The sequence below is a fragment of the Peromyscus leucopus genome, chromosome 5 (assembly GCF_004664715.2).
Source record: "Peromyscus leucopus breed LL Stock chromosome 5, UCI_PerLeu_2.1, whole genome shotgun sequence".
Lineage (NCBI taxonomy): Eukaryota > Metazoa > Chordata > Mammalia > Rodentia > Cricetidae > Peromyscus > Peromyscus leucopus.
In genome coordinates, this window is record NC_051067.1 from 32,994,378 (window position 1) to 33,066,466 (window position 72,089).

The window sequence follows — 72,089 nt, forward strand, 5'->3', positions numbered from 1 at the left end:
CCGTATGCATAACTGCAGCCGGTGACAATGAATGGTATCTCTAAACTCAATTGTCGGCGTGAACTTAAAATCAAGGTTTATTCTACGTCAAAAAGCAGAGATTATCAAGTGTAAGAGGGGCTAATGCAAACTGAGACTTTACTGGTGAAATCAGAACTGAAAGAGAAGTTAAAAGGCAGTAGTTCTCTCACTTATGTGAAAGTGATTCTGAGTTCCCCCTTTGTACCACCTAAAATATCACTAGGGAAACCCACTGGTTCAGGGGACTACAGTACTCCACGGCTAGCTGGAGATCCGTGCCTGAACAAAGGGTCTAAATACCAGAAGGTCCTTCACTGGTAAAACGCTGATATCGCTGGTGTCACTTCAAAGAGACCATAATTACAAATGAGCAACGCAGGAAACCACCAAATCTAAAGCATAGTATAGAATGAATAATCGTAAGCCACTGTCACTGTCAAATTTAGCACACAGGTCTCTAGCCTTTTCGTTGTAAGATGATAAAAACTGTTACAGAAAAAAAAATGGTTAGTATTTATTCCAGGTGATAGACGGTAGGTAGCAGTAATAGCCTGTTCTTTAATTCTGTAATAACTTTTTCTCATGCCTAGGTCGTCCCTGATTAAGTTTTTGCCCTAAACGAAGGATCCCAGTCACGACCGCAAGAAACTCTTGCCGACTTGTGTTTTCTTTGGGCACCGTCACCGAGCCAGACAGCGAACGAGAGCCGGCGCCAGGCCCCGCCTTTTCCGGCCCCGCCCCCAACGAGCGCCCGTAGCCACGCCTCCAAAGCGGCGGTCCTCCAGATTCGCGGATCCGTGCGGGGCTCCCTTTCCGGCGGCGGCGCGCTGACGTCACAGGTCCGGCGCCTTCCGTGCCTCTTCGCGCTTGCGTTCGAGCGGAAGGTCGTCCCTGTGACCGGCTAGGTGTTCGCCGCCGCTGTCGCCATGTTGTCGGTCGCTGCCCGCTCGGGCCCATTCGCGCCCGTCCTGTCGGCCACGTCCCGCGGGGTGGCGGGCGCGCTGCGGCCCCTGCTGCAAGCCGCGGTGCCCGCCACCCCGAAGCCACCTGTTCTGGATGCGAAGCGACCCTGCCTGACCCGAGAGTCGCTGAATGGCCAGGCTGCGACCCGGCCTTTGGTCGCCACGGTGGGCCTCAATGGTGAGCCGGGTTCAGGGTGCCCCGATCTCGTCCCCTGCCTTTCCCGGTCCGGGGCGGCGTGCTGGCGTGTGTCTCTCGCCGGCAGGAGTGGGAGGATGCGGTTTCGGCCTCAGCGACCTTGGCGAGCCGAGCGCCTCCCCGAGCGGGCGGGCTCACCCGGACAGAATGCCGCTGGGATGCTCCAGCGGCGGCACCCCCAGCTCCCCATCCCCCCCAGGCCTCAGGAGCCTGTCTGCATTCATTCAGGTTACACTTGACTTCCTCGGTTAACTTCAAGACTAGCCTCCCGCTGTCATCGCTAAGTGACAGAGATACTGTTGCTTACAGGAGTTTGACCTTGGGCAAGTTTCCAAACGTTTTTTCCTCACGGGTGAGGTGGATTCGTGGTTATAATAATTTTGGTGTCGTGAAGCCTATGTGGAGAATTTTGTGTAAAATCATTGGTACGGTTTAGACGATAAGTGTTCAAAACAGAGATTGTAAGAACATATAGGAAGTTGCCCGTTGCCGGAGTACCGGTACAGCTGCCTTTCAGCGTCTTAAGCGACCCCCATCCACATTCCCCCATTCCCACAAAAACAAGAAAGGAAGACATAACCCCGAGGTCAGTTCCACTGTAGAGGGTCAGCAGCGTTTCAGATATCTGGCTCCTCTAGCTAGGGCTGTCACAACCCCACTTAACCGTGAAGAGGCAGAGGTAGATGCTACTCTTACGGAAACAGACCACCAGAGGTGAAGTGACCTACATAGTGGAGATTCTGTGCAGCTTGATGTCTTCCAAGTTTACCTAAGCCTACGCTTGGTCTGACATTCCTCTTCACATGCCCTTGTGATTTAAACATCCAGAAAGATTTCTGGTGTCTCTCACAATAATGGGAAGCAGCCTTGAGCTCTTTGGTGTCTGCTCCCATAGTCCTCTGCTTCACTCATAGTCCTCTGTGTTACAGTTACTTACTTGGCACCGTTCAGTGTTGAGTTTATGACCTTTCTGCATGTTAATCAAATTGCCCACTTGGGCAGCTTTTTACTCTGCATTCGTCCATCCACTCTGTATCTCTCTTTCTCTCTGTTTTTTTTTTTCTTTTCCTTTTGAGGTAGGTGCCCACTGTGTAGCCTAGGTTGACCTCAGACTCATGATCTTCCTGCCTCTTCCTTCCCAGGCCTGGGATTTAAATGCACATGAGCCACCATGCCTAGCTTTCCTGCAGATTTAATGATCCACGATGTGTTTTCTGCGTAGCTATATTTTAGCCTTTAGACTTAATTTTGGGTCAGATTAAAAATTTTATGTTTGCTGATACCATCACGTCATTATAACATGATAACACTTTGCATTCTATTGTTGAGACTTCTGACCTTGATTTGAAGGGGGTAGAACAGCTCCTTAACTTTTGTCTCCTAGTGTCAGATTTCGTATAAACTGATACAAGATCTTTATTCTGAGTAAATGTGAAGGCGCACTAGTGGGTCTTGGAGAAACTGTTCAGGACAGAAGTGGAATACCCTAGCTTGTTCCAGGTCTGTTTCCATTGGGGGATGGGGAGGTGAGAAATTGCAGAAAAGTTTCACTCAAATTTGTCAGATAGCCCAAAGTTTTCTTGTAAAGATTGGTGAGTTACCTGCTTCATAAAAGCATTTTCTAAAGCAGACAGTGTCAAAACAGCCAAAGTCCTCTTCTGAAAGCATACTTTACCTTGTAGCTTACTTGCACATTAAATTCCATCCAGGTGGCTTATGGAAAGACAGACAGTGACAACATGTGTGGGTTTGGATTGGAAGATATATAGAGGAAGAAGCTTGCATTATGGTAGCATCCCTTCCATGCAGATTTCTAGGTACATTGGCTCTACAACTACAAAAAGTTTACATGCCCCGGGTTTCCTTTATTTCCTTTCAAGGTAATAGTTCTATGATTGATAATGATAATGCTAAAGGTTAGAATTAAATTAAGCATCTATGCTTACTATACCTTGTGCAGATTACATAGAGAATGACTTTTACAACATGGCAATTTCCTAACAATCCCTTCGTTGGTGATGTGACCCAATGAAGTGTAACTTGCTATACAGAGAACAATTGATAACTAGATTTCTTTTGTCACCATAACTCTGGATGAGAATGAGTCATTCTGTGTAGTGTTCTTAATTACCTTGTATTGTCAAGGGTTGGTGGTTGTGGATACTGTTGGTGTAGAGCTGTGAACTTGGCTTCTTTCTGTGTTAGGTAAACAACTTATTTTTTAGTGTAATCTCAGGCATTGTCATGTGGAAGTAATTCTTAGATGATTCCAAATGCCAGTTTACACCATCCCATTGATAGTAGGTAGAATAATACATAATATAATGTCAAGTGATTCTGCAAAGCCCTAATTGTGACTCAGGTTGCCACTACCCATGTCTTAGTTCCCTCTCCAAAAGGATTGGGTTGTCAGAAAAGTAATTTTGATAGGTTTCATTCTTGTCCAGATTTGTGACTTCTGTAGTTACTCACCTTGAAGTCATGTGAAAAGTAGGTGAAATACTGATACTTGGGTATTGAAAGAAGTATTTTAAGATGAGTACCTTGAAGACCAAGGGAACACTGTCACTAACAGTGGCTTTGTATGTTATGAGTAGATCTTCATTTTGAAAGGACATATTTTTCTGAAAATGAAAAATTTTTAACATTTTTCCCCTAAAAAGTAAGCCTGGTAGCAGTTTCTAAAACATAAATTTTATGAAGATATGTATTTTCATAGGGCAGATTTTTATTATATATATAATTTTGTGAGGAAGTTTATTTTCTAAACATAGTTAAAGAATCTTGCTGGTGAGTTCATTCTTTTTGTCAGATTTACATATTTAGATATGCTAGTGCTGCTTTCAAAGTATGTATAAACAGTAAGTGTGATTAAGTGTCCTTTGTCACAAACATTTGACCCATTGTATGACCTACAAGTGTCCCATTCAAAGGGTCTACAGTATGAAAAAAGAAAGGTAATTTTTTTGTAGATGCTATTGTTGTGTTGAAAGGGGAGATAGGTGAATATTGCCCCCCTTTCCCCTTATTAAATTGAATAATTACTTTATAGATTCCATTGAGTATTGCCTGTTCTGATAAGTTTGTTGTTTTCTGGCCACCAGTGGTTTTATTTGAAGATTTATGCCCTGAAATCAAAAATAGCAATCCTTAAGTTTTCTACAACTAAAGTATCCCAAGACACAAGAGTTGTAGTTAGTATGTTATGAACCTTAGCAGTGCTTCCAGAGAGCACATAGCAGAGATGCAGGCCACGCCTCTGCCTTGAGATGACCACACAGCAATTGTTAGGTGGACTAAGTGTGTTTTGAGGCCTAATCTAGAAAGGATGAGAAGTGATTGGTATAGATGGATAGTCTGTCTAAGCAGTTGATTGAAAAATAAAAAAAAACTTGAAATATCTGTTTATTGTGCTATTTACCATTATAACTTAAAAGTCTTTGCTGACATGTAGACCTTCCAGGCCATTTTTTTTAAATTTTGTTTTCATGTGTTTGTCTTGCAGTTCCTGCTTCTGTTCGCTATTCCCATACAGATGTCAAGGTGCCCGACTTCTCTGACTACCGTCGCCCTGAAGTTCTAGATAGCACAAAGTCTTCTAAAGAGAGCAGTGAGGCTAGAAAAGGCTTCTCTTACCTGGTAACTGCAACTACTACTGTGGGTGTTGCATACGCTGCCAAGAATGTGGTCACCCAGTTCGTTTCCAGCATGAGCGCTTCTGCTGATGTACTGGCCATGTCGAAGATCGAGATCAAGCTGTCTGATATTCCCGAAGGAAAGAACATGGCTTTCAAATGGAGGGGCAAACCTCTGTTTGTGCGCCATCGAACCAAGAAGGAGATTGCCCAGGAAGCTGCAGTTGAATTGTCCCAGTTGAGGGATCCACAGCATGATTTAGAGCGAGTAAAGAAACCTGAATGGGTTATTCTGATAGGTGTCTGCACTCATCTTGGTTGTGTACCCATTGCAAATGCAGGAGATTTTGGTGGCTATTATTGCCCCTGCCATGGGTCACACTATGATGCCTCTGGCAGGATCAGGAGGGGCCCTGCGCCTCTCAATCTGGAAGTGCCTACCTATGAGTTCACCAGTGATGATGTAGTTGTTGTGGGTTAGACACTGGACTCAAGGCCTAGGTTTCTTTCGATCTTCCTGTTCCCTCAGAAGAGTTGAGAGTAAGCCTTGTGTACATCTAGGTTGGGTTGACTTAAAATATTTAAGAATTGTGAATAATGTATTGGCAAACATTAATGTGAAGTAATTGAATTCACTCTTAAATATTGTCAAGCATTATCGTAATAAAGCCATTGTTGAACATCATTAAATTCAGTCAGACTTGAAAGGTGCAATGTCTTTGATAGCTAATTCTAATAAAACATCACAGATTGTTGTACAAGATATTTGTGAAATCTGTAAATGGCTTTCTCATTTATCATCTAAATTTCTTCTCATATCTTGAAAAGAGGTGGGGACATCATTTTTTATTTCAAAGTGGATGGAGAGGGTTATTTTACCGTCAAATGTTTTTCCCTTTTGATAAACTTTTCACAGTTTTGGGAGATGGTAGTTATATTAAAGATAATGTATAAAATATTGAAATATTTTTGTTTTTAAAGACGGTTTTATTCTGTAGGCAAACTGGCCTCAAACTTGTACCCTTGCAGTGTGCAGGATGACAGGCACGTGACAACACAGCCAAATCTTCAGTTGCTGTCCAAACCCAGAGTAACAGGACTGCCTTGAAAGCCTGGAGACGACAGGAGGAAAAGCAGAAGTCTGTAAAAATAGTATTCTACTCAAAGATAAACATTCCTCATTTCTGCATATATATAGTGTTAGAACATTTTTATAGAGATGAATCCACGGGCCTTTCTTGATAAGAATTTTAGCCCATGTGCAAAACCACTTAGCTTGGGACTGTTCTCCCTATGCTAAAGGAGAGAGAGAGCAGTCCTTGAGACTGCAGATATCACGAAAACAACTCAGAACAGTCTGATCTGCAATCTATAAAGCATTTGATTGGAAAGGAGAATCTTCAGGTTGTTGATAAAAATAAATAGTCTTACTTTGCCTCCTAAAGTGTCAAAAATGCTGCCTTTAAAAGTTCATGGATCTGCTTTTAGTCAGGCTTCTGGGTTAATGTAAGCAATGGTTGTCTAGCATTTTGCATTTGGTCTGCCCCAAACCCCTTGTATTTGACCTGGACAAAGTCCTGTCCTATCTTAAATTTATTGAACCAGCCTTCAGTTTTGCTTGTGGGTAAGTCTAGCAGCAAACAGTAATCATGCTGGTGGAGATTTGCAGAGAGTTTTGGTTAAAAAAAAAAAACCAAAAACAACTAAGCAAAATTAAAAAGTGTTCAACTCCCCCCCACACACACAAATTATTTGGCATATTTGTGGTTTTTTAATAAACACTCAAACATGAATCGTATTGCCTTTAGTCTATCAATTGATGTTGGAAAGTCCTTTTTCCAACTTGGAAGTCTCAGTTTTGTTGGCAGTTTTCAAAACAGTCAATTATTATTTGTGGTCCTGTGAAAGGTCTCCACATTAATCCTGGTCACACCAGAGGAAAGGCACCCACCAAGTACTGTTTTGCTCTCATTAGTTCAAGTGTCCATTCATACCTATTTTCAAGCTGCTTCAGTGAGGTACTTGGAGGCCTGCATAGTCCATTGGGAAGCTGGGCTGGTTATCTGGGTTGAAGTTGCAGTCTGCTGTCTGAGTCTTCTCAAGTATAGACAGGTGTTAGAGTACATCACGGAGCACTGCACCTGGGTCTCCTAGTCCCCTGCTGAGAACCCAGGACAGTGATGTGATGTGGGACTGAAACCGTCAGCACTGTCATACGGTAAGCCTGGGTTTCTATTCAATAGTCCTCGGCTCCACTAGCCAGAAATTCAGTTTAGAGAAGAGCATATTGATTTAAGGGACCTGAGATCCTACTTTGATTTAGAGACATTTGGAGTAAGAGGTGCACACTTTCTTCTGGGTCCAGTATTTCCATCTGCCCTTGGACTCAGCAGCTACTAGAGTTTCTGTCTGCAGCCTGCACATAGCCATTCATTGTTGAACAAACCTGTATCATGTAAGCCAATCAAGTAAATCCCTTTGTAATGTACATTCTTTATACCCATTCTATTCTAGAGAATGCTGACTAGTACAGGGGGCGTTATTTAGCCTGTTGAGAATTTCAGAGAATTTCCTCATGCAGAAAATGGCATCTTCCTCATAGAGCAGTATGGCATGTACTATTTCAGTGGCAAACATGATGGTGTACATGTAAAATGCCTTCATAGGCTCCTGTGTTGAATATTTGGTCCCCAGCAGGGTAGCTCCTGCTGGTAGGAGGTCACTAGAGGTAAGCCTTTGCGAGTTCTAGCCCCACCCTAGTTATGGCTGCCCTCTGCTTTTTGGTCTGCTGTGTTGTGAATACTTTCCTGCCACTGTGGACTGAGCTGCTCCACCCTACCTCTCCTTCCATTCTCCATGTTTGTATTTTTGTGATCTAGGCATCTGGAGTTAGGTCACTGTGGTGGTCTTAGTACGGCTCTCACCTTTTCAGGTGAGTGTTTGGATCTTTGTTAGGTTGTGGGTCAGCCAAGTGATGCTTGGTTCTCAGTGTTGGGGCCACTCTGGTTTGGGGTTCAGACTTTCAGTGGTAGCAGATCAACATGAAGAGTAGGGTAGTTGATAGTTGTACAGGTAAGTAAAGAGGGTGTCTCTAACTGGGATATGAGTCAGGCTCCAGACTCTTGAGGGACCCAACATTGGGTTGGGTAGCAGACAGTTGGGATGAACTGGCTTTGGAAGTCTCAACCTGAAGTTCTGATTTAGACTCCAGGTTCAGACTCCAAGCTGTCCTTTCACAGAGTGTCAAAGTTGGTAAAGTGGCTGATAGGTGAGTAGGTCATGGTGAGGGGGACTGGCTGTGGAGGTCTCTAACTAGGAATCCCGGACCAGCTCCAGATGGTCCTAGGCCGTTCTGGGTAGAATGGCTTACAGTAGATGGGGTGGGTTGAGTTGTGGACTTGCTCTGGGCATTCCTTCCTGAATTTCTGGTTCAAACTCCAAAAACATTTTTTTTTTTTTTTTAAATATTAACTACATGGAAAATTAAGGTTCCATTGGGTGGTGTCTTAGGATTACTATTGCTGTAATGAAATACCATGACCAAAAGCAGCTTGGGGGGTGGGGGCTGGGGGAGTGTTTCACTCACAGTTCCACATAACAGTTCATCCAAAAGCAGTGAGGAACTAAAAGCAGGGCAGGAACCTGGAGGCAGGAGCTAATGTAGAGGCTATGGACGAGTGCTGCTTACTGGCTTGCCCCTCATGGCTTGTTCAGCCTGCTTTCCTATAAAACTGAACCACCAGTCATGGGCAATGGACTGGGCTTTCCTCTATCAATCACTAAGAAATGCCCTACAGGCTTGCCTGAAGCCTGATCTTATTTTCTCAGTTGAGAGTCCCTCCTCTCATATGGCTCTAGCTTGTGTCATAAAGCTAGCCAGCATAGGTGGGTCATCTATGGGGCTAGCATCTAAATGGTTAGGTGGTCATTATGTTGAAGAATGAGTTTCATAATATACATTGTTTCTTCTTGGTACTGGCCATGGATCATGTCATGGATCATAGCCTGGGTCTGCTAACTAAAGTGGAGTTCTCTAGGAGAGTATCAGGAACCCCTAAAATAGACTGTAGCTGGGGCTTTGTTATGGTTAGCTTTTTATGGTGAGATAAAGTCTAGTTCAGAGTTCCCAGTGGCCTCACTGTACTGACCTTTCCATGAGACAGTAACAGCCATGTTCTAATGCTAAAGAAGCTCACACAGCCTTTGTTCCAGTATGGTGTCTAAATGTTACTTCAGCTTCTTGAAGTCTATAAAAGGAGCAACGTATATTTGGATCTATTAAAAAATATGATCCACTGTAAAATTGACACATGGCAAATAATTCAAAATTACTTTCTTCTTGGCCCTTCAGTGTAAGTTAGGGTTACTAAAATTTTTTTAAAATTTACATTGACAGTTCTTTTTACAAAACAAAGCCAACACATTAAAATGTAAGTGTTAATGTTATGTTAATGTTTTTCTATTAGAAAAATAATTGTAATTCACTGTAGTCACCACTCACAGAGATCTGCCTGCTTCTGCCTCCTGAGTGCACCACGTGCCTGGCTTCAAAATCTAATTTAGAAAAAATAACCTGAAATAAGTCAAAAGAAATCAATAATAGAAAAAAGGTTCTAAGTAATGATATATTATGACAAAGAATAAAAATAAGATTTTGCATAAGAAAAGTACAATAAAACATGATTTTTCTAAACTAACTAATGTCTGTGACAAAACTATCAGCTCAAGTAATTAAAAATAATTTTATAAAGTATGGTAACTAGAATACATCCTTGGAGAGTTTCTTATATATCAGTTCACTTATAACATCTCTTCCCCAAAGATAACAGTCCCTCTCCAAATCTGTAGATTCTGAGACCGGTTCTTCTCACCTGTAAGAAACCTGGAAGGCATTCACCAACAGATGCAACAGAGGAGGGAAAAGTTAGATAAAGGGAATAAATAATGAAGGAAGTAAGCTGTCTTGTTTGTGATTGCCATTTTGTCTCCTGCAGGCAACCGAAAGGAAGGAAGAAACCATTGTGGAGTGTTCCCTGTCTCTGGTCCAGAAACAAGGGGACTCTAGGAAAGCTGGGCAAGAAAGTATGCATTGTGCAAGTAGGAAGGGCATTGGAAGAAGGCTTGCCTAAGTTAACCTCAGAGAGGGGTAGAGTTATGCTGAGTTTCACTGAACATTAGGGTCTCATCTAACCTGACTACTAAAACATGCAGTCTGACCAAAAGAGAATGTAACGTAAGATGTACATTGAAACAGAGGCAAATGATTTCTTGAATCTCTAGCCTGCAAAATGGATAAAAAGCTCTTAAAAAACACTATTTTTGCATGTTCCTAAACCCCCTATTCTTTAAAAAGAGATCCTCTAAATTATGGGGCAACCTGCACCACATGCCCACTTTTCCATATTCTGGAGACAATGAGTATCACTGGCTGAAGCAGACAGATGTTGCAGGACCAAGTCTAGTTCCTAGATGCCCTCATCTGGCTTTGAACCCTTGTCAGACACTGAGCACAGTCCTACCGCCTGTGTCCAAAAGACCCTCTAAAACAGGATCTCTCCGAACCCGATCAGATAAACCCAGAGAGTACGGGCTTTCAGAATTAGCCTCTTGTAAATGCTGGAAGGTGTGGCTGGTTAACATCAATAACTATAACCCACATTGTTTGGACAAGACCACTGGAAAAACCTCCCTGGTTCCCAGAATTTCAGCTCGAAACCTGAAATAATAGTCTTTTGTTTGTTTGTTTTTCAAGACAGGGTTTCTCCATGTAGTTTTGTTGCCTGTCTTGGATCTCTCTCTGTAGACCAGGCTGGCTTCAAACTCACAGAGATGTGCCTGGCTCTGCCTCCCAAGTGCTGGGATTCAAGGCGTGCACCACCACCACTGCCTGGTGAAATAATTATCTTAGCGCAGGTGTCCAAATGAAAAGCAAAGGGACATTAACTCTGTGTGATTTCCAAATATGCCTTCTCAGTGACCCATGCTCATGGAAAGCAAGAGGGAGAGGAGGTGGGTATGTTTTCCACCTTGCTGTGGCAGTTTTACAATTTGTAGAAAACCATAAACGAAAGAATGATGTGCAGATTTCATTGTGAGAAAGCTGAACTGATACTTTCCCAAGGAAAGTGGTTGAGTCCCAGCTTGCCTCCATTGCCTCCATTTTCCATTACAGAGAGGTGTTTTTTTTTCCACATTCATACTTGAGGAAAACAAGATAAAACTGAAGACCACCCCCAAGTCCCTACCCCCATCCTCCCCTACACACCATTTTCAAGAGAAAAGAGTCTGAGTTTTTGGTTTCATACAAATTTTAGGGGATAGTTTTTTTTCTATTTCTGTGAAGAATGTCATGGGAATTTCTATTGGGATTTCACTGAATCTATACATTGCTTCTCATAGACTGGTCACCTTCACAATATTAGTAGACTTTAAGTGAAAACCAAGAGATAAAAGACTTCATTCTAATCAAGGACCACATCTTGGCGTTCTCTCAGCCTCATATGATTTGTTAAGTGTCGTGACATCACCTTGCCTATTTTATTTTAGCACAGACTTTCTTCTCCATAGGAGAAACCCTGTACCTCAATTCCTGTGTAACTTGTGTTTTTATCATATCAATATAACCACTGCCAGAGCAAGCAGCTTTCCCCGGGGCTGGCTTCAGTGGGAATTCAGGACTACACTGTCTGCTTTATCCTTTCTTTCCAGTAGGGGGCAGCAGGAGACAGAAAGACGGATTGGTGAGGGTTAACTTCCTGTGCTGATGTTTTTCCTGGTGACAAGCGAGAATTAGGGCTTTAGTGATCCAGTTGATCAGAAAGCCACAGGATTTATTTGTGTTCATATTAACAACAGAATTTCTATTTCCTCCAGACTACGGGATTGCAGAAAGTAGGTTCTGCCCCGTTGTTAGGAATTTCCGAAGTTTGACAATGACATCAACTGTACACTTAAGAATGGGCCTGATAACAAATCATAGTTCTCCTATAAAACATTTACACTATATTCTGTGTAGCCTTGGGTGTCCCAGCTAATTCAGTATGGGGTGGGGGCTAATGTAAAGTTGATGTTTAAAAGAGAGAAATCTGTTTTGCTATTGGGGTATTTAAGATACAAATGCCAGATAATAGTGTACCAGTTGTATATACAATTAAGAAGTTGCAAAGGACTTGTGATTAGTAAAGAAAATACCAGGGAAATATATTCAACTTTGAGTGAGGATTTGGAGAAAGTAATGTCTGTGGATTAAAGATTTAATAGCTAGCATTCCTTTTGTCCTGAATAATCCATTACTTAAAAAAAAAAAAAAAGACCGCGTTTATGAGTGTCTGGCACATCTTTGCTATCCTCTACCTCTGCCTCATCCTCACTGCAAGTGGAAGTCACTTATGTGAACACCCATGTCCTGTCAGAAGGAGGGGCTTTGCATGAGGACACAGGTCTCGGGATATGGCATCAAGGTCTTACCCCCATGTTTTCTGCGTTCACATCAATACTTGCCCCTCCGTGCTTGCATGGGCCAGTTCCTCTAATAAATCTGTTCGTATTCATTGCTGTTTATCCTATTGGTTCTGTTACTTAGGAGAACCATGGTAAATATGTTCATATGTATCTTCCTTTTAGATTTACTTATAAGTATGAGTGTTTTCCCTGCATGTATGTACGTGCACTATGTGCATGCCGAGTGTCCAAGGAAGTCAGAAGAGGGTGTTGGATCCCCTGGAAATGGAGTTATAGATAGTTGCGAGCCACCTTGTGGGTACTTGTAATGAAAGCCAGGTCTTCTGGAAGAGTAGTCAGTGCTCTTAACCACTGAGCCATCTCTGAAGTCCCCACATGTATCTTTTAATACACCCCACACTATTCTATTGCTTTGAGAAATTTACATGTAATAAAATATGGACAGAAAAAAATATATTCGAAGTTGGTGATAAGGAAGAGAAAAGATTTGGGGAGGTCACAAAGGCATTTTGAATGTGTCTTTTTGTCCTTTGACTTTAAAAACAGTAGAGGACAGACAGACATGCAGGAGGAGGACCACCGTGGGGAGAAAGCAGTTGTGAACGCAGCTGTGTGGGGGGAGAGCAGAGGCTGCTCCGCTCTTTTTCACTGGCACCCCCTTTGCATTTCTGATCCAGGGCCGGCAGTGCAGAGGGCAGAGCATCTGGCTACCTTCTTTTTAATCGCCCGGTTTGCTGTGACCCAGTGCCAGCACACTCATGGTTACCGGGTGATTGCATGTCTCCAACAAAGTTTACAGGCTGTGGTGGTTAATTTTGATGCCAACCTGGTTGGGTTAAGAATGACTGAGGATGCTGGTGAAACAGACCCTTGAGTTTGTGAGCTTGTTTCCCGAGTGGTTTGATGAGCAGGGAAGGTCCATCCCATGACCTCCGTCCTGGACTAAATAAAAAGGGATAAAAAAAGAAAGCAAGTTAAGAACCAACATCCCCCCCCCAATGTTTCCTAATCTTCTGGGAAAATATATATCATCAAGTCTATTGAAAATCATGTTAACCCAGCTAACCACAATCAGCCACCATAGCTACTGAGCAATTTTTGGTGCAGATCCTTCTCTTGTCAAAAATGTATCCTTGTTCACAGCCCAGTTTGGAGGACTACTGTTTTAGTATGTTCTCACACCTCCTGTAAGAATTCAAATTCCACATACTGGTAGCATCTTTAAACAGTGAATCCTTAGATTCATTTTGGCTACAGACCTAACATCTCAAATTCTTGTGGGTTTATAGTAATAAATACTTTTTCTCCATCATGGATCTATGCTGCAAAGCTTGAATGAGAAGTATTTCCCATGGGCTTTTGTGTTCGGACTGTTGTACTCCAGCTGTGGCTTTGTTTGGGAAGGTTGTGGAGGTGAGTCTTGAGGGAGAAAGCGCATCACTGAGAGAGGGCTTCGAGATGTCGGCTCAGCCTCTCTTCTTCTCTTTCCACTTCTGGACTGCCACTCAGTGTGACAGGCTGGTCTCCTGCTCTGCTTGCCTTGCCTTCCCCATCGTGATGGAGTGGTGAGCCAGAAGAAACCCTTTCTCCCATAAGTTGCTTCTACCAAGGCATTGTATCACAGCAACAGAAAAGCAACTAAGACATACAGGTTGTCAGCTGAGCTCTGATTGGTGGCCATGGCTCCATATACAGCTTGTCAGCTGAGCTCCAATTAGTTGGCTGTGGCTCCAGCCTGTGGGTTTCTATCTACTCAACAAGCACCACGCAGCATGTGCTTCTTACAAATGTAAGCTGGCCAGTCAAACCACAAAAAGCATGTTTAGACATCTTACTGCTTCGGACAAAGAAGGGATGGTGAGAGGGTTACTATGTTGTTTGTTGTCTTCCCCAAGACAAAAGCAGAAGGTTGAAACTTAGCATGTCATTGCCAGCTCAAAATACAGAATTGACGCTCTCTGATTTTGCAGCTCTTAATCCCCGTCTGTTTGCATTTTTGTCTTTGACAACTGAAGGCATGGATGCCACCTATCCCCAGTGTAATACTCCAGTTCACTCCAGACCCTCACCAGCTCTCAGCCAATCAGTACTTCGGTTATCTCACACTGAAGGCTGTTCATCTGGCTAACCTTGTCATTCCTGATCTCATCTGCATTGTGGTCTTCCCTGAAGAATTTGTTAGCTGAGGAAGTCCTGAGCCAGAAACATTATCCTCACTGTTTCACAGATATGCTAGGTATTTGGGGGAACCAAAAAAAAAAATTCCATGTGATAATTGTTGATTTTTAGGAGTTGAGATATGTGCTTGGCAGTAACCCCATCCAGGGACTGTTTGCCATATTAGCCACTCAACCTCAGAAACGTTGAGAGAAGACATTTTGAATATACTTGGAACCTTCTAGAATATCTTCACGAGGACAGGTTTGTACCATGTCTTAACTATCATTAGAAATGGAGTGATAGAGCTGTGTGGGAAATGTGCTTCCAAGGACACATTCATTTTGGAGCCTGGGATTTTCAAGCAATGTCAATTTAAAATGTGGTCTTTTTCCTCTCACAATAAAATTGCCAGTAAGTTAGTTGTAGTCTGTGGGCCTAGATGCCACAGTTGCAGAGTGAGAGCGTGGCTAATACTCTTGAGGTTTCTTGGGTATGTTGGGTACGAGAAACTCAGTTTCTGCATGATGGCCGTTCTGGTTAAGCGACTAAGTAGGAATAGCGGAGCTTTCAAAGGGGAAAATCTAGTGGGACGTCCAGTCTTAGCATAGCTCGTGCTCTTGATAAAGCTCAACAATTGTGTCATGTGTCCAGGAATTTGCTTGGTGAATTAGAGTTGTATGGGGCCGACCAGCTCTTCCCTCTCCTTCAACGTTAAGGGAAACATGAAATCCCTTACTGTTGCTTGAGGTATAATGTGAAACACTGGTACCGATATAAGGTGTTGGGAGGGATGCTGACTCTTCCTCCTGTTTTAATAATTTCTGGAATGTCTGTATTGTCTGTAACCTTCCACTTGTTAAAGGAAAAGTAGTTCCCTTTTCATTGCTAAGACTTTGAATGATACATGGTTTGGTGGTATTTAAATATTAGGCCCCTAGTGGACAGAAGTGTTTAGGAAGGATTAAGAGGTGTTAAGGATTAATGGCTCATGCCATTCCCAGTTAGCGCTCCCCTCCCCCTTCACCTGTGGATCAGATGTAAGCTCTCAGTTACTCCTCCAGCACCATGCCTGTCTTCAGGCTGCCATGTTTTCTGATATAAAGGTCATGGACTCTAACCCTCTGAAATTGTAAGCTGAAATAAAACTCTTTCTTTTTTAAGATGTTGGTTATGGTCTTCAAAACAATAGAAAAGTAACTAAGATACATGGTCACTTTGAGAGGGAAATGTGCCTCAAAGGTTCAAATCTTAAGACTGCCATTTTCTGGAAATCACAAGTAATGCACTTATTTTAGTTGGGTCTGGCTTTTCTTTTCTATGAGCAGCAGTAAACTATATCTCCTTCAAAGCATTGCTGAGTAATTAAATAAAATTGTGATGTAAAGTACCAGAAACATCAGTTCTCTTTCAAGACAGATTAGTACCTCAACTATACAAACTATTACTCAAAGCCTTAGAAAAATCAATTTAAATTTAATGAAAAAGTGAGATATTTATACAGTACTTAATAAAAGAAACAGAATGAGAAAAAACTTTAGATTTAAGCTGAGTAGAAGAAGTTATAGTCTTATATAGAAGACTTTTTTTGTAGAAGAAGTTATAGTCTTATTACTTAGATGTACTTGTTTCCAGTCACGATTAGCATTAGTTTCATACAGAAAAACACCATGTAGAAAGGATGGCCTTATTGTAAGGGCAACTGAAGAAAGACAGCTAGTTAAGTATGTGGTTTGACACGTACTAATTACCCAGCATATTTTTGCACATAAAATATTTACTCTGATAGACGAGAGCTGTTACTGTGAATTGGATCTGAGCTGTTGCTGAAGCTGCTTTTTATCTAGGAAATGATAATGACTTCATCACGTTGGACTTCCTGTGTCTGGGTGCAGCCTGGAAAGGGTCTTCCGCTGTGCTTTCAGCTTTTGCTAAGAGTGCTTGTTAGACTATTGCTTGTTAGACTATTGGGGCCCTGGTTTTGAAAACACATCAAACACTTGTTATTTAAAAACTCTAAATCTATGCTACCTACAAGAAGTGGGTTTTCTAGTAATGGATTTTCCTCATATTCCAGCTTAGGTGAAAACTATGAACTTGTACAGAACAAGAAATAGATCAACTACCACATTTCTTCTCAAAGGTGGGTGGGGTGCCTCTCACCTATAATTCCAACACTCGGGGACTGAGGAAGGAGAATTACTGGAAATTCAAAGCTAGCCTGGGCTTTGTTATGAGTCCCTGTCTCAATGAAACAAAGCAGGTTGGAAAGGTGGCTCAGTGGTTAAGAAGGCTGGCTGCTGTTGCAGAAGATCTTAGTTTGATTCTCAGCACCCTCATGGTGGCTCATAACAGTGTGTAATTTCAGTTCCAGGGAACTTGCCTCTTCTGGCCCTGGAGGATACCAGCCACCCAGGTAGTGCACAAACATACATGTAGGCAAACCCACAAACACATAAAATAAGAATGAAGAAATCTTTAAAAACAAAGCAAAACAAGGTTTCTGTCAAAAAACGCTTTGAACCAGGAAATAAATACTGTGTTGGTCATGTGTTAATCATTATTTATGAAGGAAAAAAAGGAAGCAAACTAACTGGGTACTTTAAGAAAAGCGTTATTTTAGTTTATTTCCATTTCAAGTTACTTAGTTAATTCATTTAAGTACACTTTTGAGACCAAAGTGTGGTGAGAGTTTTAGCACTGAAATATTTCTTTTGTTCAACTTTGGTTTCTTTCCCTAGGTCTCTGTAGCACTTAGAGACTCTGGGCTGGAAGAAGGTGCTCTCTCCAATTAGGAGGTGGAATGAGGTTTTTTTTTTTTTAGTATTTTCTATAGCTCTAAATTCGAGGGTGTCTCCACGTGCCAAGGCCTTGGGGGATGTAGCACCTGTGTGGTTTCAGCACAGACTAAGGTGAGTCTGGGTGTATGGTGCTGAGATTTTGATTTCTAACAGGCTCCCATGTGACAGCAAGTCTGCTGGACTGCTTGCATTTGAACAGTTGTTTTACATATTTATGAGCTCTGTGAACTCGAGTTCACAGGACATTTTGATTCTGCTTCTGTGTTGACTTCTCTCAAAATAAAAACTGTTATAGTGGTATTTAGACCTTAGAGTTTATTGAAAGAGTATTTGATATAATTAATACAAAATATCTATCAGTTAATAGCAAAGTGATGGCTATTAAAAAATTTCGTATGCATTTTATTTGATGAAAATAGTATCTTGAAAATTGAAAAAGAGGGGAAGTAGTACTAGTATTGGTTAGTTATTATTTTTAGTTAGTATTTTGTTAGTATTACTGGAGAGTCATTTGCGTGCAACTCGATGGCCAACTTGCCCAAGACTGGTTTATCTCTGTAATTCTCACATTCTGGGAAAACCTTCACTTTTGAACTTACTGGAGACAATTGGTGACCCATATTCTATATACTTATATTTTTATGTCTGAGTGTTTTGCCTGTAGGTATCTCTATGCACCATATTCATTGCCTCATGCCCACAGAGGCCAGAAGAAGGTGCTGCGTCCTCTGGAACTGAAATTTCCAAGGATTGCTTGTGAGCTGCCATGTGGGTGCTGGGAATTGAACAGTGGTCCTCTGGGAAAGAAACCAGTGTTCTTATCTACTGAGCCATCTCTTATTTTTAATCCTCATAATAGTCTTTATATATAAGTACTCATTGCATGAATTTCAGATGGGTTGATAGGCCATAATTGATAAGTGAAGTCTATATTCAAACCTGTCTTTGAGTGGCTTAGAAGTCCCTGTGTGCTCAACTACATGTTGTACATTCAAATGTTGTTTATGTGTTCTTTGTTAATTAAACAAAGGGATTTAAGTTAAGTCAGAGGGATTAGGGGTATAGTTTACTGCTGAGAGTGCAAAATAGAATATGAATGACCCTACATTCAATCTACACACACACACACATACACACACACACACACACACACACACACACACACACACACACACACAAACTATACCCGAAATGTGTTCAGTTTAGGATAATATAAGGAATGAGAAAACTTAAATTTCCACGAAGTTATGTCATTAGAAAAGAAATACACAAATATGAATATGCTACACAGAGCAGAGTCACTAGGCTGCCTTGTCCAAAGGCGACAAGTCTCAGACCTCCTTTCTGTGTACAAATGGAAAGAAAGGTCAGCTAGGTGATCGTGAGGTTCCAGACAGAAAGTTCAGACACTCCCGAGGCAAAGTAGAGGTTTAGGAAGGAGATTAGAGAAAATTGGATTTTATTTCACTTTCCTTCCTGTTTCAAGCCATCTGTCAAGATGACAGGACACGTGCACATTATCTTTCTGTCCTTTATCTTTGTAGAAGACTAGTTGAAGCAAACACATTTGAGTTTTGTTGATGGCAACATCACAGATTGTCTGGCCATTAGAATGGCCTCCCTTTAGTCCATTACCCGTCTCTGTGGGAGCCCAGAACCATGTGGCTGGCACACGAGAGCCACAGAACTATGCATTTCCTATACTTTCCTAAAACAAATATTTTGCATAAAACTTTCCAGTTTTTCTGCTAAGAAAGCTGTTCTCCACAGCCATGGGAATTCTCACAATGTTTCTAAGCCAGTTCCTTAGTGAGATACAATTATAGGGAGTCAGGACTTGGCTCAAGGCAGGGTGTTTTATGTTCAGAAAATGGCTTTGGACTGTATGTGAAATATCTTGAGTTTAGTAGACATTTAGTCCAATATTTCTTAAGCATAAATAACTTTATAGCAAGAATTCAGTTCTTTGTGAAGAATATAGGCAGATGTCTTATGTATTAAATTAGTTCTTTGTGTTATGTTGCTATTTAAAATAAGTAGAAAATTCTTTGGACTTAAAAAGTGAGTTTGGATATGAAGATTAGGATTAAAAGTTAGTTCACTTTAAAATTCAATAAATTAATGCATAAAATAAATATTAATAATAAAATTCTAATTAAAATGTATAGAATCAAAATTTAAAGGTGGGGCTCTGTTGTATTTAATTATTTCTGTATATCTCTAAATTATTTAAATGTTTGACGGATTTGCAATATACAGGCCTGTGTCTGAACACCTGATACTGTCTTTTACATGTATTATTTATAGAAGACAGAAATTGAAAGGGAAATTTTATCCTTAGTTCATTTGTTATTCATTTGCCTACACTTTACATTTGATTGTTGTTGATGGCTCTTTTTTATACTTTTTGTTGTTGTTGTTGTTGTTGTTGTTTTGTTTTTGCTTGCTTTGAGACAGGGTCTTACTGTTTCCCTGAGTGTGCTGAAACTCAGAGATCTGCCTGCCTCTGCTTCCTTAGTGCTGAGGTTAAAGGCGTGTGCCGCCATGCCCAGCCTGATTTGTCCATGCTTTGAATCGAAGTTAAAAACTGAGTAAATGGCGTTTGCTAATATGTTTCACAGCTGAGTAAGGATGACAAAAATTGTCGGTGGGGGCGGGGGGTGGGGGGGAACTACTGGGGCTCAGCAGGGGGCTCAGCAGGTGGAAGCAATTGCTAGACAGACCTCAAGAGCAGATTTCAGTTCTTGGACCCCAGGGTGGAAGAGGAGGATGGGCTCCCCAAAATTACCCTCTCACCTCTATATATGTGCTGTGTGCTGTGATATGCAACACACGCACACACATGCACACACACACACACACACACACACACACACACACACACGCCAATAATAACAACAATATAGCAAAATCTAATCACTGAAAAAATAGAAGAAAAATTTGGAATTATTCTGTTGTTTGGAGTCATTCTTAAAATGCGGTTCCTGGGCTGTCAGCAGCAGCAGCATTGCCCAAGAACTTGTGGAGAAGGGAGCTTTTCGTGCCTCCCAGAGCTCTTGGGTGGAGTCCCACAGTTTGTTCTTTAGTGACCTGTCAAGTGATGATTCCAGTGCCCATTCAGTGGTGAGAAGCCCTGGTCCAGACCACGTGGAAGATAGAGCAGTGGGGGTGGGGTCGGTGTGATGGTGCAGCCTTCGCATTAGAACTTGAGTCAATGACTCACTACTTATGTAATCTACGTTCCAAAGAAATGACAAGGGTTGAACAATTTGGTGAGACGGAAAAATAATGAATTTGGCCACATGAAATTTAGTTTTCAATTTGCATTGAATATGAAAGTCACTAACGCACTTTGGACAATATTTCCTACCCTGTGAAACATGATCAGTGGTAGATGCTCCTGCCCACATCTCAGTCTTGGGATCAACATAATTGTGGACATAAGGGCGAGCTTTGAGTCACCCGGTAGAGTGGTGTACTATGGTTGCAACCCCTACATCAAAATTTAACTTTGTCCTCAAATTTAAGTTTTTTGAAGCAGAGATTTGAAAGAAAGAAGACTTCAGGGAAGAAAAGAAGCCAGGATTCTTGTAAATTATTTAATATCAAATGGTATATAGCGATATTTTTTCTTTGTTTCATAGTATCTTTTAAGCCTTTTATAAATCCACAAATCACTAGCACATTTCAATGATTCCTTGGCAATAATAGTACATGTGGATTATAATATTTCAAGAATTGTTTTGCACTCTTCTAGTTTAGCCTCTCTTGACAGCAGGGAGTGTAAGGTTGTAAGTGAATGATAAGTGAGAAGAAAAGTAGTTGAAGTGATAGTATGCCCACTTCAGGTCCTATTTTCTGGATGGGGAGCTTTTATCCTAAGTTCATGTATGAGTCCATTTTTTATGATGAAATGATAACCCGCAGGTTATGAAGATGAAATTCAAGAGAATCTCCCAAAAGTTTTCTGGAGAAAATCCTGAAGAAGCCTGTATGAAATTCGAAATACTCTGTTAAGACTCATCATGGAAGGGAGCCTGGGTAAGATCAGAAAGATCCCTTAAGGCTCATCCCTTAAGAACACTTGCTACTCTCATAAGGGACTGAAGTTCAGGTCTCAGCATGCAGATCAGGCAGTTAGCTCACAACTGCCTGTTAGTCTGTCTCCACAGGCACCTGTACATAGACACAGACACACAGACACACACACACACACACACACACACACACACACACACACACACACACACACATACACACACACACACAAGTAAAACAAATCTTTAAAAAAGAAAAATGTATTTAAACCACAAAATACAATTGTATTTAGAAGAAACAAGATGTGTAAAGACATGTTTGAAACACTGCTTTGATTGCTTTTCATTCCATTTGGTCTCACTATTTAGAAAATGCTACTCTTATTATTGGTTTGCACAAAACCCTTCTAGTTTGGAAGGGTTCATGTACTTCTCCCAGTATCTTGAGTTCTACCCATAATTTTCTACATGTTACCAGTTAATGGGAAGGCAGCATCCTCTTCACTCAGATCCAGCCTGAACTTCACACAGTCCATTTATGCTGATTATGCTGCCAGCTTGACATAAGCTAGGCTCCCCTGAGAAGAAGGAGCCTCAGCTGAGAAAACTGTTTCATCACATTGTCCTGTAGGCAGGTTTGTGGGGAGATTTTTTTTTTATTTATTATTGATGTGGGGGGTCTAGTCTACTGTGGGCAGAGTCATTCATAGTAAGGTGGCCCTGAGAAGTATAGGAAAGGTGAATGTGAGCCTGTAGAGTAAGCTCAGCTTACTTGCTTTCAGTTAGTGTGACTTTTAACCCTTAGTTTGTAATACACTTGCTGGAGTCCTTTATCTATTAGGAGGACAAGAATCACAAACTTTCGAGGCTGTAACCATCAAGCGGTAATTTCCTCTCAATACTGCAGATTCAATTATTTTTAAGTTAATGTACACCATGTTGATAAGAAACCAGACTGGTTATTTAAAGCATTGGTACTCATCTCTCTACAAGCCAATTTCATTCCTGTAGGATATCCTTCGAAGTTTTGAAAGTACAAAAAATGTGTACTTCAATCAAAAAAATTTTAAAGTCAAATTATATATTTGAATCGAATATATTGTCATATTATCAAATTAATAAGAAGCATTAATCTTGGTTATTGATGCTAGTCGAAAGTCAGAGAGATTGTAGTTTTTCAAAAATGTTAAGAAGCATTTGTAAAGCACTGGAATGCATTTGACTTATTTTTATTTTGTTTCCACATAAAATGATGAAACCACATTGTACAAATAAGATTCTGAAGAAATTTAAAGGTTTTTATTTTCTTCTCATGCCTACTTTATACCAAAACACTGAAAGCAGTGTTTTCTGATGGATTCAGATTTCACACAGAGCAAAGAAATGCAGCTTGATTTGAAGTTCCATTGCTCAGGTGCTACTGGGACTCAATAAAAACAAAGACGGAGAGTGTAAGACTGTGAAAAGAAGACATGTTCAGGTGGCTGAAGGCTCTATCTGTGGATAACGGAAGACTGACACACAAGAGCACACACACAGATGAACAGGCATGTTCCAAACAGAGAAGTTCAGGAGGAGAAATGGTAATATTGCTCAGCATATACTTGCCAAAAAATGAGCTTAATGAATAAGAATCATTGTCCATGAGCCGACAGATTATGCAAATAGGAACACACTGTGCTACCTGCACCCATGATCAAATGCATCCATTTATGCTGACCACAGGCAAAAATGAAACATTCTTTCCATCCAGAAGTTTGGTCATAATTCTGTTTTCCCATAGCTTTCTTTGTCTGTGATAGGGCAGGAAGACAATCAAACTTTGGGAATTAGTTACCATGCAAAAAAGGCTGTTATAACAGTAACATCCACCATTCTTCCAGCTACTCACCAAACAGTTTCAAACTTATTTCCTTAAACTACACAAAATAACATGTCCATATAAATGACAAGAAAAGACTCCACTGATCAAAACAATGATATTAATTGAAATGAACACTCTTTAAAGGATCAGTTACTTATCGAGACTGGAAGCATTCCCAAGACAGCACACAAAACACAGTACACACAGATGGACAAGATAGGAGTCATGGAGAAATTAGAAATATCTACTTATGATGGATTCTTTCCCCTATAGCTCTTGCATAAATACAGGTTGAGTCTGTACACACAGGAATATGGAAATATTAGAAAGAACTCATAAAATACTTACAAATGGGAATGCAAAAAAAAAAAAAAAAGATTCTCTTCCTCTCTTCCCTATCTCACTTTGTCTCTCTATTATTTGGCAATAATGTGTGCTTGCGATCAGTCACAAGCCACTGAGTTCATAGCTAATGCCACTGATAAAACTAAAATCTTAGCAATTTAAAAACTGGCAAATGTTTTCTAATATCTGTCTGTTTTCTCTAATCATCTGAACTTTCTGTAACTACCAGAACACCAGATTTTGTTTGTTTGTAGATACAGTCTCACTACATGGCCCATGTTGACATTAAATTTGCCACAGTATCCCAGATTCTAGGATTACAGAAATGGGCTACTGTGACTGGTTTCAAGTGGTTTCTTGATGTATAGGTTTTGGATGGAGGAAGGAGACAACATGTCTTTAGTTGGGAGAACCCAAACTACTATGAGTGTAACTCAAATATAAGGTAGACTCTGAGTGTAACTCAGGTATAAGGTAGACTATAAGTGTACTCAGGTATAAGGTAGACTATGAGTGTACTCAGGTATAAGGTAGACTATGAATATAACTCAGGTATACAGTAGCTTCTTTTCTAGAGAACATACCCATGGGCAGACAACAAACTCCATACATGTTCCCAGTGTTATATGAAAAGTGAAAATTAAAAGATAGTAGGAGTTCAAGTATATTAGCAATCAAATTAAATAAATAAGCATCTGCTAAATGAGACTTATTTTTAGAAAGTTGATCATTTCTCATTGAGAAAGGAAATTTAAATATGAAAAATTCCAAATTTAAGCATAGCTTATACCATATATAAACAGAAACTGATTAAAGGTAAGTCAATTCAGTTTATAAAACAAAGGAGGCATTAGAATTTGCATACTTAAACTGGGCACTGTTGGTGGACACCTTTAATCCCCACACTTGGAGGCAGAGGCAGGTGGATCTCTGAGTTCGAGGCCAGCCTGGTCTACAGGGCTAGTTCCAGGACAGCTAGGACTATATAGAAACCCTGTTTTGGACAAAAAGAAAAAAAAAGAATTTGCATACTTAACTACAGGAAGAAATTTTGTATTCTAACAAAAATAAGTTTATTTTACTCTTACAAACTTCTTGGAACTCAACAAATTTGAAGGAAGATGCCAATTCTGTAAAAACTGTAATAATGAATAAAATCCAGAAAGTGCTAAATCTGGGTCCTGTAGTTAAGGAAGTACCACATACTTCGAGAAAAAGGCTCAACCACTCAGAAAAGTACTGGAAACTCAACAGCTCCAGGATCATCATGAGACTGACAAAATGGGAGATCCATTCTTGTGCACAAATGTAATGTCCATAAAAATCTTTATTTCATCTTGTTTTTCAATTTTTAAAAAATAAACATGATATATTACTTTAGCTCTCATATTGATTCCCTGTTGTCCAATCACTCATCTATTTTCTCTAAACTATTCTTTCCCATCTCTTGAATTGAAACCATGTTTACACACTGTTCTCCCACGGGAAGTATCCTTAAATGTTTACACATAATTCATAATCTGTCATATTTTTTCAAAGCATTTTCCTAGTGTCAGAGATTATTTTAGCTCTAGAAGATGTCCTCATGCCCATAATCTCAGGAATCAGAGAGGCTGAAGCAGAAGCCTGAGTTTAAGGAAGCTAGACTATGTGTCAGAAAAACCCAGTGCCTGCTCTTGTCCCCTCAACAAGAACAAAAAAACAACCACATGAATTCTCTCCTTGTTTCATTGCTAACATTCTGTGTTCTGACACAAAGCCTGTTGTTTCTACTCCTTTTGTATTTCTGACTTTACACACTGGAGGAGCTCACTCAGGAGAGCAAGACTTCATCCTGCTTGAGGGAGAAGGACGTACTGGCTTTTGGAAGACCTGCCCTTTAGATTTGCATTGGGTGCTGAAGACACTGAATGGATGAGGTCCTGGGAAAGGATGGATGGCTTACTCCCTAGTTACTACTGGGACACCTGAGGGGTCAAACTCTTTGTACTTACCTCCTTAGCCATCAGGGAAATGCAAATTAAAACTACTCTGAGATTGCATCTTACTCAAGTCAGACTGGCTAAGATAAAAGACAACAAATGGATGTGGAGAAAGAGAAACACTCAGTTACTGCTGACGGGCATGAAATTATTGAAATCGGTGTGGAAGGCTCACAAAAATGCAGCTGTACCATTATTGGGCACATACCCAAAGGACAGCCATTAAGAATAATGAAATTCACAGGTAAATGGATGGATCTGGAAACAATCATTCTGAGTGAGGTAACCCAGACCCAGAAAGACAAGTGTGGCATGTCTTCTCTCATTTGTGGATGTTAGCTTTGAAAGTAGAAATCATATTTTAATAAAATTTTAAATTAAAAATATAAACCAGGACTATATGGGACCGCTGCTAAAACTCTGAGACACTTTTATAGAGAGTAAGGAGTAGGACACAAACATGTATTTACATTTCCAAAATAATATCAGAAATCTTAATAAGATTGTATTTCATTGTGACATTTGAATTTTCTTATTGTATTAAGAGTTTATCTCTGAATTTCCTTTTATGAACAACTTTATTTTCTAATTTTAACTTTGACCAAAAAAAAAAAAAAAAAAAAAAAGACAATCATAAAGATTGACAATCTCAGGATTCACAATTCCTAAGATCACTAGTTTCCAGAGCTACATCTCAATATAGCACCTACTTCTGAGGCTCAGTTCAATGAGTGAATGTCCCTTTCAATGTTTGCTTGCTAGTCTGCTTGGCTTTGTAAGTACACATTTTATTTGTGTTTTGCATTTGTCCTTTTATAATTTTTGTAAACAATAAGGAAAAAGGAAATATACTATTTTAAAACCAAATCTGGCTTAACAATTTAATTTTCTAAAAATTAAAAATCTCATGTACAGATTTTTTAAAAATATATATTCTGTCTAATCAAGGGTGTCTAAGAAAGTGAGTCTGTTAAACCAGTTTTAAATTTAGCTTTCTGCCTGGGTCCAACCAAATGTTTTTTTGTGGTTGGTTCAGAACATGAATAATAATCCTTGAGAGTCTCCAATAATTCTTCAGTGTCACATTAAGGAAACAAATCAAAGCATTTCCTCATGCCTCATGTAATGAAGAGCAAGCCCAGATTTGAACTTTTTACTTTATACTCCCTGCATCTTCCATTCTCTCTGTCTGTTGTGTGAGTTTGAAACTGTGCCTGTCTCAAGACTGTCTTGTGAATCTGCCCCTGTGTCTGTGTTTAACCATGTGTGTGGTGGTTTGAATAAGAACAGTCCCCATAGGCTCATATATTGAATGTTTGGTTCCCATTTGGTGCACTATTCAGGAAGGATTTGAAGGTGTGGCCTTGTTAGAGGAGGTGTGTCACTCTGGGTGAGCTTTGAAGTTTCAAAAGGCTACTTCAGCCTCTCTCTGACTTCTGCCTGCAGATCAGGATGTAAACCCTCAGTTACTGCTCTAGCACCATGCCTGCCTGCCTGCCACCATGCTTCCTACCACGATGGCAATGGACTAACCCTCTGAAACTGTAAGCAATCCCCAAATAAATGCTTTCTTGTATAAGCTACCTGAGTCACAGTGTCCCTTCACAGCAATAGAACAGTAACTAAGACAGTGTATAACTATGTCTGTCCTTAACAAAGGGCTTTGCTCTCTTTTATTGAACAACACAGAAAGCATCACATAGGGAAGGAATGAGGGATACTTTACAGAAATCTTTGACAGAATTTTTCATTGTTTTCTGTTAGAACCCTCTTTTGTTATTGATTGACACTGAGTAGCACAAACTATAAATATACAAATGAAATTATATGATTAGTACTTGAAAGTAAGATTTTGTATAGTCTTTGTCTATACAGACTACTTTACATATTCATATTTTTGAGTACAGTAACTACCTAATTACATGACTTTTTCATCCCTGTACCAAACTTGGGACAAATCATTTCTTAAATAGGTAAAACTAATTTTATAGGAATCTCGACAATTCTTAATGTGAATAGCAAGAAGACATCTTGGTTAGCCAAGTGGAAAGCATACTCTTTGTGAGACTCTGGTTTATATTTCTGGGGAGGAAGAGAATTTTAGGCCAGAAGAGGTCAGGAAGACCAAAGTAGAGAAAGGCGTTTGAGAGTTATTTGGTAAAATGGAAGGTGTCAGCCACCTGCCTCAGGGATTTGCAGTGATTCACTTCTCTATCTGTGCTCATGTAAAACAACAAGCTTAGGTCTACATTGGAAGAGCATTAGGGAAAACAGAATGCCTCATTTTTACCCTGCTTTTCAAACCAAATTGCATAAAATTTGGTTATAGCCTGCCTGAGTTTGAGTTTCGGCTGCATACTTCACAGAAATGAACTGATCCTAGGAATCCCCATCATCTCTATTAATGACATGAAGTGTTACAAGTGAGGCAAACACTGAGAAGTGTGGCTATCAAGTGGACCAAGAGGCATAGTAACTGGCCCTATTGAAGGTGGGAGTGCTATTTCTTTCACATGAAAAAATCAAAATGTCATTTGAACCTAATGTAAGCAAATAGTCTAGAATGTACTGAAATCAGGAAGAACATTTATGCATGCCTATTTCTAATTGTAATGGTACAATTTTATAAAAAAAGAAAAATGTATATCAATATATCAATTAAAATAACTAAATGCTGTTATGAAATTAAATTTTTTGGTATATTTTCCCAATTGTAACTTCTATATTTATATCACAGTCCTCTTCAAACAATAGCCAAAACAGAACAGGGATCAGTAACCATTAAAAATAGCCTTCTATTTTTTAAACCATGCAAAAGAGTATTTTTGTATTTTTCTTTTCTTACTTTCAACAGCACTTTCATTTGTGATAGTGCAGCAAGATGATAAAATCAAGTCACGATGAACAGCGTCACCTCACTCTGTAATATGACATTGCTGGCGCCAGTGAGCTTTCTTCTCTCAGCCACAGGAAGAAGGCCTTGTGAATTTGAAGGTCTGTGGTAAAGGTATTAGAGAATTCAAGGAGAAATAAGAAGTGTTTCATGGTTTGTTTTTTGGTCTTGTTTTTTGTTTTTTGTTTTGTTTTTGACAGTGAGAGCTTCAATAAAGAGGGACCCTGGACTGTCATAGCCCAGAGAAAACTAGACCCTGTCCTCTAGTACATCAACCTACTAAACAGCTGAAAATACAAAACACTTTATTTTTTAAATTATTCATTGATTTACGATATTCATAGTGAGGCTCTTTTCTTGTTCATGGCCCCAGGGCTCAGTTTGTGCATGCCCTATGGTTGTTTCTCAATAAATTTCAATTTCCCTTTATTTTCTCTGTGTGCCCTGTTCTCTCTTCTTTGACTTAAGCTTTATTCTATTGCTTTGTTTTTGTTTTCTCTGAGGTGAAATTTCTCTCATAAAAAGTATTTATTTATTCTATATCGTAAATTGCCACTTCCAAGCCTTTTGGTGTCTCTTTTTATGTATCAGGAGAATCAAAGCACGAGGAGAGGAGCCTCACAGCCTCAGCAGCTCTTGTGCCCTGAGCTGATCACAACGGATGGTGAGGTCTCTGCCTGCTCTGGGGGCTCCGAAGGCTAGTTTGGGAAATGAAAAATGGAAGATGCAAATAACTGTCATTCATGTTGATCAAAGAGAATGTAGGATGGAGACTGAGCCATCAATAACCTTACCACATCTACAAACATGCTCTAGTAGTCTGTTTGGAAAGTACTAGTTTTTGACAAAGATACCAAAAATACCAATGAGATAAATACAACACCAGCAAATGGTGTTGGGAAAACTGGGTATCTATAAGTAGAATAATGAAACTGGATCCTTGTGTTGCAGCTGGTACAAAAATTCAACTCTAAATGGATCAAAACCTCAGTGTTAGACTGGAAACTCTGAAACTTCTAGAAGAAAGAGTAGCTATATATCAGGATGTAAGCTCAGGTAGGGACTTTCTCAGGACTCTGGATGTGTAAGACAGAAGGCCAACCATTGCCAAGTGGGACCCCATGAACAAAAAATCTTCTGCAGTGCAAAGGAGGCCTTTAAATGAGGTGGCCTGGAAAATGAGAAAGCACATTGTTCACTATACATGACAGAGGACTGCTGTCTAGAATATGCAAAAACTAAACATCAAGAAAACAGACACCCTTCCGGCTGGTGAGACAGCTCTATAGGTAAAGATTTTTGCTGACAAGTTTGATGACCTCAGTCCAATCTTTGGAACCCAAATAGTGGAAGAAGAGAAGTGACTCTTACAAAGTGTCCCCTGAGCTCTGTAAGTACACCATGACATCCATGTTCCCATACACATATTCACACACAAATACAAATACATACAATCAATATGTGGTGATATTTTGTTTGTACTCTTAGCAAATAAAATTTTCCTGAAGATCAGAGGACAGAGTCAGTCACAGAGTTAGCCATAGAGGTCAGGCAGTGGTGGCACACACCTTTAATCCTAGCACTCATGAGGCAGAGGCAGAGATCCATCTGGATTTCTGTGAATTCAAGGCCACACTGGGCTACACGAGATTAATACAGTCTAAATGAGAAACAGAGCCAGGCAGTGGTGGTACACACCTTTAATTCTGAGCACTTGGGATCACACACCTTTAATCCCAGCACTAGGAAGGTTGAGACAGGAAGTGATACAGCTGGGCAGAGAAAGGAATATAAGGCTGGAAAGAGACAGGTGATTGTGCTCTTTCAGGATGAGGAGTTGGTGAGGTAAGAGGTGGTGGATGTGGCTTTCATCCTTTTATCTGGCTCTGGGTTTTTATTAATACCAATTAGGATTTGTACAACATCAATAGATAAATGTAATATTAAAAAAATTAAAAAAGAAAACAACCCACTTCAGAAATGGGCTACGGAACTGAACAGAACATAATCAAAAAAAGACATTCAAATGATTGAGAAATATTTTTAAAGTGTTCAAAATCCTTAGTCTGAGAGAAATGCAAATTTAAAAACTACTTTATTATTTCCTCTTCTACCAGTCAACACAGAATGCTAAAATCAAGGGAAAGGGGACACCACATACTGGTAGGGACGCAAGGAAAAGGGAACACTTATTTACTGCTGCTGGGAGTGTAAACTGTTGCAGTCACTATGGAAATCAGTATGGTGGTCTCTTAAGGAGCTAGAAGCAGAATCACCATATGATCCACTCTTTGGGATATAGCAAAGGGACCCTGTATCCTACTCTAAAGATACTTGCTTATCTATGCTCACCACTGCTCTGTTCAAAGTAGCTAGGACATCTACAGTGAGAACTTACAGACCTTGAAAAAAGAAACCGAGGAAGACACTAGACAACTGGAAGACCTTCCATACTCATGGTTCAAAAGAATCAATATTGTGAAATGGCCATCCTATTGAAAGAAAGCTGCAGATTCAATGCAATCTCAATCAAAATTCCAGAATCTTTCTTCACAGACAGAAAATACATCTCAAAATTATATGGGAGGCACAAAAGACCAAAGGCAGCTTAGGAAGTCCCAAACAAAAAGAATAGTGCAAGGGGTATCATCATAGCTAACTTCAAATTATGCTATAGAGCTATAGTAACAAAACACCCTGGTACTGGCACAAAGAATGACACGTATCAATGGAATAGACTAGAGGACCCCAATATAGCTTTACCTAACTACAGTTATTTTATTTTTGACAAAGTTGATGTTGAGAAAAATCAGAATCCTCCACAAACGGTGTGGGGAAGCTGGATTTTAATATGCAGGAAAAAAATGATGAAACAAGATTATTACCACTTACCCTGCACAAAACTCAACCACAACCAGACCAATGGCCTCATTATAAGACCTGATGATATTCTGAAACTGAAAGAGAAAAAAGTAGGGAAAACACATCAACTTATAGGCATGGGCAAGGACTTTCTGAACTGGAATCCAGTAGCTCACAAAGTACAAACAGCAACTGACAAAATAGGATCTCATTAGTTAAAAAGTATCTGTAAAGCAAAGGAAAGGACCAACGGAGTGACTGGGCAACCCAGAGAGCGGGAGAAAATCTGTTCCAGCTATACATCTGATAGAGGGTTAGTGTCTGTAGTAGTCAAAAAATGAAAAACCCTTAACACTAAGAAAACAAATTAAAAATTGTCAATGAACCTGAGCAGAAAGGTCTCAAAAGAAGAGATGCAAATGGTTAACAAAAACTTTCAAAAGTGTTCAACATCATTATCCATCAGGGAACATAAATTAAATGCACGTTAAGATTCTATCTCCCTCCAGCCATCATCAATAATGACAAAAAATGTTTGCATGGATGTGGGTTGTGGAGGAACGCTTTACACAGTTGTTAGAAGTGAAACCACAGTCACTTTGGATATCAGTCTGAAGAATTCTTTAAAAAACTAAAAATAGATCTGCTGTAATAATCAGCTGTACCACTCAAGCATATACCCAAAGGACTTATATCTTATTACAGATACCTGTACACTGGTGTTCATTATAGCTCTATTCACAATAGCTAGAAAATGGAATCCATCTAGAGGTTTATTAATTGATGAATAGGTACTAAAATGTGGTATATACACAGTGAAATATTACTCATCTGTATAGAAAAATAAAATGTACAAGTAAATAGATGTTTGTTGTGAAATATTACTTTAAGATGTGTTACATCTGTTTATGATGTTTAACATTGGTTTAATGATGCAAAGATGTGTTGCATTCTTTTATGTTGCATTTGTTTAACTTTGTGAATCTGCATTACTTTGCTTCTCTAAAACATCTGATTGGTCTAATAAAAAGCTGAACAGCCAATAGCAAGTCAGGAGAAAGAATAAGCAGGGCTGGAAGCAGAGAGAATAAATAGGAGGAGAAATCTGGGGAGAGGGAGATCAAGGTACAAGAAAAGAAGGGGCCAGTCACCCAGCTACACAACCAGACATGGAATAAGAAGGAAAGAAGACATACAGAAATAGAGAAAGATAAAATCCCAGAGGCAAAAGGTAGATGGGATAATTTAAGAAAAGATGACTAGAAACAAGCCAAGCTAAGACCAGGCATTTCTAAGTAGCAATAAGCCTCTATTTGTATTTATATGGGAGCTGGATGTTGGGTCCCCAAAGAGCCAAAGAGTAAAAAAGAAAACAACAACAGATGGTGCATTAGTTAGGATTGTCTAAAGGAACAAAAATGATAGAGTGAAAACACACACACACACACACACACACACAAAAACGGGATTTATTAGACTGACTTACAGGATGTGGTCCCAATACAGCCAATGACAGTCTCATGACAGCAGGAATCTGGTAGTTGTCTAGTCAATGATGTTGGATGTCTCAGCAGCCCCAATCTGGCACTAGAATCCTGCAAGATTCCTGAAGAGCTTCTGGTCTTCAGCCTACACTGGAACCCCGAAGATGTTGGATTTAATACCAGCCACAGCAACAAGATAGATGTACTTGCCATGCATGTGGATTGTTCTTAGAACAATGTGCTGAGTACTGTACATGGCTTCCAAGCTTTGCCTAATATGGTACCCATCACTGTCCCCAAGTTTAATAAACCTATTTTCCATCAGATTTCTAAGATCAACCCTCCTTGGCTTTCTTCTTACACCTTCTTACGAATACCAGGCCTGGAAGATATCTTTGTCGTCATTACCCATTGCCCAGGTTATAATATTTCATGAGAACCTTGTCCTCCATCAGAAACACTTGTGTTCATTTCTATAGCCTACCCCTCCTTTGCTCATGCACAATAACTAGTTACCAATTAACTGATTTGTTTAATATCTGCTTTAGCTAATGTCTTATATACCTAATGTGGTGGTATTTTGTGTATGTTCTAACAAATAAAGCTTGCCTGAAGATCAGAGGGCAAAGCCAGCCACTAGAGGCCACACAGTGGTGGCACACACCTTTAATCTCAGCCCTTGGGAGGCAGAGGCAAATGGATCTCTGTGAGTTCAAGGCCACCCTGGGCTACACAAGATTGATTCAGTCTAAAAGAGAAACAGAGCCAGGCAGTGGTGGCACACACCTTTGATCCCAGCCCTTGGGATCTCATGCCTTTAATCCTAGCACTAGGGAGGTGAAGACAGGAAGTGATATGGCTGGGTGGAGAGAGGAATATAAGGTGGGAGGAGACAGGAGCTCAGAGCTCTTTCAGGCTGAGGATTTCATAGCCTAAGAATTAGAGGTTGGCTGCTCTGCTTCTCTGATCTTTCAGCTTTCATCCTGATATCTGGCTCCAGGTTTTTATTAATAAGACCAACTAGAATTCATGCTACAACCTAATGAGGTCAGAAGTGTATCTATTCTTTCAATTGTTAAGTGTAAGGTTTATTTTTTTTAGCATGTTGTAGACAGTTCATTACATAGCTTGAATGAACAGAGATAAAAACTTAAACCAAGATAGAGTCTTTTCATTTACAATGTGTTGTTCAATCTTTCATTTTCCATTTTATTTTTCTTACTCATAAGCCTCCCATTATAACCAGTACACTCTGCCAGTGTCCACCAATTCCCCAGGACTAGCTTCTCAATAGCTAAACACTTCATCACTTGCACATGGCTTGCTTATTCATTTGTTCGTGATGCCCTTCCTCCCACAAAGCAGGCAATCTATCATCTTTTGCAGTTTTAATGACTTTCTTATGGTCAGTTTTTAAAGATCCAAGTAGTCTCATAGACCTAAAAGCTTAAAAGGAAGATCAAGGTCTGAAAAACTTCCAGTTTAACAAAATTAAAGATGCAGATGAGACAAGAAACAGTGAAGTCAGGGTTCCAGCATTCTCTACATGCAGATGCTCCTGGATGTAGCTGGCAATGTACTTGACTGTGCACGTCATCAATTTAAGATTAAACAGATCTGGAATGCAGGAAGCATAAAGACATATTGGCCATTATACTGGAGTTCAAAGGCTAAGGAATATGACCTTCATAAATCCAGTCTTCAGAGCCCCAGAGGCAGGGTATGAAGTAAGCAAAAAGCAGTGAAGAAAACACCTTTAAAATTAAGAGAGAGGTTTTAAAAGTCATCGGCTTCCCTTTTTAATTATGCATGCTTATTTTCTGCAAAATATGTGCTTAGACTCACTTTCTAATCAACAGGAAAAGAAACAATTCTGGGCTATTTAAAAAATTGAGTCTAATTTTACTTCTAGATCTAGCATGTGGGAATTATGTGCCTGCTACTTCAGAAAGTATGTTCTTTTTTTTTTTTTTTTTTTTTTTTTTTTTTTTTTTTGTTTTTTTGTTTTTCGAGACAGGGTTTCTCTGTGTAGCTTTGCGCCTTTCCTGGAGCTCACTTGGTAGCCCAGGCTGGCCTCGAACTCACAGAGATCCGCCTGCCTCTGCCTCCCGAGTGCTGGGATTAAAGGCAGAAAGTATGTTCTTATAACACAGACTTATAACAATGTGCTTATATGCTGTAGTGAGGTATATGCATGTAGCTTGTTCAAATAGTATCTAGAAGAAGTGTGTGTGTGTGTGTGTGTGTGTGTGTGTGTGTGTGTGTGTGTTCTCTAGGAAAGTAAAGAAAGCTGAGAAATAAGGGGACAGGACTCTATACCCTGCAGAATGGCATGATGCAACTGAGCAGCTTCAAGGCAGGGATGGGCTAAACCCCTCACCATGCTGGGGAATAACCCCAGTGCTTTATGCATGATAGGCAAGTGCTCTACCACTGAGCAACCCTGCCCACAGCTCCAGTCCTTGGGATTACATTTTGTTAAAAAAACTAAAGTGTCTACACTAAGAAGTGGCATACATTAAGCATTCATTCAGTTGTGGGTTCATTCAATAACAGTTTGTTGTCACTAAATGTAGAACATGCATTATTCTTACGTTGTTTCTCTCTTTATCTGGTTAATAGCTGAACAGTCCTCCTGAACAGGAGGCCACATGCTCTCTAGAGATTCCAGGACAAGGGAAGGAAGCTGTGGACCCCTACTCTGGATTTCAGTACAATAGGGGAAACACTCCCCTAACTTAACCTTTGACTAAGCATGCAAGAGGTTAACAGTACATGAGCAAGTGAGTTCTATCTATCCAGACCACAGCAATATTCTACATTCAGCTCAAAAAACACCTCAGGATTGGTGCCTTATCAAACTTGTTGGAGGTCCCCAGACCACAGGACTGAGTCTTTTATCTTGTGTATACTTTACTCCCTTAAGAATTTTATCAGGCAGAATCATTGGAAAACAGATAAATAAAAACTGAAAATGGATCTGTGGAACGTGCCTTTCAAGGAAACTCCAAACTCTGTAGCAGCCTTGGCTCTGGGGTCTAGCCTAGGCTAACTCTTGTCATATGTCTCTTCCACTTAAGAACATGGAATGACCTGACATGTCCCGGTGCTCCTTGAGGTGGTTTGCTCCTCAAGAAGTCCTCTGACCTACATTCTGTTTTCCCGAATAACCGCCCCCTCCCTCGCCCCCAGGCATCACTTTAGCAATGACCCTTCAGCTAAACACTGACCACCACTTTGGATCCTAACTATGGCAGGGTGGTGATCTAGTATTGGTGCTGGGTTGGAGGTTTAACCATGTGCATGAGAATGCCATACTCCTTCCCCTAGTTACCCACAGTGCTTCTTTGGAAACTGTTAGGGTATCCCTCACCCGCTCCCTCTGTCAGGTTTTCCTCTTCTGCATGATTTCTTTTTCTCTTAGAACTTACTATAGGAACTGGCATGCAGTGGATGCTCAGTAGACACATACAGAAAGCAAGTATTTCTGTGGTTGAAAAGAACATTTCTTTATTTTTAATAGCAGACAAAGATAACATATTTTATAAAAATAAATCCTAGGTGCCAAAAGCCACATGCTTTTAAGCATTGATGAAAGAAAGGGGTGGGAACCTTGTGTTGGATTTTAGGCTTGTAGTTTCCTTGAATCATTCTTAAGCCAAGGTTCACAGGTTGTTAAAACAGGCTGTAATTATACCTGTGCGTAAGAACAGAGTTGACGTGGACAGTGAGGACAAAAATCAGGATATGGATGCTATGGGATGTTCTGTATGCTCTGAATGTATTGCTCTGATTGGTCAATAAATAAAATGCTGATTGGCCAGTAGCCAGGCAGGAAATATAGGCAGGACAAAGAGAGAGGAGAAGGCTGTAAGTGGGAGGCTGAGCAGGAGACGCCAGCCTGTTGTCCAGGGAGCAACATGTAAAGGCAACAGGTAAAGCCACAGAACATGTGGAGATATATAGATTAACAGAAATGGGCTGAGTTTAATGTAAGAGCTAGTCAGTGGTAGGCCTGAGCTAATGGCCGAGTAGTTTAATTAATATAAACTTCTGAGTGATTATTATTATTATAAGTGGTTGTGGGATCCATGGGGCTGGGCAGGACTGGAGATAACTTCAGCTACATATGGAAAAAAACAGTTGGCAGAGAGGAAGTCCCAGGCCCCACCATTACCAGCATTACAGCTCTGAGCAAGCCCAGGCAACCTCTAACAGATAGACTGAGAGCCAAAAAAAGTGCATGCAAAATAAATGACTGACCAAGGCTCCTGTCTGTAGGACATGGGGACCATTGAGCTTCTAACCTTTCCTCCCTGTTCAATGACGCTAGACAATCCCATCCCTGAGCTATGGATTTAGTCTCCAGGTAGCAAGCCATCCCCCTTAGTATAAGATCCCTCCCTCCACTTAGATTTTGAACCAGGAGCCGTTCCTGAAGTCAAGCTTCCCTTCTGAACTGAGAAGCTTAGGTCTCTTTAGAACGTCTTAGCAAAGGGGCCTTATGCCACTGAGTCAAAGAGGGGGTCTCAGAGATGTCTGCACTAGGAACTTCATGCTCTGGGGCCACGGTCTGGTCTGGGAGAACTGTTCCAAGCCGTTGCTTCAAAGCCCAGATAGATGATTGGTTATCCTCCAACAGGCAGGGACTCACTCCAGTGTTTGTAGCTCCCTGGTGGACTGCACTCAAGTTCTCCAGTGATGGCTGATGGCTGATGGGAACTGTCCAAGCTAAGGGCTCTCAGTGACTGAGAGGTGGGTCCTTCCCTACTCTACAGGCGCCCCCGTTTCCTGTTTGTTCCTCCCCTTAGGTAGTTCGGTTCCTTAAGCCTCCCAGTGGTGGTACACCCTGATTGGACTGGAGTCTGACAGTTTTGTTTGTTTTGTTTTAAAATTAAAGATGAATTTAGCTCTCTACCCACTCTGCAGTTGATCTGTTACGAAGGGAAAAGGTATCGCCTCAGACAACACAGCAAGCTTCACTATTTGCCCTTAGCTCTCACCAGGCGGCCCTCAAATCTCAAACACACAGAGATGCAAACTTTCTCTTTTGTTTTACTAGGAATAAACTCCAGCACTCATGATGATTGTTTCCCTGTAATTATTCCTGTGTCACTTTGTACCCAAAATAGCAAAGAACAAAACTCAGTCCATTCCTGGAATTCCCCAAAATAACCCTGCAACAAAATCTATGGCTACTTCTTATGCCCTAAAATTTCTACACTTGACATGCCTAGTATGAAATGTATATATGATGTGTGAGTGTTTGGGGATGAATTTGGGGGCTGCATTAATAGACAGGAGCTGTTGGGTCTGTACTGTTTTTCTTTGAAAAAGTAGTTATCTGAACTGTAGGAATTTAACAGTTAACTCTAAAATTTAACAGAAGAAAAACTAATTATATAGCAACATATCTCAGGTCTAATGGAAGTGTTTGCTTATGCAAAAACCCATTTTCAGTCCCCTCCTTGGTAGAATGATTTGGGTCCAATGTTTTCAAATGGTATTCTGGAAGCCAAGGTTGACTTAGAACAGTTAACAACAAAGATGTAAAATAAAAATATGATATTAATTTGTCTTATAGTTTAAATTTAATTATGTGTTCAAAGGCCTGATAAATCTATACTGCTTAGGTACCCTTAAACATCTTAAAGCCCACTAAAATGGTATTTGGGGGGGCCCACTAAGTATGTTTCATAACAAAATACTCTGAATAATACACCATTAAGATATCTTATCTATTGAATCAAGTGTTTAAAAAAGATATTAAACATCTAAAATACTTTATTGAAAGTAAATTTTGTTTATTTAAAACATTTTCTGACTCCTAAGAAAAAAGTTTTGTTAAACTATAAAATTTATATTAGCTATAAAGATTTTCGATAAAAAAATTTCCTCAGATTATAGAAATTAAAACATTTTTTTAAATACTCAAGACTAACAAAATATTAGGAGGACATAAAAACACTCTGTGTTAATTAAAACCTCTAAGTAATGAACATTAAAAAATAATTTTGCTAATTGGTATGGATTCGATCCAAGAACACTCTTAACATACAGAGGTTAATTGTGAGATTATGTGTATGCTCATCAGATATCTCTATGTTAATTTCCTCTTCATAATGGAAATCACATAAGATGCAGTTCCAATAACTAATTACGCACACAGGCAGGCTGGCAAAAGTGAAGGCTACTCCTAAGGCACATGCCTGTGACTTCAGGGCCGTATTTATACAAACCCCATGGAAAAGAGGCATTCTGCCAAAATTGTTAATTAACAGATTATGTCACCATTCACTTTGTGCTTCCTGGACATACAGTGTTGGCCATTTTGTGCTGATTAATAACCCCTGAGTGTCCATGGCTAGCCATCTTGGGCCATTCCAGTTATCCATATTAGCGCCATGCTGTCTAAACATAAACTGGACCATATAGGCTTCTGTTACCTGCAATAGTTTTGTCCTAAACGAAATAATTAGTCTAAAATCTAAGTTAACTTCCAATCTAACTTCTGTGGTTCTCCACAATGGAATTAAGTTAGAGACAGTCCAAACGGCTCACAGTGTAAAGTGAAAAGGACCAAGGGCAAAACACCCTGCCCCCACCTAGACCCAAGACCAGGGCCAAGGAATAGCATCCAGACCCTGACTTGACGCCAGGACCAGGGCTTGAAATCCCACCAGTTCCTCAGCTTGCCCCCAGAGTCAGGCTGCAGAATCCCACCAATCCCTGAGGTCCCTGAGCATGAAATCCCACCAATCCCTGAGCTTGAAGCCCCAGAATCGGACCACCAAACCCAACCACCCTAGAACACCCCCGACACACACCAGAAACCCTATAAATAAGCTCTGTACCCTGTTCGGTTTGCGGCTGCTTCTCACTCTAGAGGCAGACACCTTCCTTGCCTCTTTCTTCCCAATAAATCTCTTGAGTGAGGTTTGTTGCGCGGTGTGACATTTTCAACAGAGCCCAACTGTAACGATTTTAACTAGAGCAGAGCAGAGCTGTAACACTTTCCCCTGGGGAAACTTTCCCCTAGTGGAGCAGAGTTGTTAAACTCCGGGGAGACCTGAGCAGAGTTTTAACACTTCTCTGGGGGAAACTTTCCCTTAGGAGACCAGAGCTGTAACATTCGCCAAGCCGGAGCAGAACTCTAACACTTCTCCCAAACAGAGCTAAGCTATAACTAGTTGGCTGGGGAAACCCTCTCCTGCCTCAGCAGAGTTATTACACTTGCACTGGGCAAACCTTTTGCTGAAGCAGGGCTGTAAGCTACTAAGATTACAGTGACTCTGTGGTATTCCTTGGCTACAGACTGCCAGGACATCTTTCCATCCAAGCTGCAATGTTTACACACAGAAAATGATTACAGACGCTAGTAGATAGCCAATTGACAACCTTAGCCCTGAAACAATGTATTTCTAACAGATAATAACCTACTTTCTCAGAGAAACCCCAGCCAGGCTGAAGGTCGAATCCTAAATGGGCAATACTTACTGTAGCTATGGTAACCAGGGCACTGGAAATGAACAGCCTTCGGTGGGTGCCATGGCTACTCGTCCTTGGTCAATGTGACTGGCTCTGCAGTCAGCTAAGAGGTAAGCTACTGGGCATGCCTGGGAGGGATTGCCTTGGTCACGTGACTTGAACTAAGAAGACCCACCCTGAATGTGGGCGGCACCTTCCCCCGCAGCGGGTCAAGTAAGCGGAGGTCAATGGAAAAACTTTGAGGTCTTTTCCTTCCTGTCTCACTGGTGAATTCATTGACCCTGCTGATGCTAATAAACTCCTGTGCTGCTAATCGAACCCAGCTTCTTTGGCTTTTTATGACGACAGAAGACAAGTGACCTGTCATTGAATGTGTCTTTGCTCCTCTTCTGAGGCTCATTTCCTCACTGCATCTTGGTATTGAAAACCAACTCCATTTTGATAGAAAGGATCATTGTGCAGTAGCTCTTACCTTCTCTCAAGCCCTGCCACTGTGTATTCTGATGTTGCTTCTGGACTACTCCCTGGCGCCCACACTCACTCTTCCTCTCCTCACCTCCTGTAAGCATTTCCTCACCTCCTTTGAGCATCTTTCTCCCATTTACCCTTTACAATTATGTGGAACACTTCTATTGTTCTCTCGGCTCTATTTAGTGCTATCTTCTTCCATATCCGCCCATCTTTAAGAACAATGGCCTCGCACCTGCTGGAGGATTCACGCTTCTGTCTGAGTTCTCTTTGAATCAGGATAGAGAAATAACATTAAGGGGGCAGCAGAAACAAAGGAGCCCTTCCCAGTGGAATCTTTCTGGTCTCTCCTGCTGACAAAGTCGCAGTGCCAGGAAACTTCAAGCACTGATGATAAGGAAACTTGTCTACAAAAACGATGTGCATTTTGTTCCCACTTAGGCCCAGAATAAACCAAAACTTCAGGTTTTGACTGTCCCCAATCATGCATCAGACAACACTCTCAATTTTGATTATGCCAAAAAACTGACATTTAACCTTGTTGTGACTAGTCTTTGAGTAATGTTAAGAAATGCGCATGAGGGGGAAGGGGTGTAAATAGCACACTTTAGAGATACAATTTGAGAGCTAACAGAATCATACACAGATCTATTTTCAACACACCTAAAGTCCCTCTTTGAGAATTCCAAACTCACACTTGGATCTGTCTTGTTCTTTCCTGAACATCTCTCTCTTTTTATTAACTCCTATGCTTAAGATGTATGCTTAAAATGATGACTTTTAATAAATCCCAACATTGATTCATAGTGGATTGCCCCAAAATTCTTTCCTGTGGGAAAGCCACTAATCTTGAAATTGCCTGAATAGAGATCCCAAAGGAGAAATGGAACACCTTAAGCTGCTGCTAGAGACAGCATGGAGCCAGGTTACTGTCCCTGATACCACTGACACTGTGATTCTGCACAGGAACCAGTTGTTTTGATGTCCGTTTTCTCATAAGGTGAGCTTCTGGAAGTAAGGGACTCTTCTTTATCGGTTTTATATTTTGAAATAAGGTCTTGCTTTGTAGTCTAGGCTGTCCTTGAACTCAGGGTTCCACTTCAGCCTCCTGGGTGTTATCATTACAAGTGTGAATCACCATAATTAGCTTAGCTGGTCATTTAATATCTTCAGATTGTTTAGTACTTATTGGTTGTAACTGAACCTTGTGCTGACATCTAGGCTTGTTAAATAAGGGCAAGATTTAGGTGGATACACAGAATGCCGAGCTTTATGAATAATGGGCTGTGTCCCTCCTGTGTAGATTGGGAATAATAGTGCCAATGCAGCCTTTTCATTTCATTAGAGTTGTTGGTTATCATTGACATAGATATTGGCATCTTCTGGGCACTTTGCTCAATCCCATTGCTTAAAATAGGAGATGTTTGTGGACTCTTTCTTTGAACTGCTCTATAGTCAAGAGATAGGAAGTCAAAACATAATCATTAACTGTACACATTAAATTCCATTTATCTTAGTGAAAATCCCTGGAATCAGCATGTGTCTTTTATTTGGAAGAATTCAAATAATTTCACAAATGTTACTCATTAATCTTCCTCACATTATCTCTGAAGGAAATTCTTCCAAATTGTTTCATTTCATTACCACAAGCTGTTTTAGCAGAATGGAATGCCAGTGGGCATCACACCTACTGGGAATGTTCTAACTCAACTAGATGATGGGCCCTTGCCAGGAACCATAGATAGAAAGGTGAGTCTCTCATTTGCTCGGCTATGTCTCTGGAAAAGGGGACCAAGATAAGCAATGATGTAGCAGAAAACAAGGTCTACTCAGTGAAACTCTAGTTAAGGACATTTTTTTCAGAACCTGCTACTCAAGGAAGAAGTCTCACATTCTTGTGCAACATTACAAGTGCCCTTGTAAAAGCTGTTTTATTGGTGCTTTGTAGATAAGACAGTTGACCAACATGGCTCCATAAGAGGTTTACATCAGCTAGAATCTTCTTCCTTTATATCCTGTGTTCTGTTTTACTTCTCGTGGCACCTGCAAATGTCAAAAGAAGCCTTGCTGGAGCCTTTTCCAGCTGTGAAGAACAGAAGGAAGAAAAATGTAAATCAGCTTAGATGAAACTTTACTTTTAGTCAAGGCCAAACATGGCCAGCCTTTATTAATCCTTAGATATGAATTTCCTACCAGAGCTTATACATATTCCTATCTCTCACGTTTCCTCTAAGGAAGATCTAGGCTTTGATCATAAAGCAAAAGACAAGAGAGAGAGTCTAAAATGTCATATTTAACTCAAACTCAAGAGACAGGATGGAATAGTGCCATGTTCCCTGTGCTCTGGGCTCTAGTGGCCCCATGAGAAAAGACAGGATGGAACAGTGCCCTGTTCCCTGTGCTCTGGGCTCCAGCGGCCCCATGATGAGTTAGAGGAAAGGTTTTCTCCACTGACCTTCAATCCCAGGTAGTATATGCTGAAGCCTCTACTAGTTAGAGTGCAGATCATGTGCACTGCCATGAAGCAAGCGTATTATCGTATGCTACCTGGGAATGAATGCCATTGGAGACAGGGCACATGATCTGCGTTCTATCTTTCCACACAATATCAGGACAAGAGGCAGCCATTCCTGTCTTCTAGAGGTTTGCTATTACAGTGTAGGAAACATCCCCACCAATGATGAAGCATGAAACAATTTGGAGAAATTTCCTTCAGAACTTATAACTTGAAGTCCAAGTTCAGTCCCACTTGTGTGTGAACAGATGACAATGGGAGTTATTTTTCTTCCTTCTGTCCTGAATAATGTATCACCTACCCCAGGGGACCAATGAGGAACTCAATATTTATATTTTTGGTGGTAAAAAGCAAAGCATTATGTAAGCATTGAGATTTAAATAAGCCTTTGAGACTTGGGGGTGGGGGCAGGATTGTTTCTGAGAAGGAGGAAGCCCTGGAAAGGAAGTGGGGAGGGGATCAGGGAAACACGGGTTAGGAGGCCTGTGTCTGCTACTTCCCAGAGTGCCTGTGTCAGTGTGGGAATGCTTTCATTGATATGTACCAAATTTTTCCTTTGATTAATCTGCATAAAATTCTCCAGCTCTCTAAAATGCAAGGGGAATGCGAACTGTGAGTCATCTGAATTCCTGACAGAATTTTGCTTGGTTTTAGTGGAAGAGATATTTCTTCCGAATAAATTTTAAAGATAAACACTGTGGAGATGGCAGTCCTTGGCAGCTAAGATCTGTAGAACATCTGCACTATTTGTAAAGAGGGCATAAAGCCTGACGCCCAGGAGCCTTTGGCCCTGCATGTGATCTTTCTTTGGAGTTTTTTCAGCCTCAGCTCTCCTGACATCTTGGGTATATTATTCCTTGTTGTATGTGACAGGCTGTCCTGTATGTTGTAGTATGCCCAACAGAAATGTCTCTTGAAAAGTTGTCCAACTTCTGCTGGAGGTGGGAATAGGGAATGAAATTAATTGAGAGTGAAATAAGATCTATGGCACATTATGGTTAATGAGAGTTTGTCTTAGGAGAAAAATGTAAAGGGACACACGAGGCTTAACGGGTGTTCTTCTGCTGATGTCTAGAGGTGTTTCCTCATATGTTAGGTCACTTTTAGAGTGGGATTGTAACATTTAGCATAAAATACAGAACACTCAGGAATGCTTAAATTTCAGGTAAATTGTGAACATGGCTTCAGATGTCTGTCTTAAAATATTTGAGATAATGTGCTGTGGAATATTTTAAGATGTGTTAAATTCATTTATGCTGTGGAACATTTGTTTAATGATGCAAAGATGTGCTGCATTCTTTTATGTTGTATTTGTCTAACTCTGTGAAGCTGTGTTACTTTGCCTGTCTAAAACACCTGATTGGTCTAATAAAGAGCTGAACAGCCAAATGGTAGGCAGGAGAAAGGATAGGTGGGGCTGGCAGGCAGAGAGAATAAATAGGAGGAGAAATTGAGAGCAAGAGAACAAGAAGAGAAGGATGCCAGGGGCCAGCTACTCAGCCACATAGCCAGCCACAGAGTAAGAATGAAAGTAAGATATACAGAAATAGAGAAAGGTAAAATCCCAGAGGCAAAAGACAGATGAGATAATTTAAGTTAAGAAAAGCTGGCAAGAAATAAGCCAAGCTATGGCTGGGTATTCATAAGTAAGAATAAGACTCCATGTGTGATTTATTTGGGAGCTGGGTGGTGCCCCCGCCCCCAAAGAGAAAAGAACAAAGAGTAAAGAGTAAAAACAACAACAACTACTACAATAATGTCACAGTAAAAATTATCTGTTGCTTTTCTGAAATCTGAGCTAAACTGAAAAGTCTGTGTTAGACTTGGCCACATCACTGGCTCCAGGGTTCTCTGTGACACTGAATTCATTCTGACATTCACCCTACAAGCTGGTCACTTGACTAGTTAACCTCACCTCCCTTTTTCACTACCAGAAGCATGCTGAATGGGCTGACCTCTTTCTATTCCCCTCTTCATCTCCATTTTACAGCCTTCATGTCACTGGCTTTTTTCTCTTCTTCACATACTTGGTGGGGTGATTTAAATGAAGATGGGCCCCATAGGCTCATAGGGAGTGGCACAATTAGGAGGTGTGGCCTTGTTGGAGTGGGTGTGGCCTTGTTGGAGGAAGTGTGTCCTTGTGGGGGTGGGCCTTGAGATTTCAAAGGCTCAACCCAGGCCCAATGTCTCTCTCTTCCTGCTGCTTGCTGATTCAGATGTAGAAATTTGGGCTACTTTTCCAGCATGATGTCTGCCTGCACATCACCATGTTTCCTACCATGATGGTAATGGACTAAACCTCTGAACCTGTAAGCCAGCCCCAGTGAAATGCCATCTTTCATAAGAGTTGCTGTGCTCATGGTGTCTATCCATAGCTATAGAACATTGATAAAGACACTTGGTTTCTTCCTCTGTTATTGGGATCTTGCCCTTCCTTACTTCTGAACTCTGCCCTCTCACCCTCGTGGCCAGTCTCATCACACAATTTCCTTCTCTTACAACTGGATGAGATTAAACTCCCCCCCCCATTATATATTTTTCTTACTTGGTTTCCAGTCCCAGAATTTTATCATTTCAACGAGACTCTAAGCTCTCAATGGCAGGAGACATAGCTTAAGAACTCTTAGTAGAGGCTCGGTGAAATTTCTGCCAAGCCACGTTCTCACAAAACTTAGTGGTGAACTCTATTTCTCCTGCTCTCGGCATCCCTGAGTTGGCTGTAGGGCTGAGGCCTCCTGGTCTTTCCCTCATCCACATTAGCCGGTCTACTGCTATTGTCCTTGTTCAGCTCCTGTGTAGACATCCATGTTGGTGAGATTTTCACGGGTGTAACTGCTGACATTATTAGGAGACACAGTCTCACAGCAAACTCCTTGAAACTCTGGCTCTTACAATCTTTCTGCCCCTTCTGCAATGATCCTTGAGCCTTAGACGTGGGAGTTGTAGTGTAGATGTATCTACTTTGCTGGGCTCCACAACGCTGCATAATGCTTGGTTGCATTTTTCTGCGATGGTTTCCATCTGTTGCAAAGAGAAGTTTCTTTGATGGGGGTGATTTTTTTTCTTCTTCTAATAAGGTAAAGTTTAAATAAACAGACCACATGCCCTAGCCCCCTCTCCTCTGGTGGCCTGAGACACAGGACGGAAATCAGAGCTGACCTCATTGGCCTCTTAGGCAGTAAAAGTATGTGCTCCCAGTGGGAACATGTACAGGCAAAACACAGACCGAGTGACTTAAATGATATTTTCTTTTTTGGATATAAATATGGAAAATTAAAAAAATATCAAGTATTCAGCCAACAATTAGCTATGAGTTTTCTAGGAGACTGGGTTGGTTTTCTGTTTTGTTTTTTTCTCATGAAATATTTACAGTATTACATATTTTATTTGGCCTCTAATAGACTGAACCTAGAAGTGTAAAACTAGGGTTTACAATTTTCAAAGTTAACATGTTCTCAAGTTTATTCATTTAATAAGCCAAAATTCTACATCATTGTGTAAGAGTAATATAGAGTTAGATACAGATATGGATAGATATAGAAGTGTGTGTGTGTGTGTGTGTGTGTGTGTGTGTGTGTGTGTGTGTGTGTATGAAAGAGAGAGAGAGGGAATATAAAATGTTTTAGATCTGCTTGCTTTTTTGGATCATTGGTCTCAACTTCTGGCAACAAGTTGCTTCATAAATTAAAACAATATTGCTCAAAGGATTCAAATATGCTTTTAAAACTGTTTATGCAGTGATATATCTGTCTGTGTGTGATATTTATTAGTGTGAATTATTGTACAACTCATAATAGTTAACATTCATGTGAGTGTATCTCCATTGTTCAACAATACTGCTGGTTTTTGGAGCTAAGAGTCCTTATTTTTTTTTTTTTTTTTGGCATTGTTCCCTACATCTAGAATGATTCATATCAATTGAGCATGGAATGATTTATGTTTCATCTGATTAAAAAGTGAAATAAGTAATTTTAGGATTATATTGATAAACCTGGTAACTATCAAGGGTGGCAACTTCTGTATGACATTATGCAGTGTCCTGTGTTAAATCCAGCTCAAAACAGCTTGAGAAAACTGTCTCCCACAAACATTGTGTATGCAGTCAAAGAGCTTTGTTGATCATCCCAAACATTTCTGAAATAATCCTCTGAGCCATGCTGTGAGGAAGCCATAGATAATGGAACAGCCGTCATTGCAAAGATTAACAAACAGCCTGCGTGTATGGGAGACTTTGCCTTCTTTAAAACACCATTTATTTTAACCAAATTATTGAGCCAATTCAAGCCCCCTCCAAATCTGTATTTTTTTATACTTCTACTACCAAAATCAAAGAAGGAAGGGAACTTTCAGAAATTGCTTATAGGTACTTTTTCCAGTATTTAAGTAAAACAAATTCAATAGTGACACATTTTACTTCTTGTCAGGTCTTCTTACTGGCTCCTCATTGTTCTGAGGCAGGAAGGACAGAGCACCATCTGGGAGAATTTGTGGATTTTCAGACATGCTGGAGGAGAGGTAATGGCAGATGAGGTCAGCCAGGGCCTTGGTCTCTTATTCATACTCTGTAGCAGGGGCTTCAAAAAGCTTGGATTTCTGAGAAAATGCATGATGTTATAAATTACTAGTGATATGACCTACTAACATTCTCATAGGGGGTGTTTTGAAATTTCATACTTTCAAATTGTTTTCTTAGAGGTTCTTGCAATAATTTCCATCACTTCTTAATGACTTACACATGTAAGTCCCATGATTAGGATGTTCTCAAGCTGACATGAATCCACCAGAGTCACCTTGTATAGTATTACACAATGAGAACCAGATAGTATAAGAAAAGTAGTAAGTGTGGTGGTATTGCATTCCCCAAAATATTGTGCATGCTAATAAACTTATCTGGGGTCAGAGAAGAGAACAGCCACAATATTAAACATAGAGGATAGTCTGTGGTAGCACATACCTTTAATCCTAGCATTCCAGAGGCAGAAATCCCTCTGGATCTCTGTAAGTTCAAGGCCACATTGGAAACAGCCAGGCATGGTGACTCACGCCTTTAATCCCAAGAAGTGATGGCACAAAGCAGAAAGGTATATAAGGCGTGAGGATGAGGAACTAGAGCCTAGTTAAGCTTTTAGGCTTTTGAGCAGCAGTTCAGCTGAGATTCATTCTGGATGAGGACTGAGAGGCTTCCAGTCTGAGGAAACAGGATCAGCTGAGGAATTGGCAAGGTGAGGTGGCTGTGGCTTGTTCTGCTTCTCTGATCTTCCAGTGTTGACCCCAATAACTGGCCTCAGGTTTGATTTTATTAATAAGAACTTTTAAGATTCCTTCTATAAGTAAGTGCTGTGGGATATCTTTCTGTACACTATGAATATGTGTTGCTCTGATTGGTTGATAAATAAATCTGTGTTGGCCTATGGCAGGGTAGGATGGAAAATCCAAGAGAGATAACTAAAGGAGAAAGGAGAGTAAGGGGAGAGTAAGCCAAACTGCCATCCAAGGAGCAATACATAATGGGACACAGACAGGTAAAGCCATGGAACACGTGGTGATACATAGATTAATAGTTATGGGTTAAGTTATAAGAGCTAGCTAGTAAGAAGCCTGAGCTATAGGCCATACAGTTGGTAATTAATATAAGCCTCTGAGTGCTTATTTTATAAGTGGCTGTGGGACCTCAGGGCCTGGTGGGACACAGGAAAAATTCCAACTACAAGTAAGCTGCATGCTAATATCCATGAAAAATTCTATGTTATTATGCTCATCCTAATTGCATGACGAATTTAGTGAAGTAATTGTTAGTTAATGGCTATGTCTAAATATTCATAAGATTAAACTCTCTAACCACACATCCTGAAAGTAATAGAGTAGTAGATACTTCTAGCCACTTGTTAGAACAGCATGCTCAGTACATTTTATCAAATGAATTTATAAACTGTCTAGTGTCCATGCTTTCAGACAATTCAAACTCTAAGATGCAAAACTCTACAGTTTCTTATGTTTTAGATACTGTCCTGTTTTCTTGTTATTTTCCCTCTTCAATTTTATTTTTAAATTTAATTATGAGTGCAAAATGGTCCACCAGACATATATTTACTACACCAAATTTTCTCTTGTTACTAGTGCAGTAAGTGCTACTGTGAGTAGAGTGGGTCTGTCTCCATCTTCAGTCCTGAAAATGGATCACATATTTAGGAGTAGAATCACAGAAAGTAGGTGGTTTGAATTCCATCAGTACTGATGCTTATACCTAGATAGAGGTATAGATGCAGCCACCAATGTTATACACAGGCAGGACATAAAAGCCTAATTTGCTGAAAAACTGTGAGCTGGATATCTTAACCATAGGTAGAAACCAAATGTGAATGAAAACGCAGAATTTCATAGAACAATGGAATCATGATGCTTCTGAAATGTATATACCCTGTTACATGTTTACTCTGGTAACCAAATCCTTTATTGAGGACACCATGCCCATATAATAATTTCTCTGACTCACAGGTCCTCTCTCCTATGTTAGATTTAAATTCAGCCTGCTGCTCTGCTTGCTTGAATGAACCAGAGCAAATTAATACAGAAATGGAGGCGGGTGGTGGTGGCACACGCCTTTAGTCCCAGCACTCGGGAGGCAGAGCCAGGCGGATCTCTGTGAGTTCGAGGCCAGCCTGGTCTCCAAAGCGAGTTCCAGGAAAGGCGCAAATCTGCACAGAGAAACCCTGTCTCGGAAAAAAAAATACAGAAATGGTTCTCACAAAAGAAATCAGGTTGTATTATAATATTCTTATATTTTTCAATCATTTCCATGTAAATTTTTTGACTTATACAAGGGAGTTTTCATGCATTTTTCACCCAGTTTTCCATAATGCTACCATTTGGTGTAACATGCTATATTTGTCAAAGTGAAGAACTTATCATAAAAACATGAACTTTATAGAATAAACATCAGTGTATATTCTGCTTCCTCGGAACATGGATATCCTTCCAGGTCCTGCATCAGCTTTCTTTATTATGTCTTCTCTCCTTTGATCCATGACAAGTCTTCAGTCTGCTCTCATATTATATGACTGGGATATTGCTGAAGAACATTAACCTGGCCATTTTGCAGAATGTCCTTCAGTTTGGGTGTGTCTGATTTTTAAAATTATTGTTGTTATACGATTATAAAGAAGTTATACATTTTGAAGAATACCTCTCCCTTCGTAATTGATGGATTTTAGGGGCAAGATACTATGTGATTTTGCCAATATCTTGTTTCTCATCAAACTTTCATCTAGTAATTTTCACACCCCTCAGTGCACTTGTCTGAAATTATTACTACCTGGAGATTCTATGGGTTATGAGATGTAAACTCCTGTGCTTGCTTACTGGGCCAAGGTCACCTGGTATGGCCTCAAGGAATTAAATCATGCTGGTTGGTGGAGCCATAGCATAACTGAGGCTGATAGAGTTCTATAGAGAGCAATCAGACTTTTTATACCTTTATCAGAAATAGAATATAATGGCAATTGCCGGGATCAATACAGTTCTAGATGCCAGGATATAATAACATTCACAAGCTATACAGGGTACACAAGATTAATGTCTAAGACCAATTGTCCTGTCAAGTTTCCATGTTTCCATGACTTCTAAGGGAACATACAGAGAACAAAATGGCCTGAATGCTTCATTACCTGAGAGAATGCATCAGTCTCTCAGGAACTGGAAGGCATACTGTGTCCCAGAAGCCATGGATTCTAACCTGCAAAACCTATGATGCATGCTTCTCAAGGTAGCTAGGCAAGCCAACCCCATGGTTTCCTACAATGAGATATTGTATTCATCAGTTGTACACATGCTGGTTGTGATTCTGCAAGACACCGTTCTTTTTTTTTTCTTTTAATTTACTGTAAAAATCATCCATTTTATGTCAGTATAGATGCATGCAGTTTTTAATATTTTATTTTTTATTTATTTTTTTCTTTTTTCATTTTTGTAGACTTTTTTTCCTTTTATTTTATTTTACAATACCATTCAATTCTACATATCAGTCATGTTCTCCCCTCTCCTGCCCCCCTCCCCTTCCCCCCAGGCCACCCCCCATTCCCATCTCCTCCACGGCAAAGCCTCCCCTGAGGACTGAGATCAACCTGGTAGACTCAGTCCAGGCAGGTCCAGTCCCCTCCTCCCAGACTGAGCCAAGCATCCCTGCATAAGCCCCAGGTTTCAAACAGCCAACTCATGCAATGAGCACAGGACCCAGTACCACTGCCTGGATGCCTCCCAAACAGATCAAGCCAGTCAACTGTCTCACCTATTCAGAGGGACTGATCCAGTTGGGGGCTCCTCAGCCTTTGGTTCACAGTTCATGTGTTTCCATTCGTTTGGCTATTTGTCCCTGTGCTTTATCCAACCTTGGTTTTAACAATTCTCGATCATATAAACCCTCCTTTTTCTTGCTAATTAGACTCCTGGAGCTCCACCCAGGGTCTAGCTGTGGATCTCTGTATCCAGATCCCTCAGTCCTTGGATGGGGTTTCTGGCACGACTATTAGGGTGTTTTGGCCATTCCATCACCAGAGTAGGTCAGTTCCGGCTGTCTCTCGACCATTGCCAGCAGTCTATTGTGGGGGTGTCTTTGTGGATTTCTGTGGGCCTCTCTAACATTTTGTTTCTCCCTTTTCTCATGTGGTCTTCATTTACCATGGTCTCCTATTCCTTGTTCTTCCTCTCTGTTCTTGATCCAGCTGGGATCTCCCGCTCCCACAGGCTCTCTTTCCTTCGACCCTCACCCTTTATTACTCCCACTCATGTCCAGGTTGTTCATATAGATCTCAGCCATTTCTCTGTCATTGGGCGGTCCCAGTGTCTTTCTTGGGGTCCTATTTTCCAGATAGCCTCCCTGGTGATGTGAGTAACAGTCCAGTTATCCTTGTTCCACATCTAGTATCCTCCTATGAGTGAGTACATACCATATTTGTCTTTCTGAGTCTGGGTTACCTCACTCAAGATAATTTTTTCTAGATCCATCCATTTGCCTGCAAATCTCATGAGGACTGATATCCAGAATATATAAGGAACTCAAGAAATTAGACATCAAAACGACCAACAGTCCAATTAAGAAACAGGCTATAGAACTAAACAGAGAATTCTCAACAGAGGAAATTCAAATGGCTGAAAGACATTTAAGGAATTGCTCAACATCCCTAATCATCAGAGAAATGCAAATCAAAACAACTCTGAGATACCACCTTACGCCTGTCAGAATGGCTAAGATCAAAAACACTGAAGACACCTTATGCTGGAGAGGATGTGGAGCTAGGGGAACTCTCCTCCACTGCTGGTGGGAATGCAAGCTTGTACAACCACTTTGGAAATCATTATGGCACTTTCTTAGAAAATTGAGAATCAATCTCCCCCAAGATCCAGCTATACCACTCTTGGACATATACCCAAGAAATACTCAATCATACCACAAGAGCACTTGCTCAGCTATGTTCATATCAGCATTGTTTGTAATAGCCAAAACCTGGAAACAACCTAGATGCCCTTCAACTGAAGAATGGATAAATGAATTGTGGCACATATACACAATGGAATACTACTCGGCAGATTGACATTTTATTTTTAAAGTTCATCAAGAGATAGCAATCAAGTTGGTGATCTATCCACAGACATTAACTTTTTAATGACCAATCCACTATACTAGCTGTCAGCCTGTCCATCAAACTTGATGAGCAATTCAAACAAATATAATTTACTAACTTTTAAAAATCTTCTCTGTTGGCAAAAGTCGAAACTAATTTCAAGAACTTCGAAGTTTGAATTGTAGTTTTTCTGTGCCATTTTCTTGGTATAGCTAGGATATGAGGAATTAACAGGAATGTAAATATTTTGCACTTTCCTCTGTAAAATCTTGCATGTTTGACCTCTCTCACAAACCATTGGCAGAATGCAGCAGAAACCTACTATCTCCAATGGAAACCGCAGTCCACAAAGATGGCTGGCTTCTCTAGTTTAGCTGTGCCAACAGTTGTGACCAGAAAGAGAAAGGAAAGCGTGATTCATCACAGCACTCAGGCTTAAAATATTTGTGGCCTGTCTGTGTTTTGGACTCAACAGGTGAAAACTGACAGAGCAAGTGATATATGCTACGATTAAATTAAAGCATAATACCAGCATGCTTTGTTCTTGCCTCTAGACACAGTGTTTGGCTAGAAGCTTGCATGGCTGTTTCTTATTTTTATTAGGCTTGACATGCCCACATTTTCCAAAGATGCCTGATGATCCAGCTTAATTATGCTCATGTGGGGGTTGGTTGTCAGTTGTGGTTATTGGGTTGTGGACAAGGCTACAAGGACTGGATGAGTAATTCTGAGAGATTATGATGGTTGTTGATCTAGTGAGTGTTTTTCCTTCTCTCCAGTTATTGTTTGTGCTTTAATTTCCTTCATTAGAATTAGATGGAAAAAATTGGCATTGGAAGATAACAGTAACAAGTAGTTCATAATAGTCTCTCAATATTTGATGGCCATATCATCAGCAAATGTGCTTGCAAGAATTTCATCAAGTAGGTAATATTTACATCGCTTACAGGAATATGGATAGATTTATCATAGCTCTTAGTTTGTTGCATTTTCCTTTTGCAGAAATCAAAGCAATGATATAAAGATCACATGATAGGAGAAGCTGGGGACTCTGTTTCCCTGAGGGAAACAGTCAGGAAGAGTCAACAATGTTTGTGAAACAGATGTTAATGCATTAGAATTCATTGACAGAAATCACTCAGACATAGCAAGACCATGATTAAAATTAATTACTTGGAGGAGTTACATTGTGCATTCTTCAAATGTGCCTACAACAAGAAATGAAACCTAGAGTCTCAGCCATAGTTTGTTGATTCAAGCCTCTGTCTACCAAAAGAAATAACTTTGGGATTAAATGACATTGTGACTCCATTCCCAAAGACATGTCTGTCTAATTCAGGAGCATATCATACTGTTTCAAAGTTGTACTTTGTATAGCTCTGTCTGCTTACACGAGCTTATACTGTTATTAAACTGAGCTTCTAGCACATTCTCATACTGTTTGACAATACCCAGTATGAGCAAGGTGAGCGTTTGTAAGAATGTGAGCCTTGTCTCCTGCACTGAGCATGTGTGAAGTCCTGCTGCCCTGGTTGGTGGTCTAGTGCATTCTCCACGGAATCACATGTGGCCTTCTGATTGTTCCTGAGGCCCTTTGAGCTCAACTGTTAGGGGAGATTTTGTTATGGATCATAAGGAATGAGCAAGGAGGGAATCCCATGTGGCCCAAACTTTGCACATCTGGGTATCTTTAGACCCTAAATTCAGAAATGCTTTCCTCTGATACCTAGACATTTTGTATCAGAACTTTGGCTGTCTTTGTTTCTTCTCTCTCAGGGATTTCCTCATTTTCACACAAACAAACAATAAACAAAATGACTGCATGTCCCAGAAACTTACTCATTCCCACCCAGGAAAATTGTGACAGTCATACAGAGTCAACTGCCAAGTTTTAAGAAAAATGGCTGACTGGCTGAAAATTTAGAATCTTAACAAAGTCAAGATTTATTGGGTAAATAAAATACTAGATTTAAAGGCCTAGTTTCCATTTGCCTGTTAGCTGGCTTAAGCACCCTAATGCTAGATCTGTAGCAAGGCAATAGGAAAATTGAGGTCTTTCTTGTTGCTATAAATGTATAGTTCAGATAAAAATTCCTGTTGAGAGAGGCAGGCATGAAAATTTTGTGTGTGTGTGTGTGTGTGTGTGTGTGTGTGAGAGAGAGAGAGAGAGAGAGAGAGAGAGAGAGAGAGAGAGAGAGAGAGAGAGATAGAGAGAGAGAGATATTTCCCACTGCTACTTTGCTACTTAGAATGGAAAATGTGCTTAGAAGGGACAAATTATCTGACAACAGTGTCCTTTGTCACCGCACTGTAAATATACTAACAGAGGCCAGTTTGCAGAAGCACCTATTATCCAAAGTCAAGCTTTGAGAAGGTTTTATCTGACTCACAGAGAATTGCAGCCACACATCAAGTCTGCTCTTCCTCCAGCTGCCCCGAGGGCATTCTGATAAAGTTAGCCAGACATGTCCTCCAGACCTTCCTGTAGTTCTTCCTCCATTTGGTGAATTTGGGTATTAATTTATGTCTGTTTATGGAAAATACAATATGTTAACACTAACAATCTGGCTTTCTAGCAAATTCTGTCTCAATGTACTATTTAAAAATAGTTTTATTATTTGAGAAGTTCATACAATGTGTTTTAATCATATTCATCCTCACCCCCTCCTCCTACCTCCTCCCAAATCAAACCCCACCTCCCTACATCCAACTTTATACGATGCTTTTAATTTTATTTTTTAGAGTTTAATAACCCATTGATTCTAATTTGTGCTGTCCATATGTTTCTGAGTGTGGGGCCACCCGCTGGAGTGTGGTTAACCTACCAGGAGAGCCATGCCCTTAGAACTAACTCTTCCCCCTTTGAAGCCATAGACTGATCATAACTCTTCAGTCATGTGTGGGTGTTCATGAGCCTTTTCCCACATCAAGCTAGAATGTTGACTGGTGTGATCTCATGGAGGTCTTGTGCAGGCAACAGCGGCTGATCTGAGTTCATGAGGGCAGCATTCTGTCATGTCCAGGGGACACTGTTTCACATCAGCCCTCCCAACCTCTGGCTCTTGGAATCTTCTTGCCCCCTCTTCCACAGTGGCCCCTGAGTCTTGGGGTATAGGAGAGGGATTATATAGATGTCTCATTTGTGGTGGAGCACTCCCTAGTCACTGATTCTCTGCATTTTGACCAGCTGTGAGTTTCTACACTAACCACCATCCAGTACACAAGGAAGCTTTTCTAATGAGGCTGGAGCAGCACTGATCTACAAGTGGCTATGTGAAATTAGAGAGATGTTTGGTATTGTGTCCACTTAGCAAAGGCAAAGTGGTAGATTCACTCCTCGAGACTGTGAGCTTCCCAGCCATGGGTTCTTGGCCAGATTTGCAGTGCTAGGCATATTTCCTAAGGAGTGGGCCATAACTTCAATTAGATAACAGTTGGTTACCTTCACATTTGAACAATCCAGGATGGTCTTTGTATTTTAAGTCAGCTTAAATCCATTTGGTGATCTGGTTATCACCTCAATTTGTCTTTGGGATACAATATAACACAGTTAAACATTTTAGGGATTAGGATATAGGCATTTGGGGGGACCATAATACATACCATAATTAAATTCAAAATCCAACATGGGTTGTAAGAAAATAGAGCATAAGTAAAAGGGTCCTCGATTAGAAACTGAAAGATCAAGGTTATTATTTAGCTCTACTTACAAGATGGCTTTAGAAAAGTCATCTGCTCTCTGGGCCTAATTGTGTGATTTGAACGGGGCCATTTGATAGCAGATACTCAGTCTTTTTTCACTGCTAATATATGAATCAAGTCCACAGTCATGTTCATTGACACAGCTGCCTCCTAAGGTCTACGTGAAAGGTTTTCACGTAGACCTTAGGAGGTATTATGGTATTATGATCTTCATAAATGCTAAGAAAAGATGGAGAAACTAAAACCCAGAACAGACACCATTTAGGACAATAATTTCCAGGATAACCAGTAATCTAAACACAGGCAAAATAAAAACCTGAAAACTTAAAATAAGTAACTGTAGGAATCTTCTTTAAGAAATTATTATATACCAATTTGAAAAGGCAAAACCTGCCTAGCACAGATTAAATTCTCTGATTGAATAAAAGAAAAAGAAAGATGAAATGGAGGAAAACAAAAAAAAAGAAAGAAAAATTTGAAGGAAGGGAGGAAATGAGGGAGGGGGGGGACCAAAAAGAAAATGAAAAATAACATGCTATCACATTTTTTTCTTGGGCTGGTGCCTGAACCAAGTGTGTTACAATTGCCAGGCAAGCACCCTGCTATTATGGTATACCTCTAACCCTAAGTGCTTTTACATCAACAAGATTTTCCACTGTCAGTGAGCAAGAAAAGCATTACTTGGATCCATAGCACACAGGTACGGCTGGATGCCCAGAGGAAAGTATCCTAAGTGCTCACAGGCACATAGCAACAGATATCTGTGTCCAAAACCATAACCATAGCCATCTATAATCTTCAGGAGCTGCTGCTGGATGGAGGGGACACTCAAGCTTATCTCTATAGTAGCACCTCTTCACCTAAACCCAATCCTGAAGTTGAGGTGATTTAGAAGGATCTGTGACCAGCGGCTGGGGGTGTTTGGTACTAACAAGAGAGATTCTGTTAGAGATATTCATGTAATACTGAACATTTCTATCAATAACCAGGACAAAGAAACACACAATTAGTTAAATGTAACATGACACCCAAGAGAGAAATATCCTTGAATGCATTGTGGAAGACCATCCAAATGAGTTTGAACTAATACCGACTACTATCTAAAGCAGCAGTTCTCAACTTGTGGGTCATGACCCCTTTGAGAGTCTAATGACCTTTCCACAGGGGTCACTTAAGACCATTGGAAAACACAGATATTTATGTTACAAATCATAGCAGTAGCAAAATTATAGTTATGAACTAGCAACAAAAATAATTTTATCATTGGGGTCACCACAACATGAGGAACTACATTACAGGGTCACAGCATTAGGAAAGTCGAGAACCACTTGTCTGAAGAGATGGGATGGACATCAAATGATCCTTTTCACCTTATGATTACTAGATTTTTATTAGATTTAGCATAAAGCACTATTTTAGCTATATTACAAAATAATAAGCTATTAATGCAGAAGATTAAAACAATGCCTTTGAAGGTAACATGGTCCAACATACAGGTCTGAAAATGTAGATGCATATATACTCTTTCATGCAGTTACATACTCTTTTATATAGAGTCATATAACTTGTTATTGTTTCTAACATGCAAGTATATTAGATCATTATAACTGCCAAGAATTCAATATTTTAAATTTCTGTTTAATGTTTTTAATTGAAATAGAAGTTTTTAGATCATCCCTTAGTTCTCATCTGAAGCACCATTTCCTAGGCCAGTCCTCTTGTCTGCTAAATGTGGTCCATTCCTCTTAATCTCTAGCTCTCTGCCCTTTCTAAAAATCTACTCGATACTATCTTTCTCTGTAGCTGTCCCCCGACCCCTGGAATTGGTATATATAGTGTAGGCACTTGGCATCTATGTGTTGGGTCATCAAGAGGACAACTGCCCATAAATGGGAAGACAATCTCATCTTGAAAGATCTAGATGTGCAATGAGTTATTTGGGGAGAGGAAGCAGGGCAAGCCACTTAGCTACCCAGTACTCCAGAGAGCTGGGGAACTACTTTCTTGCCTTTGGATTCTTGTCCCCAAGAGTGGCAGGACCTTGGGGAAAAAAAAGAACAGATTCCCTCCAGCCTTGTTCTTAAGCTAATGGAACACAGATAGTCTTTACTGCTCACAAGAGGTATGCTTGATTACATGGGAAGATTTGATGATAATGGGGAATTAGCTTTATGTGGCTGATCATAGTCAACACTGATTTTTCCTATACTCTGTTTTTGTAAGGCAGCAACAGAGTTAGAAACCTGGCTAGCTCAAGAGTCAGAGCCATTGAACTAAACACAAAATCAACCAAGACAGAATTCCTAAGATTTGGAATCCAAGCTATGCAGTAGTGAAGCACGCCTTTATCCCAGCACTCAGGAGGTAGAGGCAGGCAAGTCTCTGAGTTTGAGGCCAGCCTGCTCCACAGAGCAAGTTACAGGACAGCCAAGACTACACAGAGGAATCCTGTCTCAAAATAACAGCCCCCAAGTTTGGAGTCTGGTGTCAGCTCCCCCATTACTTCGTGTGTGTGTGTGTGTGTGTGTGTGTGTGTGTGTGTGTGTGTGTGTGTGTTCAGGGAGGGGAAGAACATAGTCTTGGTTTTATTTTTACATTTCCATGGTTATTCCAAAGCTTAGATGATAGGGAAAGAATTTTAAAAGCTATAAATCACTTATTATATGCAGTTCCTTCTGCTTCAGAAAGCCCTCCATAGTGACAGGATCATCTTTTGCTGTAATGTGGAAGCCAACTGTACTGCAGATTAATTTGTGTGGCAGAATCAGGCTTCCAGATGAATTATCCTCTGATAACACATTATTGCTTTACTCCTTATAGATAGCTACAAAAAATCAAATTATTTATGAAACCCCTTCAAATACATCATTTCAGTGAATAAGGGTTGAGACCAAGCAGCTAAATAGCAGTAAGAACATGTTGCTTTTTGTCTTTTATTCTTTTGGGGGGCCTACCACCCAGCTCCCAAATTAATCACACATGGAGGCTTATTATTACTTATAAATGCTTGCCCTTAGCTTGGCTTGTTTCTAGCTAGCTTTCCTTAACTTTAAATTATCCCATCTAATTTTTGCCTCTGGGCTTTTACCTTTCTCTATTTCTGTCTGCCTTTCTTTGTTACTCTGTTGCTGGTTGTGTAGCTGGGTGACTGGCCCCTGGTGTCCTCCTCCTTCTCTTGCTCCTTCTCCTTCCAAGATTTCTCCTATATATTCTCTCGGCCTGCCAGCCCCGCCTTTCCTTTCTCCTGCCTTGCTATTGGAATTCAGTTCTTTATTATCAAGGGTTTTAGACAGGCACAGTAACACAGCTTCACAGAGTTAAACAAATGCAACATAAACAAAAGTAATACAACTTAAAATAATATTCTACAACAGGACTATTTTCAGATACGTACACAATCTTAATTGATTAGCAACAAGCATGGAGGAGGTATAATTACTTTCCTGAAAACTCGTAATTCTGTAACTGCTTTGTCCTGTTATTGATTTTCTAGAGCACTTGCTTGTTATCATCATCACATTTGTGGTAATGAGTAAATGGCAATGATCAACCACAGGCAAAACTTTAGTGGGGAGAAATCGAGCTTTTTCTAACTTTTTAATGGACTTATTAAGTTTATCTTGAAACTTAATTATTTGCAAAGGTAGTATACACCAGGAGCACCCCTGACAAGAAGAGGACATATTAGGAAGGAATGTGGTCTCTTTCCATGGTAGGTCTCTTACACCATAGCTACAAACATAGTGCTCTTGGGGAATCCAGGAATATACTGGCATTTTCATTTATTGTTATTAATCATCTACTGCTGGGAACTTATGATGCAATAGGCTCTATGCTTTAGACTACTAATATGGTGGGCAAATCAGACATGACTTCTGTCTTTGTGGGGGAGACTTTAGAGAAAATTAATTACAAAATAAGTGTGAAATGTTTGATTGTTGTCATGTTTTTACTTGTGAGCACAGAGTTTTAAATACTCCTTTTGTGTGGAAAAGCATTAACACATCTTCTAAATGTGTGTTTTCCTGTTTTTTCTTTATGCTGAGTAGAGACCTGGAAGCCTGAGCCGAACATGACAACCTTGACTTCCCCAATCCCTGCTGTGATATTAGGGATCGAGCCACAGGCTAGAGATGTGACTAGTGATGACATTTGGGACTATTGATTAGAAAATTGGGGGTTTGGACTGCCCTATAGGGAAGGGAAGGTTTTAAGTAGTCTGAATTTCAGATGCCCCTGTGGGAGATCTAGGAACTGTAACCCATCTGGGTAATCTACACACCAATGTAGAAGTCCAGTAGGTACTGAGCCATGTTCAGGGCCATACAGGACACCAGAGCAGTGAGAGCCAAGAATGTGAAATTTCACCAAGAGGGATGCCGGAAGAAAATGTGTGAATGTAGTAATCATGGGAAGGTTGGAAGGAGACAGTGCTGTTGGCTAAACAAGGATTCACAGGGTAAGGATGGGAGTTAAATGGTAGTGGAGGGGGTATAATGACTGCCACAGTAACAGCAGACTAAGACAGGCCTGGTGGCAAAGTCAAATTAACCAGTGTTGTAAAGAGAAGGGCAGTGGAGATAAACATATTGTAAGAGAAAGTATATTTTTGAGAGTCAGTTGAGTTTGTATTTTTAACAAGAGCCTGCCATTCTGGGGTTAGCCAGGAGAGAGAAGTGTGACTGTATCATGGACACAAAGCTTTAGCAGTAATAAGGCACATAAAACCCTCCATGTGTCCCTCCCTCCACACTCACATTGTTGCTGCAACCTTTTAGTGTGCTCAGAAGATTCATCACTTCCAAGATCTATGTCTTTGACCCTGGGCCTGTTTCCCGCAGAACTGCAAAAAGCCAAGTATCAGATCCTGGCAGACAGAGCACTGAGGTCATAAGACTTTCTGGACAACAACACTTTCTTACTCAATGAAGGTCCTAGAAAGTAACTGTTCAGTCTCTCAGTTTTCCCTGCTCTCAGATGGGATAATTTTAAAATGTGTAGTTTATCCTTTGCTGAGATTTCTCTGTGGGTTAAGCTCTAGTTGTCCTCTGTGGACAATGGTTCAATAATAGAGTCTCTTTTGTTAATTGCATCTGCTTCTCTGTTTCACTCCCTATACACTTTAATTTTTTATTTTAGTGCATTTATTTATTTGTGTGCATGTGTGCTTGTGCATGTGGAAATCAGAGGACAACTTGAGATGATTAGTTCTCTACTCTTATTATGTGGGTCCTAGAAATGAAACTCAGGTCATGGGGGTTAGTGGCAAGCACCTGAAGCTACTGAGTCCCTCTGTTTTTGGGGACCAATGTTCCCTGCATTTCCCAAATGAACTCCTTTCCCTTGGAAGAGCCCCTATTTGAAATGCTAGTTTTCTTCGAAGGGCAACAAATGCATGGCACATTTGGTGATAGTTCTAACACAACATTGAGTGTAGTTTCCTTTCTGCTATAAGACTAAAAACTACCATTTCTAATCTTTTAACTTCTTGCCCATCATCCTAGTTCTTCCAATACCAGGTCAGATCACTACACACATCTACAAAACATCACCTTTAAGATTCTGCAGGAAAATGATGAATTATTTTAAAGTGGTTATTACAAATATTTAGCAAAAATTTGGAGATCTAACCTAAGATTTCTTAAACATTTCAGTTTGAGTTGCTAAGGGAGTGTGGCTCAGTGGGAGAACACTGGTCTAGCCTTGTGTAACACCCTAGACGGTACTCAAAATGGAAACAGCATGGCATCAGGAGCAATCCAACCCCCACAGCAATTTTCCAATGTTCCACGTGGATGTAAATGATAAACTAAAAGGAAATAACAAGGACTTCAGAAATTATGAAGGACTTGTGAAAGAGATTAATGCCTGAAATCTGAAAATGGGGTAAAATACATGATACACAATGAATCAAACTGAGCTGTGTGCTAAGATGTTGCAAAAGTGGGATCATAAAATTATAACTTAGAAAACTGGGTGGCAGGGAAGCATATGAAACATTGATTGGGTGATACCTGTAAGTGATCGCCTTGTGCTGATACCAACATACTCAGCCAAGTGCCTATGAACGACAGTCTTCAATAAACTAAGCTATATACTTAGAACAAAGTTCAGCTTTTTTTTTTAAAGTGGATATATTTTAAATTCTTCAGAAAATAGAAGGACAGATGAAACTGTGCTCTTGCCTTTGTTTTTTCATGAAATTTCACAGATTTGTTTTTCCACATTGACTGTGAGTTAAGTTTCTGATGGGTGCTCAGTTATCTTGCAGAGGGTTTCCTTTAGAAATCTATTTGAGGCCTGGTTCCTACAGCAGGCAAGAGCTCACTGATGGAGTGGCAAGGAAGGAGACAGCAAACCTTAGAGAAAAGCATGCGGAATATGCAGAATTCCAGAAAGTCCAGAGGACAGAGAGAGGACAAAATGACGAACATTTCCATAAAATGAATCAGCGGAGCTTGGACGTCATGGAGATAATGTGAAATCCTTACATACCATTACAGATTGCTAGAGGACAGTGGGGTCACAGATCTCTACAGAACATTCAACTTCTTAAAGGGCGGCTATGAAAGTTGGAACAACACATGGCTAAGGATGAATGCATCTACCAGATGTCCTGTGATATTTTAGCCAGAATACACTACACCCACAGGATTGCTTAGGAGAATAAGATTATCTTTTAAAGTCATCATCATGTTGGAAATAAATATAAAGAAGAAATATGTATCCTCCTGATTGGCTGAAGCTTGAGAAAAGGATGTACCCTCATTTAAGCATCATTTGGTTTCACTCTTTTCAAAGAGAGAGAGCTATAACAGTTAATTTTTCTACTTATGGTGAGAAATGAAATTCCCATCAAGACAAGCAAAGAATTGTTCACATAGAGTTCAAGCAGAATCATTTTCTCTGGAGATACCATCAAGGGTAGACAAGGAGATGAGTGGTTGTACTGACATGGAAACTGCATTGGAAATCCCTGGTTTAATTCAGCAATAATCAAACCGTTACATGGCTGTTTCCAATCGACCTCTTCCTCAGTGCTGCACTTGGAATAATTCCTTAAACCCTTATAGCAATCATCCAAGGGAATTTTTTTTTCACCATTTCGCAAAGGAAGAATTTGAACTCAGGAGAGGTACGCACAGCCAGCTAGCAAGTAGTGGGTCTAGAGACTGAACCCCAGTGGTCTGAGATTGTATTCTTCCTTCCTGACCACAGTAAAATGCTGAATTTGGGTAAGTGAATAAGTAAACACTGCAGATGTGACTGCATGACTGACTTTCCCAGCAGTGCTGGGAAAGCTTGAAGGGCTCACTGCTGGATACACAGGCTTAGTCAGTCTCCATAAAGAAGGGAATACGTGCGGATGGAAACAGGAGCTCTGGCCAGCTGCCAAGTCAACTGGAAGAAATGGACTGGGCATGATCTTTGGGAGTGGTAAAAGATGCAAGAAATACGTGGTGAGAGAGCAGACTTTTATTGGTCCGAGAGGTGGTGTAACCTGAGACCTAGTAGGCACAGGAGAGAGTGACCCACAGAACCTGAGAGGAGCTTTTATAATTGAGAGTGTGGAGGGAGAAAGGCATGGTTTTCCTGGCCCAGAAACAGTTTCTCTGGATAAACCAATTTGCTTTTCCAAACTGCAGGATAGGAGATAAATCAAATGCCTGGTTTTTTTCGACCTCTGGGGCTCCAGGCTGTGTGGGTGAGCTGATTTCCAGGAAATGCATGGATTTCCTGGAACCTTGGGCTTGTTTTATACTTAGTTTTTTTTTTTTTTTTTTTTAATTTTGTTTTGTGTTTTTTATTTTGGGCGGAGCAGTCCTTTAGGAAGGCAGTGTGTTTGTGTGTATTCAGTGTCAGGAGTCTTTCTTAAACACTTTGCATCTTATTTGAGACAGGGTCTCTCACAAAACTTGAAACTGACTGATTCTGCTGGACTGGCTGCAGAGGTGGAGGCAGGGTTCTGCCTGCCTCCACCTACCCAAACCAGCACTGGGATTATAAACACACTTTGTCACACCTGCCTTTTATGGAGGTGCTAACGATCCAAACTAAGTTCCTCTCTCCTACACAGAAAGCACCTTGTCAGATTAGCCATGTCCCTGGTCTAGCCAGCATAGTTGAAAGCAGGACTACATCAGACTCACTTTTATCTGACTCTTGGAAAGAACCACTAACGGTACAGTGTAGACTCTTGATCTTAGTAAAGTATTTAATGGAAGCTCCTCATTGATACTGTTCTTTATAAGCCGACAGGTGGTACCTTGATAGATCTAGCTAACGCCTCACTCACTTGGACGTAAGTGAATGTAGCCGAACGGAAGCAGGTTAATAAATCACTTGCAGGATTTTACATCATGTCTGGTATATGGGGTATTGAGTAATGGTTATGTTTTTGTTAGTTTGACAAAAAACCTCTCACCAAAAGAAATTAAGGGGATAAAAAGGTTATTTTAGTTCACATTTCCAGGTTATAGTCCATCTTCTCAGGGAAGTCAAGACAAGAACTTTAACCAACTACTCCCACCACATCCACCAACAAGACCAGAAAGAAATGAATGTGTAAATACTTACTGCTCCGCTAGCTTTCTCTACTCTTAGACCGCGCAGGGCCCAAACCTGGAAATAGCTGCCTGGAACAGCAGACTTTCAGGCTGGGTCTTCCCACGTCAATTAAGGCAATCAAGATAATCCACCATAGTATGTACACTGACCAATTTGATTTTGATCATTCCTCCTTGAGGAGAAACCTCAACCTCTAAAAGAGAGGAGACAACCTATATCCTAGGTTGTGTTGAATTGACAGACTAACTGTCACACTGATGTATTGAATGGGTGAGTCCTAACGAAGGTAGGTCTCTTTTCTCTGTGGACCCCTAACTTACCATGTTTTGTTTGTTTGTTTTGTTTTGTTATGAGTAAAAAAGAGACAAATTGAGCAAGCATGCTTATCAAACTTGCTGGTGACACACAGGGGAAATTATTTCTTTGAATGGTGCTCTTCATGTGTAGAAGAATCTTTAAAAGTTGAAAAGAAGCTATCAAGACAAGTTTTAACAATGGAAATCTAAAATCTGCATTTAGTTAACAAATCAAGCATAGAAGAGAAGGTGATTTGTTTGAGGGTAATAATGTGAAAAAACAATTCACTAATAGTTTTGAATGAATCCAGCTTTGAGAGAGGCTACAAGTGCTCAAGTTGCTAAAAAGACCATTAGGCCCTGCTAATAGATATCGGCTTTGCTGATGAAAGCAGGCAAGCATGCTGTAGCATGTATTCATCAGATCACACCTAGAGAGGCCCATGTCAATTCTGGGAGACAGCATTTGAAGAAGAAATATTGACAGACTATTGAAGAGTATCTAGAAATGACTAGAATGATCTGTAAACTGTGCTAGGAACATGATGAGAGGCCTGGGAATGATAACATTTTAGAGGTAATCCAGTATTTTTCCTCTTAGATTAAGGAGTCAAAGCCAGAGGAAGGCAGCTCCCATAATAATGAAGAAAACCATGAGGATGAATTATAATACAAATGTTTATTCTGAAGAGTAGCAGCTTTCCTTCCCTGGAAGCAAATGAACAGGTTCCTGTAGTCCATCAGACAGGAATGCCATTTCCTGGAATTCTGGAAGGCTAGAGTAGGTGACTTCATATTCTTTTTCAGTTAGAAATTCCCTATTTCTTAAATGCAAAAAATAGATGACAAATGGATACACAGATGCTAGACAGATATAGATAGACCTGATGGATAGATAGATGCTAGACAGATATAGATAGACCTGATGGATAGATAGATAGATGCTAGACAGATATAGATAGAGCTGTTGGATAGATAGATTCTAGACAGATATAGATAGACCTGTTGGATAGACAGATGCTAGACAGATATAGATAGACCTGTTGGATAGATAGATTCTAGACAGATATAGATAGACCCGTTGGATAGATAGATTCTAGACAGATATAGATAGAGCTGTTGGATAGATAGATAGATGCTAGACAGATATAGATAGAGCTGTTGGATAGATAGATAGATGCTAGACAGATATAGGTAGACCTGTTGGATAGACAGATGCTAGACAGATATAGATAGACCTGTTAGATAGATAGAATCTGGACAGATATAAATAGACCTGTTGGATAGATAGATGCTAGACAGATATAGATAGACTGACGTTAGAGGCTGGAAGGTGCTTTTGCATTACACACTTAAGGAGAAGCAGCATTGGTCCAAGATGTGCTATTTGGTGGTCTTCAGCCAGTACTTGCCATTTACGGATATAATTGAAAATGTCATTCTCATCACATAGATGAATTTTTAAAATTAGCATAGAGATTTCAGGTTCTTGACATATACAGAAAAACAAATATCCAGATTCTACCCCCATTGAATTGCACTGGGATCTTTGCCAAAATTTTACTTCTCATGTAACTCTAGGCTGATTCCTTGACTTCTGTCCTGTTCTGTTGACCTATTAGTCTATTTTATACAAGCACAGCAAGGTTTGGATGACTGTATGTTAAAGACTAACTTGAGAACTGGTGGAATGTGCAACTTTGTTCTTTTCCCACAGAGCCTTGGTTATTCAAAATTCTTATTTACATGTATATTTGAGTATCAGTTTGTCAATTTCTATAAAAATCAGTAGGGCTTTTTACTGCATTTACATTAAGTATTGGATTGATTTGAGGAGAAATTATGTCATTATGGTATAACAACTTTTAAATCGCAAACATAGAATCTGCCTACATTAAACTGGATCTTTGTCAAGACTTTTAAAGGATGGAGTTGTTTGTTCTACTCACAAAATAATTAGTTATTTGTTTAGTCTCCAAATGTTAGCAGAGGGCAAAAATCTGAGCCACAAACAATGGGCTTCATTACTCACGGCACAACAGGTGATGTAAGTGTTTTGTTTGTTTCAATTCTTACTTCCCAGTCCAGTGGGCCTGGGGCACATGTGGGACATTTGGTTAGTGTGTACATAGGCTTGTGTCATAGCTGAGGTATACAGAGTTTAGAAAAGTCTCCATCTACTGAAGAGTATGTTAGCAAATTTGCCTACCCTTTGTCCCAAAGGAAAAATTAGCTTTGTTATTTTAACTAGGAAATAGACCTTTTCTTTGTCATAGAGGGATGGCTAAGTGGGAGGTACCATTTCTGTCTTTTGCTATACAATTGTCCTTACCCCCCCCCCAAAAAATGCAGAATTGTTTATTGGTTGTTCAGCATGGAATTGTGAGCCCTGAAACATATATGCACACAAACATCAAAAAATGGACTCAGCACATTCTGTTTATATTTTTGTGCTTACACATACATGTGTGTATGTGTGTGTGTAACAATAATAACCAAAGATAGTCTATTAACTTGAGGGTTGGTGGGTGTACTATGGGAGAGGTTAGTGAAAAGAAAAGGAGGGCAGAAAGTATTATAATTTTATTTCAATTAACATGTATTTTAAAACATATTAAATTCTTCTTAATTTAAAAATGAAAAATTGGAGGGACTCACGCTAAACTGGCTCTCAATAATTTCTGCTATTACCTCCACCTTCTTTACTGAATCTTCCCATGAGTGCACTACTTACTCGGTCACTCTGATTAACCTGCGATGAAACACCATGACAAAAAAAAAATTGTGGCGCGAAGGGTTTACTTGGCTTACACGTGCACATTGTAGTCCATCACTGAAGAAAGTCAGGACAGGAACTCAAACAGGGCAGGAACCTGGAAGCAGGAGCTGATGCAGAGGTCATAGAGGGGTGCAGCTTACTGGCTTGTTCCTCATGGCTTGCTCAGCCTGCTTTCTTACAGAATCCAGGTGGCCCCACCCGCAATGGGCTGAGCCCTCTCCCATCAATCACTAATTAAGAAAATGCTCTACAGTCTAGGTTAAGAGACCGATCTTATGGAGGCATTTTCTCAATTGAGGCTTCCTTCTCTTAGATGATTATAGTTTGTGTCAAGTTGACATAAATCTAGCCAGCACACACAGATTGGAGGCAGAGCTTTTCAATTTGTCTAATGTGGCATTGAGTTAAGATTAATAACAATATGATTTCAAATGGTGCAATTCAGGGGCTAGTCTGCATCAGTGACCTCTCTGCCCTACTTCCTAGGCTACTGGACCCCACAGGCAAAAGCAATTATATGAATCATTAGTGTAGACCTTACACTGGAGGGCTGCTTTCTTCTTAAATTTCAGGATTGGTTGTTCCACTTCACTCGTGGCAATAATCTGGATGCAGCATGATCTTTTTTCTCACAGACTCCATCACAGCCTGTAAGAAGTAATTCTAGGGAAATGCTGTACTCCATACCAACCCTCGTCAAGAAGTCAAAACTCATCTTAATGTCTTCCAGAGCTGAAATGTTTAGTGCATTTTGTGTGTGCAGATGATATAAGATACACTCCAGGATCACTGTTGTCTCTTTAGTGTACTTCAGCATTTAATCTTTAATAATATTGGCATTTTATAGTATGAGTCAGTCATACAGAATGGTTTTTGTTTGGTTGCTTTTTTGAGACAGGGTGTCTCTGTTTAACAGCCCTAGCTGCCCTGGATCTCGATCTATAGACTCAGATGGCCTTGAACTCACAGAGCACAGCCTGCCTCTACCTCCTGAGTGCTGGGATTAAAGCTATACACCCCCCACCACCCAGCTTGTACAGAATGTTTTTAAGTTTGGTTTGCCTCCTTGTTTTGGGGGATTCTACTCACAACTTTCAAGGAAGGAAATGTCAGTGACATATATGTAAAGATACAAATGGCCATCTATAGACAACACAGGTAACTTTAAAAGTTGAACATTTAGGCAACTCATCAACAAGTTTGCCTCTTTTGTGGATATTATTAATTATTTTCCTCTCCATACACCCTTACAATGCTGTGTTTTTAGCTGTGCATATTGCTTATTTATTTCTGTATTCTGGTTGAATATTTGTGGATCTTTTCTTTTGATTGGGATTGCGAGACCTTTATCAAACTGTGTCTTATTCCCTTCCACTTGCTTAGCAGCAGGTGCAGAGTTCCTTGTTGATATTTTCACAATCTCAGATGCTTAGACGCTGCTGCACTAGGGCCAAGGATTCCTGAAAAGAGAGGTACAGCATCCCAATAAAGAACTACGGATTCAGGGCTGGAGAGATGGCTCAGCAGGTAAGAGCACCAGCTACTCTTCCAAATGACCCAAGTTTGAGTTCCAGCAGCCACATGGCAGTTTGCAACTATCTGTAGCTCCAGTTTCAGGAAATTCAGTGTCCTTTTGTGTCCCCCAAGGGCACCAGGCATGTTGATGCACATGAATGCAAGCAAAACACCCATATACATAAAATAAATAATAAAAGGATTAAACATATCTAGGAGCTACAATAAAGAAACAGTGTTTTAAAAGAACTGATTATTCCACCCATCTCTTTACTGTGCTCAGGGTGAGCCCACCTCCTGGGAGATGTCACTTAGCCACAGTGACTGAACCAGTCCAACTGGAATGTTAGATTCCCACCCAGACCAGAGAGAGAGTCTGTTCTCTTGACCAGCAGTTTCTTACTCTAACAGGATTAGTGATCCAGTGGTGTCTTGTTTGCTCCAGTCAAGGCCTCACATTGAAGTCCAAGCTGGCCCTTGGACTCCTAGTAATCATCCTGCCTCAGCTTCTGGGGTGCTGGGATGATAGGCGTGAGCCGCCGTACCCACCCACATTCTGCTGTGCACTGCATTGCAGGTATGTATTTGAGTCTGAAAGGCAGTGGCTGGAGTCGCCAGGTTCTTGTGCCTCTTTACAGTGAATTGTACGGAGATGCATGCATAGCTTCAGGGGGGAAAAAAGCTTATTAAAGCTGAAATACAGAGCAGCTAGGGACTGTGCCAGACCTTGCCTGTGGCCGGACTCCAAGACAGCAGAGGGGATGCGTGTGTGTGGCAGGGGTTATATGACCCTTTATGGGTCATTTTCATGGGATCCGCCTCTCCCAAGCTTGTATAACAGCTTTTTTGAGTCTGCTCCCTAGGCTGAATGAAGTCCAGGAGGCTAAGGCTTCCAATATTTCCATTGCAGCCTTTTGTATGCTAATGTCTGCCTTCACCCTATTCCCTACTTTGCATCAGCTGGGCCCCGCAACAACAGTAAATCATGTCATTTGTTCATTTTTCATGGCTCCCCTGCCCTAAATTATCCTAACCCAAATGTGTGCTCCATACACACATTAGTCCTGCTGAGGAGTCTTCCAGAATCTGACCTCATTGCTCCTCCATCTGTTTTTGTTTGTTTATTTTCACCTCCATAGTGACCTTGCCTTTGGATTTAGCCCTTTTTAAAGCCTTCCCAGCTTCACCCCTTGCAATCTATCCGTGATGATTGGGATTTTTCTTCACTTCTCTCAATTCTCCCTCAGTTGCATTTAAAAAGAAAACTTAGCTGGCTGAGAGACACCACTTTTCATATAGCTAGAAAGTTTAGCAATGGTCTGGCTTCCCAGGCTAATTTAGCAATATTTCTTAAACCAGGACTTCTTTCTCTTTTTGGTGAACCCTGTCACATAATAACAGGATGGCCACTAACAGGGAGTTTTGCATACCAAAAGATTAATTACTCATCTTGAAAGATAACATACTTGTGAATTTCTGAGAATTCCTGGAAAGAACTATGTCTGCAGAGCCTAATTGATGGGTTACAACTGTAGTGGTGTGGGAAGGTTGGAATGCTGCCTATCCACGGCCTAATTTACCTTGTCTAGGACTAGCTTTAGTCCCCTTAACAGCCTCCATGTCTAAACTAACATTCTGTGACTAAAGAAAAAGTTCTTTGGACTCTAATAATGTAGTAGGTGACTAGCTTCCACCAAGGTAAAGCTAAGAATGTCATCCCATAGCATTTGAGACCTGGCGGGAGAGATTCCCCATCTTGCCTTGCATTTGTAACCAACTCTCTGATGTGCCCACTAATGTATTCTAAAGTTACCCTGATTTATAACTGTTTTGGCTACTATAAAACTTCATGAAACTGCTTCCATGTGGGAACATGAGACTTGTGGTAACCTAGATCCGTGCTTCCCAGACCTTGCTCACTCCAATTTGGCTCTAGAATAAACTCTTATTCCTTTTGAGGTGAGAGCTGTGGGTTTTTTGTTTTGTTTTGTTTGTTTGCATTAACACCCCCTGCACTTGAAGTATAACACAAACCTTTAGATTACATCTCAGTAGACTAACTTGGAGTAAGTGCTTCTTTGTTTTTCAATCAATTCCATGATCTCCTCTAGGGCATATGTTTGGGAGTTCTAGACTGAACTCCTGACTGGAACTACTTTGACTTACAGATTTGGTCCTGCAGGTTCTTGATTTGTTCTAGTCAAGACCAAGTTCATTGTGGTGCTGAGCATTTAGAATGGGACAGTGAGGAAGGTACAAGGACTTTGCTCAAAGACTTACACAATTAGCATACATACACAGCCAACTGCAGAGAAGGCTGGAGGATTTTCAACTAAACTAAAAGCAGCCATTAGTGCAGGCACAGATACACTCCAGAATGTCCCAAGGTGAGCTATCACTTATTGTAATACTAAAATGCTGTGTCTGAGTACAAATTTAAG

General features: G+C 40.4%; 1 protein-coding gene and 1 long non-coding RNA gene across 3 annotated transcripts; one reads left to right on the forward strand and one right to left on the reverse strand.

Annotated features, from left to right (window-relative positions):
- Positions 1–870: 870 nt before the first annotated feature.
- On the forward strand, positions 871–5,579 carry LOC114701092 (cytochrome b-c1 complex subunit Rieske, mitochondrial). Its single transcript, XM_028881035.2, has 2 exons — positions 871–1,161; positions 4,685–5,579. The coding sequence occupies exons 1-2, from the start codon at positions 948–950 to the stop codon at positions 5,293–5,295; spliced, it is 825 nt and encodes a 274-aa protein (XP_028736868.1). The 5' UTR covers positions 871–947; the 3' UTR covers positions 5,296–5,579.
- Positions 5,580–9,314: 3,735 nt separating this feature from the next.
- Positions 9,315–40,186, reverse strand: LOC119088030. Of its 2 annotated transcripts, none has more exons than XR_005091586.1 (3): positions 40,141–40,186; positions 32,703–32,850; positions 9,315–9,368 (listed from the first exon to the last, which is right to left on the reverse strand). It is a non-coding gene; the product is annotated as an uncharacterized LOC119088030 (long non-coding RNA). The 2 variants fall into 2 exon arrangements; XR_005091585.1 differs by lacking the exon at positions 9,315–9,368 and adding an exon at positions 28,314–28,457.
- Positions 40,187–72,089: the final 31,903 nt, after the last annotated feature.

Coding starts and splice junctions, on each gene's coding strand:
- LOC114701092 (XM_028881035.2), top strand. CDS start 948: ATGTTGTCGGTCGCTGCCCGCTCGGGCCCATTCGCGCCCGTCCTGTCG. Junction 1,162..4,684: donor CGCCACGGTGGGCCTCAATG/GTGAGCCGGGTT, acceptor TTTGTCTTGCAG/TTCCTGCTTCTGTTCGCTAT.